This window comes from Eleutherodactylus coqui, chromosome 8 (genome assembly GCF_035609145.1).
Source record: "Eleutherodactylus coqui strain aEleCoq1 chromosome 8, aEleCoq1.hap1, whole genome shotgun sequence".
NCBI classification, from domain to species: Eukaryota; Metazoa; Chordata; class Amphibia; order Anura; family Eleutherodactylidae; genus Eleutherodactylus; species Eleutherodactylus coqui.
Genome location: NC_089844.1, coordinates 205075687 through 205146602, shown reverse-complemented (window position 1 = coordinate 205146602; position 70916 = coordinate 205075687). Strand labels below are relative to the sequence as shown.

At 49.0% G+C, this 70916-nt stretch overlaps 6 protein-coding genes and 1 pseudogene across 6 annotated transcripts in view; 3 read left to right on the top strand and 4 right to left on the bottom strand.

Annotated features, from left to right (window-relative positions):
• Positions 1–4939, top strand: part of LOC136578095 (histone H1B-like) — a 6136-nt gene extending 1197 nt beyond the window's left edge. Inside the window, exon 2 of the mRNA XM_066577997.1 lies at positions 4875–4939. Within this exon, the coding sequence (XP_066434094.1) occupies positions 4875–4939 (65 nt within the window). The remainder of the gene's footprint in view (positions 1–4874) is intronic.
• A 35111-nt stretch (positions 4940–40050) lies between these two features.
• LOC136577767 (histone H4-like) lies at positions 40051–40372 on the top strand (annotated as a pseudogene).
• A 1109-nt stretch (positions 40373–41481) lies between these two features.
• On the bottom strand, positions 41482–41953 carry LOC136577766 (histone H2A type 1-like). The gene has a single exon (XM_066577688.1). It carries the CDS (start codon positions 41920–41922, stop codon positions 41530–41532), a length of 393 nt encoding a protein of 130 aa, XP_066433785.1. The 5' UTR covers positions 41923–41953; the 3' UTR covers positions 41482–41529.
• A 301-nt stretch (positions 41954–42254) lies between these two features.
• On the top strand, positions 42255–42668 carry LOC136577765 (histone H2B 1.1-like). Its single transcript, XM_066577687.1, has one exon. The coding sequence runs from the start codon at positions 42261–42263 to the stop codon at positions 42639–42641; it is 381 nt and encodes a 126-aa protein (XP_066433784.1). The 5' UTR covers positions 42255–42260; the 3' UTR covers positions 42642–42668.
• Positions 42669–44660: 1992 nt separating this feature from the next.
• Positions 44661–45019, bottom strand: LOC136577763 (histone H4). Its single transcript, XM_066577686.1, has one exon. It carries the CDS (start codon positions 45017–45019, stop codon positions 44708–44710), a length of 312 nt encoding a protein of 103 aa, XP_066433783.1. The 3' UTR covers positions 44661–44707.
• Positions 45020–45705: 686 nt separating this feature from the next.
• LOC136578093 (histone H3) lies at positions 45706–46116 on the bottom strand. Its single transcript, XM_066577996.1, has one exon. The coding sequence runs from the start codon at positions 46114–46116 to the stop codon at positions 45706–45708; it is 411 nt and encodes a 136-aa protein (XP_066434093.1).
• A 633-nt stretch (positions 46117–46749) lies between these two features.
• LOC136577762 (histone H1-like) lies at positions 46750–47424 on the bottom strand. Its single transcript, XM_066577685.1, has one exon. It carries the CDS (start codon positions 47422–47424, stop codon positions 46768–46770), a length of 657 nt encoding a protein of 218 aa, XP_066433782.1. The 3' UTR covers positions 46750–46767.
• Between the last annotated feature and the right edge of the window lie 23492 nt (positions 47425–70916).

Here is a 70916-nt window from a genome sequence, read left to right as displayed (position 1 = left end):
CTTGGACTACTCTTAGGCCTCCTTCCCACGAACGGATTTCCGCCGCGTAATTCGCGGCGAAAATCCGCTGCGTTGCCCGCAGCTATTAGGTTCTATTGAACCTAATAGCACAATGCTCACGATGCGTAATTCCACCGCGGAATTACGCACCGCGATTTCTCCCGTCCTCACCCGCAGCATGCTCTATTTTCTGCGGGTGAGGACGGGCTGTACGCACTGACGGCTTCCATTGCAGTCAATGGAAGCCGTCCATTCACGCTATCTCCCGCTGTAACCAGCGGGAGATAGCGTGAAAAAACGCTTTCCCGCCCACCGCCGAGCGTCATATGACGCCAAATGACGCGGTCCGGCCGCGTCACGTGACACGGCCGGCCGTGCACGTGACACGGCTGGTGACGCGAGGGCGGTGGGCGGTGACGGGCGGTGACGCGCGGCGGTGGGCGGGGAAGCGATTTCATGCTATCTCCCGCAGGTAAGTATAGGGGCTCTGGGGGGCGCCGTGACGGGCTTCACAGCGGAATATTACGCTGCGGAGCCCGTCACGCTCGTGGGAAGGAGGCCTTATTGTGTGCTTTAGCATTTTGGCTGGCTGGGACCAGTAGTGCACCATTTGTTTTCAAGCATCCCAGCTGTATTCTGCCCACTGTTAGAGGTTTTATGCTGCGTACTACTAGGGGTTTATATTTAGTTAGGGGGGGGGGGGGGTTCAATAGACACGTGGCACAAACTGGTGCTGTACGCCTTGGAGGTGCTGGCCTGCCCTGCCGCTAGCATATTATCAGAGAGGGTGTTTAGTGCTGTTGGATGGATAATCACGGATAAGCGTACCAGCCTGTCGACTGAGAGCGCCAACAGGCTTACACTCATTAAGATGAACAAAGGCTGGATTTCCCCTGACTTATCTTCTCCACCAATGGAGAGCAGCGGAGCATAAAGATTATTTAAGCTGGAACTAAAGAACCATGCATCCTATATCACCCCCCCCCCCCCCCCCAAAAAAAAGAGGGAAGTATCTTGGTCTATCCTTCTCTGATCTTCCTCCTCTTCCACCTTCTCCTATACCAGCATGACATCACGCTGAGCAGCCAATTCTTCTGCGGGTCAAAAGGCTCTGTAAAAACTATCTTTTTTTTTTTTTTTTGAGGGCTGCCTCCAGGCTCTGTTATCAAATTAAGCAACAACAAGCTCTATCTTTAAAAAAAAAAAAAAAAAAGTGTTCCTGGATTTCACTTGCACTCTGGGTAAACACATATTTCAGGGGTACACCTGTACTCTTGGTACACTATTTTTTCAGGCCTTCGCCTTTACTTTCGCAAACTATTTTCTTTTTGCGGGCTTCGCCTATACTCTTGCTAAACACATGTTTCCAGGTGTTCGCCTCTACCCTTGGTCCACCAGTTTTCCAGTGGTTTGTCTAAACTTTTGTTACACAACGGTTTCCCAGCACGGTGTTCAGCTATCTGACACATACACAGATTGAATTGTCCTGCTTTGCTCATTCAAATTTCTTCATGTTTCATGTTGTCTTTGGAGAGATGAAAGGAACCGTAACTGATTTAATGAGACTTTCACAGAAGTACTAGCATTCAAGTCCACTTTATGCCCACGTTTGTTGAGGGTGGGTGGAGAGGCTAAGGTCCTGGGTGATGGCAACTGTGTCAAGCTTGGCCTGTGGAATTTATTTGTGGTTCATCCAGTCGTTGGAGTGATGAAATGAACCGTAACTAATTTTCTGGCCCTGAACAGAGTCTCTCAAATCTCCAAGCCTCTGTGTACGGTAAATTACTACTAGGTATCAGCGTTTTACACTGGTTCCATTTTTGTCTGGCCCTGCTCAAAGCGTCTCAAATCTACAAGTCTCTGTGTGCGGTGTATTAGGAATAGTTTTCAGTGCTTTACACTTCTTAATTTTTTTTCTAGCACTGCATTGAGCCTCTCATATTTGCCAGTCTCTGTGGGTGGTGAATTAGGCCTAGATGTCAGCACTTTACACAGGTTCAATTTTTTTTCTGGCACTACACAAAGCCTCTCATATCCATCAGTCTCTGTGTGCCGTTAATGAGGCCTAGGTCTCAGCACTTTACACTGGTTACATTTTTTTCTGGCCTTGCTCATAGTCTCTAAAATCTACCAGTCTCTGTGGGTGGTGAATTAGCCTTAGGTATCAGAGGTATACATTGAATATTTTTTTTTCTGGCCCTGCTCTGTCCTTTACCCTACACGACGAGGACTAGGGGTAAGGGTCGAGGACGAGGACGTGGACGCGGGCGTTAGAATGAGGGTGTGGGCACAGGCCGAGGTCCTGGGCAGGGTGAAACAGTGCCTGCTGCTGAGGGATTGGTAGAGCGCCGCTTATCTCCACTCCCCAGCTCCATGTCATATTTTGCAGGTCCGCATGGTAGACCATTATTAAAAGCACAGCACTGCGATCACGTGCTGACATGGATAGCGGATAACACCTCCAGTACTTTACCCAACACCCAGTCTTCCACACAGTCCACTCACGCCACCCATAGGAGACTGCACCTCTGTATCCTCAGGCAGCTCTTCCTTCCTCCCAGCCTGGTCACTCCAGGGAAATGGGAGTTTGCGTTGAACAGGCATACACCCAAGAACTCTTCCTGCATCCCTGCCCTGAGTCTAAAAAAAAAAAAAAAAACTGGTTCCACAGCAACGTGAGGAGTTTGTCGTGACCGATGCCGTAAATGTGGAACTTTCACAGACTCAGGGTGATGAGGGTGGGGACTTTGAATTACTGTCTCAAGAGCTATTTGTGGATGATGACGATGAGACAGTTGTCTGTCAGCGAGGTGGTTGTTAGGGCAATAAGTCTGAGGGAGGAGCAGACTGAGGAGTAAGAGGAAGAGCTGATGGACGATGAGGTGACTGACCCCACCTGGCTTGCAAACCCTACTGAAGACAGGGCTTGGGGGGGGGGGGGAGAGAACAAGCAGCAGAAAAGGTTGGGAGAGGCAGTGTGGTGGTCAGGGGGAGAACCAGAGCCATAGCAAATAATCCACCAACTGTTCCCCACAGCACACCCTCGTGGCAAGCCTCCATGCAGAGGTATAGGTGTTCGAAAGTCTGGAGGTTTTTTATTGAGAGCGCAGACAACCGGGGCGTGGCCTAACTCCGGAGCAAGATGGCCGCTTGAGACCGGAGCTCCCTCGGCGAGGCGCCCGCGGAGGACCCACAGCACTGATAGCAGCATCAAAATGCCCAAACCTGTAAGGGACAAAGGTGGAGAACAAGCCTGCACACCCAGGACCTCCAAAAGCCAGACGGGGATGCAGCGCTCTCTGAAGGAGCGCAGCTCCCGCTCCCCCCACCCTTCCATCAAGATGGCGCTGGCCTCGGAGGCTGCATCTGCCTACAGTAAGGAGGGGGAGGGAGAGCTCTCCTCTGATGAAGAGGATTCCAGCCCTGTGTCTCGGGGATTTATGAAGGAGCTTATCTCAAAGGCTCTGCCCCCCCCTCATAAACGAGCTAACAGAGATAAAAGCTGTTATAAGGCAGATGGGCGGCAGAGTTGAGGAGCTGGAGTCTGCCTCTGCCTCTGCTACATCTCATGCCCTGGCCATGGCTAAACTCTTAAAGGAACAGCACGACAATTTAAATAAAGCCCTCATTCTCCAGGAGGACCTGGAGAATCGTAACCAGAGGTGCAATATCTGTTTCAAGGAAATTTCTCTGAATCCTGGGCAGCGGAGGCCCTGTCTAAAGTTGCCATTGAAATATTTGGCCAGCTACTTGGGCAAGACAGAGCGTCGACAATTTCTGTGGAACGCATCCACCGCGCTCTTAGACCCCTCCCCCCGCCTGCAGAGCCCCCCAGGGATGTTATCTGCAGGCTCCTCACCTTCCAGGACACGTCTGCCATCCTGAAAGCTGCCAGACAACACAAAAATTTAACATACGGGGACTCTTCAATCCACATTTTCCAGGATCTATCCCCTGCTACTCTTACAAAGAGGCGAATTATGCTACCTCTTCTGGAAGCCCTCAGAGCAAGAGACATGGCTCTTCCCTTTCGGCATTAATATATCATACAATGGCCGCAGATTATTGATTCGTACTCCAGACGACCTCAGCAATTGCTGGGAGCACCTTGAGATGGACCCAATAGAGCTACCAAACTGGCTACCCCTCCCGGAGTTCCCTAAGCTTCCAAAGCTTTCCCTCCCAGAATCGTGGCAGGTGGCGAGTAACCTTAAGTCACCCAGAAACAAAAGGAAGAAGGCCAAAGACCCTCATGTTGCCCCTGACGACTGAAGAAGTAATGTCATCTAGATCTCTCACTACGCCTCCCACCGGACGCCGACCTGGCTTCACACTTATCCAGTTCGGACCCTCCGGGTGATTGCGACTTTTTGTGATGTGTCTCCAAGTTGACATTCACTTCTCGTTATTGAAGATCTTGGGCTATCGCCTATTTTGATCACATTGTTCGTTGTTGCTGTTTTTAGCAGATTATTTGTACTAACGCTGTTTTTCCTCCTTTAGTAGAAATTATATGCTCCCTATTTCTACCCGCTGGTGTCGGGGCCTCTGCGGGCGCCTATCTGGTTGGGCCGATATCAAAGTAGTTGTTGGACCTCCTTTGTAGGGCCCAAACAACTCGCCCCACACCTCAGCGGACTCCTTACTTTTAGGAACCGCCGTCCTTAACCCTCTATTTTAGGTTGTGGTTTGCAACCTACCCCCCTACACGCTCTCTCCTCTTGTGTCTACCTCCTATTTTGCTCCATCCCCTTTCCCCCTCCTCTCCCCACTCCTTACCTCTAACCCGGTGCTCGCCCAGGGGACCCCCCCCCCCCTGGATTTGATATTTAGGCCTACACCTGTGTAATTTGCTTGCTCTTTTCCTCTCCTAGTTAGGAAATCGTCTGCCCGCCCACGAGATCGAGATGACAAGACCTCTCCAGTTCTCGACCTTTAACGTCAACGGCTTGAATTCCCAAAACAAGAGACACCACGTGGCCCTTCTTCTGAAAAGGTATGGCTCAGGGGTAGTGTTCCTACAGGAGACCCATTTTAAAGGGGACATATGTTTATCCCTCCCTGGAGGTCAGTTCCCGATGGCTTTTCATAGCTCCCACCCCTCCTCCGCTTCCAAAGGTGTGTCAACGTTAATACACAAATCTCTTAATTTTTTTTTGTGAGGCTCGCTATGCAGATGGGGAGGGCAGGGTTCCTTTTCTGAGAGGACGCCTTAACGAAAATAAAGTGACCCTTGCGAATCTCTATGCCCCCAATAAAGACCAGATAGTATGGCTTACAACTCAATTAGAAATACTCAAACACTTCGCTAGTGGCCAGGTCATTTTAGGAGGGAACTTTAACCTCACTCTATCCCCTAATATGGACTCCTCGTCAGGGAAATCCCAAATCTCGCAGAAAAAAGTTGAGCAAACTCATTAGGTGCATCTCACAGCTAAACATAGTTGATGCCTGGAGATGTCTTAACCCATCCACCAAGGATTATACTTTTTTTCTCGCAGGTCCACTCCTCCTTCCAGCGTTTAGACTACATTTCCGTCTCCTCCTCCTTGTTGCAACACTCAAAAAAAAGCTATGATAGACGCCATGGCCATATCGGACCACGCCCCAGTCCACCTGACTCTCCACCTTCCAAATTCCCTCCCGCGTGAGCGGAGGCTTAACCCATCTCTCCTTGATTCAGCGGAAGACGGATCCCAGTTAAGCAAAGCTCTAGAGGAATTCTTCCAACTTAACACCTCAGAGGACATGTCAGTCCCGACAGTGTGGGAGGCCCATAAGGCCTTTATGAGAGGACTTCTGATTGCCGCGGGCTTCAGGGCAAAGAAGAAGCAGCAAAAGGACATTGACGACCTACTTACTCAAATTGCCAAGTTAGAGCGCCTGACTAAACTCTCCCAGTGTAAAGCATCTGCTGAAAAACTTGGTTTCCTTCGCACAGAACTTAAACTTCTCCTAGAAGCTAAATTTAATAAAAAATATCTCTACCTCAAACACATTTCATACGCACAAGGAAACAAAGGTAGTAAGTTTACGTTGTCCCTCATTAAAAAAGCCCAAACAAGAAATCTCATAAAGGCCATTAAATCCCCCTCAGGTCAGCGTGTCACCTCCACCCCAGAAATTGCCAAAGAATTTCAAGCTTTCTATTCTTGCCTCTATAACCTACGGGACCCCCTCTCCGCTGAAAACATTCCCATCGTTAAAAAACAAATTGACCATTTTCTCATAGACTTAAATCTCCCCAAGCTGCATCCTTTCTGTCTCCGATCACTCCACAAGAGGTGGGTGACCTTCTAAATTCGTCTCCACCCGGCAAGAGCCCGGGCCTGGACGGCCTCCCCCTTATATACTACAAATCCCCTGGCGCTTCCCTTATCCCCAAACTAACTGAGCTTTATAATTCTCTCCTGAGTGGGACCCCCCTGCCTAGACAAGCGCAGGAAGCGCACATTACCCTGGTGCATAAAGATAACAAGGACCCTGAGTCCTGTGGGAGCTACCGTCCCATCTCCCTGATTAATTTCGACATGAAATTAGGGGCCAAAATCTTAACAAACGGGGACTCTTCAATCCACATTTTCCAGGATCTATCCCCTGCTACTCTTACAAAGAGGCGAATTATGCTACCTCTTCTGGAAGCCCTCAGAGCAAGAGACATGGCTCTTCCCTTTCGGCATTAATATATCATACAATGGCCGCAGATTATTGATTCGTACTCCAGACGACCTCAGCAATTGCTGGGAGCACCTTGAGATGGACCCAATAGAGCTACCAAACTGGCTACCCCTCCCGGAGTTCCCTAAGCTTCCAAAGCTTTCCCTCCCAGAATCGTGGCAGGTGGCGAGTAACCTTAAGTCACCCAGAAACAAAAGGAAGAAGGCCAAAGACCCTCATGTTGCCCCTGACGACTGAAGAAGTAATGTCATCTAGATCTCTCACTACGCCTCCCACCGGACGCCGACCTGGCTTCACACTTATCCAGTTCGGACCCTCCGGGTGATTGCGACTTTTTGTGATGTGTCTCCAAGTTGACATTCACTTCTCGTTATTGAAGATCTTGGGCTATCGCCTATTTTGATCACATTGTTCGTTGTTGCTGTTTTTAGCAGATTATTTGTACTAACGCTGTTTTTCCTCCTTTAGTAGAAATTATATGCTCCCTATTTCTACCCGCTGGTGTCGGGGCCTCTGCGGGCGCCTATCTGGTTGGGCCGATATCAAAGTAGTTGTTGGACCTCCTTTGTAGGGCCCAAACAACTCGCCCCACACCTCAGCGGACTCCTTACTTTTAGGAACCGCCGTCCTTAACCCTCTATTTTAGGTTGTGGTTTGCAACCTACCCCCCTACACGCTCTCTCCTCTTGTGTCTACCTCCTATTTTGCTCCATCCCCTTTCCCCCTCCTCTCCCCACTCCTTACCTCTAACCCGGTGCTCGCCCAGGGGACCCCCCCCCCCCTGGATTTGATATTTAGGCCTACACCTGTGTAATTTGCTTGCTCTTTTCCTCTCCTAGTTAGGAAATCGTCTGCCCGCCCACGAGATCGAGATGACAAGACCTCTCCAGTTCTCGACCTTTAACGTCAACGGCTTGAATTCCCAAAACAAGAGACACCACGTGGCCCTTCTTCTGAAAAGGTATGGCTCAGGGGTAGTGTTCCTACAGGAGACCCATTTTAAAGGGGACATATGTTTATCCCTCCCTGGAGGTCAGTTCCCGATGGCTTTTCATAGCTCCCACCCCTCCTCCGCTTCCAAAGGTGTGTCAACGTTAATACACAAATCTCTTAATTTTTTTTTGTGAGGCTCGCTATGCAGATGGGGAGGGCAGGGTTCCTTTTCTGAGAGGACGCCTTAACGAAAATAAAGTGACCCTTGCGAATCTCTATGCCCCCAATAAAGACCAGATAGTATGGCTTACAACTCAATTAGAAATACTCAAACACTTCGCTAGTGGCCAGGTCATTTTAGGAGGGAACTTTAACCTCACTCTATCCCCTAATATGGACTCCTCGTCAGGGAAATCCCAAATCTCGCAGAAAAAAGTTGAGCAAACTCATTAGGTGCATCTCACAGCTAAACATAGTTGATGCCTGGAGATGTCTTAACCCATCCACCAAGGATTATACTTTTTTTCTCGCAGGTCCACTCCTCCTTCCAGCGTTTAGACTACATTTCCGTCTCCTCCTCCTTGTTGCAACACTCAAAAAAAAGCTATGATAGACGCCATGGCCATATCGGACCACGCCCCAGTCCACCTGACTCTCCACCTTCCAAATTCCCTCCCGCGTGAGCGGAGGCTTAACCCATCTCTCCTTGATTCAGCGGAAGACGGATCCCAGTTAAGCAAAGCTCTAGAGGAATTCTTCCAACTTAACACCTCAGAGGACATGTCAGTCCCGACAGTGTGGGAGGCCCATAAGGCCTTTATGAGAGGACTTCTGATTGCCGCGGGCTTCAGGGCAAAGAAGAAGCAGCAAAAGGACATTGACGACCTACTTACTCAAATTGCCAAGTTAGAGCGCCTGACTAAACTCTCCCAGTGTAAAGCATCTGCTGAAAAACTTGGTTTCCTTCGCACAGAACTTAAACTTCTCCTAGAAGCTAAATTTAATAAAAAATATCTCTACCTCAAACACATTTCATACGCACAAGGAAACAAAGGTAGTAAGTTTACGTTGTCCCTCATTAAAAAAGCCCAAACAAGAAATCTCATAAAGGCCATTAAATCCCCCTCAGGTCAGCGTGTCACCTCCACCCCAGAAATTGCCAAAGAATTTCAAGCTTTCTATTCTTGCCTCTATAACCTACGGGACCCCCTCTCCGCTGAAAACATTCCCATCGTTAAAAAACAAATTGACCATTTTCTCATAGACTTAAATCTCCCCAAGCTGCATCCTTTCTGTCTCCGATCACTCCACAAGAGGTGGGTGACCTTCTAAATTCGTCTCCACCCGGCAAGAGCCCGGGCCTGGACGGCCTCCCCCTTATATACTACAAATCCCCTGGCGCTTCCCTTATCCCCAAACTAACTGAGCTTTATAATTCTCTCCTGAGTGGGACCCCCCTGCCTAGACAAGCGCAGGAAGCGCACATTACCCTGGTGCATAAAGATAACAAGGACCCTGAGTCCTGTGGGAGCTACCGTCCCATCTCCCTGATTAATTTCGACATGAAATTAGGGGCCAAAATCTTAACAAACGGGGACTCTTCAATCCACATTTTCCAGGATCTATCCCCTGCTACTCTTACAAAGAGGCGAATTATGCTACCTCTTCTGGAAGCCCTCAGAGCAAGAGACATGGCTCTTCCCTTTCGGCATTAATATATCATACAATGGCCGCAGATTATTGATTCGTACTCCAGACGACCTCAGCAATTGCTGGGAGCACCTTGAGATGGACCCAATAGAGCTACCAAACTGGCTACCCCTCCCGGAGTTCCCTAAGCTTCCAAAGCTTTCCCTCCCAGAATCGTGGCAGGTGGCGAGTAACCTTAAGTCACCCAGAAACAAAAGGAAGAAGGCCAAAGACCCTCATGTTGCCCCTGACGACTGAAGAAGTAATGTCATCTAGATCTCTCACTACGCCTCCCACCGGACGCCGACCTGGCTTCACACTTATCCAGTTTGGACCCTCCGGGTGATTGCGACTTTTTGTGATGTGTCTCCAAGTTGACATTCACTTCTCGTTATTGAAGATCTTGGGCTATCGCCTATTTTGATCACATTGTTCGTTGTTGCTGTTTTTAGCAGATTATTTGTACTAACGCTGTTTTTCCTCCTTTAGTAGAAATTATATGCTCCCTATTTCTACCCGCTGGTGTCGGGGCCTCTGCGGGCGCCTATCTGGTTGGGCCGATATCAAAGTAGTTGTTGGACCTCCTTTGTAGGGCCCAAACAACTCGCCCCACACCTCAGCGGACTCCTTACTTTTAGGAACCGCCGTCCTTAACCCTCTATTTTAGGTTGTGGTTTGCAACCTACCCCCCTACACGCTCTCTCCTCTTGTGTCTACCTCCTATTTTGCTCCATCCCCTTTCCCCCTCCTCTCCCCACTCCTTACCTCTAACCCGGTGCTCGCCCAGGGGACCCCCCCCCTGGATTTGATATTTAGGCCTACACCTGTGTAATTTGCTTGCTCTTTTCCTCTCCTAGTTAGGAAATCGTCTGCCCGCCCACGAGATCGAGATGACAAGACCTCTCCAGTTCTCGACCTTTAACGTCAACGGCTTGAATTCCCCAAACAAGAGACACCACGTGGCCCTTCTTCTGAAAAGGTATGGCTCAGGGGTAGTGTTCCTACAGGAGACCCATTTTAAAGGGGACATATGTTTATCCCTCCCTGGAGGTCAGTTCCCGATGGCTTTTCATAGCTCCCACCCCTCCTCCGCTTCCAAAGGTGTGTCAACGTTAATACACAAATCTCTTAATTTTTTTTTGTGAGGCTCGCTACGCAGATGGGGAGGGCAGGGTTCCTTTTCTGAGAGGAAAACGCCTAGAGAAACACATTACTTCCCTAGTCAGCCCAGAACAAACGGGCTTTGTAGGGGGTAGAGAGGGACGAGATAATTGCTTAAGGCTCCTATATGCAGCCAGATTCTCTCAAACCCATAACATACCACTCGCCTTAGTAGGCACGGACGCCGAAAAGGCGTTTGACCGCGTGAATTGGCTGTACATGAAACAAGTCTTGCTCCATTTTAACATTCCCCCCAAATTTGTATCGGCAATTTTTTCTCTTTACGCAATGCCCCACGCAAGGCTTAAGATTAATAATTCTCTCTCCCCACCATTTGATATAAAAAACGGTACTAGGCAGGGGTGTCCCCTCTCCCCCACCCTCTTTATACTCGCCCTGGAGCCACTCCTCCAAAAGATCAGACTAGACCCGCTTGTACAGGGTTTGAGAATCGAGAACGAGGTCCTGTCGACGGCAGCATATGCCGACGATATCGTCTTTCTTATTACTAACCCGGAGGAGGGGCTTCCTCGCCTTACCTCCCTACTGGAGACCTTCGGAGACCTTTCTAATTTTAAAATCAATTTTACTAAATCCGTGGCCCTAAAAGTTTCAATTTCCACTTCCCGATTCAAGGCTATCAAGAAAATATCCCCCTTTTCGTGGTCCGACTCGGCCATTGACTTCTTGGGTATAAAATTAACGAAGAAGGCGGAGGACCTGTTTGCGATAAATTTCCTCCCCACCTTAACGAAGATCAAGAAGCTATTACGTTCTTACGATCTCCCCTTTATTTCATGGTTAGGCCGTAAGAACATCTTGAAGACCTATATTATCCCTATTATCCTCTATAAGATGAGGCTCCTCCCTATATATCTCCCACCCAGCTTCTTTAAATCGCTCCGCTCACTTTTTTCCAGGTATCTCTGGATGGGAAAAAAACCCAGACTGGCCTACAGCCTTCTGACTAGGAGGCGCACGGAGGGAGGAGTGGACCTACCCTGTCCGCGTGAATTCTATCTAGCTAACCTATTGAATCACTGGATAGAACTCACACACCCAAATAGAGACCCATTGATTCAGCGCTTAGCAAAAGGGTCCTATGGCCCTACCTTGGTGGAGGACCTCTGGTTCCCAGAGAACAGGAGGTGTAAGGTTTGCAGAAAAAAAAACCCTTTTGGAGGGAGCGATGGAATCATGGGACGCCCTAGGGAAAAATCTGGCGCCTCCCCCTTCCCCACGCACGCCACTATCTGCCCTTTACAAATATATGAATCTTCCTTTGGACTCATGCTCGACACGGGCTTGGAGGATGCTTTCTGAAAAACACTTTCAAGATGTATTCGCCCTCACCCAGGAAGCACCCCTCACTACCCTAAATGAGCTCCTACCTAATCGCCCCCTCCCCTTCCTGACTCTGACCCATATGGTGAGAACCCTAAATAATTTCAGGAAAACCTGCATCTCCTCCAGGCCACTTACCCCTTTTGAAACCGTGATTAGTAACCTCTCCACTCCCTCCCTGAGAAAAATAGCTCACATTCGCAAGAACTACGTATCTCGCCCTTCCCAGACGAAACCTGCCTTCCTCATCTCCTGGGAGATAGAACTTCGCATCACCCTATCCGATAGAGAGACCAGATCGATTTTAAAAACAGCATTTGGGCTCTCCGCTTGTGTTACCCCCCAGGAGTCCCATTATAAACTTCTGGCGCGGTGGTACAGGACCCCACAATGGCTACACGATCACAAGCTGGTAGCAGGGAATGAGTGTTGGAGGTGTGGGAGCTCTACGGGTTCTTATCTCCACATATGGTGGGACTGTCCGATTATAGCTCCCTTCTGGAGCAGCTTGGCGGGTGAGATGAAAAAGATCTCCCCCGATCTAGTGCTCTCCCCTGATGTGGTCTTCCTGTGGAGACCTACCCCTACCTTTCGCCCGACCAAGCATAGACTGATCGCTCTCCTGGTGGATACAGCTAGATCCCTTATTCCAGCGATGTGGAAGCAGAAGGACCCTCCCACATTAACTCTTTGGAGGGCCAGAGTCGATATGCTAGCAAACCTAGAAGAACTTTCAAGCTGGTCCAATGGAACGCATGACAGGTTCCTAGAGATCTGGGGGCCCTGGCGGGCCATCAGGAGAGTGATTCAGGGTTGAGCCATAGAGGAAGCGTAAGGGTTACGGCGGACAGGCACCCCATCCATACCACGGATGCCTCTCTTGAACCCCCCCCCCCCCCCTGTCGCCCATGTTGCTCCCGAGCTGATCTTTGGGCAGCATTTCAAACTGACACTCCGGGACCGGCCTATCCTGGAGAGCACCATCTTCCTCCTCCCTCTCCCCCACCTCCCCTTCCCCTCCCCCTCCCTCCACCCCCAACTTATCCTATTTGTACCGTTGTTCGTCCTGTGCGTCAGAAAACAGCAGGTGGCTGTTTTATATATTCAGGGCTATCAGCGCGGTTGCCACAGCCTCCCTTTTCGTTCTCTTCTTTTTCCTAGAAGAGGTTCATAGTGTTCGATTCTAGTAAAGTTCCTTTCCCTCTGAATCGTTTTTAGCCACTTTAGTTGTCTCCAACTGGGATAACCGAGGTGACACGAAAAGTATATTGGAATGCTGTTTGTACCTCTTATTATTATTTCTGACTGTTTTTGTTTCTGTAATTCTCACAAAACCAATAAACATTGATTTATAAAGAGAGCGCAGACAACCAGCGAACAGTGGTGCGAACCTGCGCTGCACCAAGATCAGCCAGGGAGCCCCCGCTACCATCCTGACCACCACCAGCATGCACAGGCATATGATGGCTAAGCACCCCCACAAGGTGGAACGCAAGCCATTCACCGCCTGCGGGTCACACCACTGCCTCTTCCCCAGTGTCACATCCTGGCACTGAGATGCAACCCCCCTCCCAGGACACAGACACAAGCATTTCCCGGCCTGCACCCACACCCTCACCTTCACGGTCCTCCACCAATGTGTCCCAGCGCACCAGCGCAGCGTTCAGCTGTCGCTAACCCAATCGTTGGAATGAAAGCGGAAATACGTGGCCACCCACCCACATGCAAGATCTTTAAACGTGCATATCGCACAGCTACTTAGCCTGGAGATGCTGCCATGCGGGCTAGTAGAAACTGAGGTTTTCTGCAACATGATGGCGGTGGCGTTACCTCGGTAGCCAGTGGCCACTATTTTTCCCGGTGTGCGTGCCCGCCCTGCACCAGCACGCCTCACTCAACATAAACCGTGCCCTCACAAACGTGGTTACTGGAAAGGTCAACTTAACCACCTACACGTGGACAAGTGCTGGCGGGCAGGGACACTACATCCCCCTGACTGCACATTGGGTGAACTTCGTGGAGGCAGAGACCGAGTCTGACATTGGGTCTGCTCACATGCTACCCAAACTGAGGATTCCGGGTCCTATGTCCGTGAAGGTTTCTCCGGCTTGGAATAGAAGAGGCACACCACCCAAGAGCTGTTGCAGGGTTTGACAGAGCGGACAGATCCGTGGCTTTCGCAGGGAACCTCCAACCAGGCATGGTCGTGTGTGATAATGGGCGTAACCTGGTGGCGGCTCTGTAGCTTGGCAGACTAACACACGAGCCATGCCTGGCCCACATGCTCAATCTGGTGGTTCAGCACTTTCTGAGAAACTACCCCCATTTGTCTGACCTGCTCAGCAAGGTGTGTCGCGTGTGCGCCCATTTAAGGAAGTCCACCACAGATGCTGCCACCGTCAATACACTGCAACATCAGTTCCAGCTGCCAGAGCACCGACTGCTGTGCGACATACCCACACGCTGGAATTCTATGTTGCACATGTTGGCCAGGCTATACGAGCAGCATATAACCATTGTAGAATACCAGCTGCAACATGGCCAGCGGAGTGGTAGTCAGCCTCCGCAGTTCTTCGAAAAGGAGTGGGCATGGATGGCAGACATCTGTCAGGTCCTAGAAAACTTTGAGGAGTCTACACAAATGGTGAGCGGCGGTGCGGCCATTATCAGTGTAACCATCCCGCTGCTCTGCCTGCTGAGAAGTTTGCTGCTAAGCATAAAGGCCGATGCTTTGCGGTTATGACAGGAGATGGGGGATGGCAGTATGTCGCTTGATAGCCAGACCACCCTCATGCCTGTTTCTCAATGCGTATTGGAGGAGGAGGGAGTGGAGGAGGAGGAGGAGGGGGTGGTGGAGGAGGAGGAGGGGGAAGAGACTGCCGCACACACTGCATAGGGTATCCATGCTACTTCCCTCACATCTGCTCAGCGGGTATGGGCTGAAGCGAAGGAGGAGGAGGAGGATCATGAAAGTCATACTCCTAGTGAAGACAGTGATGTGTTGCGTACTGGGACTCTGGCATACATGGCTGACTCCATGTTAAGCTGTCTTTCCCGTGACCCTCACGTTAGATGCATTATGGCCAACCAGGATCACTGTCCGCTCACCCTTCTTGACCCAAGCTTTCCACTCTCATTCCCGAAGAGGGAAGGAGTACGAGAGTGATGCAATACATTTTTTTTCAGCTGTTCGCCTGTACTCTTGGTACATAAACGCTTCAGGGGATTGTCTATACTCTTGGTACACAAAGGTTTCCCAGCGCGGTGTTCAGCTATCTGACACATACACAGAATGAATTGTCCTGCTTTGCCCATTAAAATTTCTTCATGTTTCATGCTGTCTTTGGAGCGATGAAAGGAACTGTAACTGATTTCATGAGACTTTCACAGAAGTACTAGCATCCGCGTTTGCTTTAAATACCCTGAGTGGTAAACAGCCGGTTTGGTTTGGGTCTGATAGACACCCGCGCATCCGATCTTTTGCCCAAATATTCAACCTACACCTCAGACATATTGCCAAATTTTGTCCGTTCCTCACCATGGACATGCTAAAAACACTGGTGGTTGCACTCAACCACTCCTGACTCGACTGCTGCAACTTGCTTCTCATCAGCTTCCCCCGCACCAGACTCGCTCCAATCCATACTAACCATGGCAGCTAGGCTCATTTTATTTCTATCCAGCCATAATTCAGGCACCTCTGCACTATGTCAGTCGCTGCATTGGCTGCCCATCCGCTGCAGAACTAAATTTAAACTCCTCAACCGCACCCACAAAGCTGTGCATGGTGCTGCACCTCCATGTATCACCTCCCTCCTTTCCGTACACCACACAGCCCTCTCACTCCCATCCGTTAACACACTCAGAATAAACATCCCTCTAATACGAACCTCACATGCTCGCCTTCAGGACTTCACCAGAGCAGCACCCATCCTCTGTGTTATCAGACCACACCGCTACCGATCTGATGACCTCGTTGCCAGGTGCCAAATTGGTAGATACGGAAGCCCGTGATGAGAAGACTGAAACCTATGCTTTGTAGTGCCGGGAACTAGGATTTTAAGATAATAAGTCAACAGACAAATTAAATAAGGCTAAGCTATGTTAACAGAGAAGACACACAACTATTGCAGAAATGTTGTCTAATGCAACAGCAATATCCTGACTTAGGTAATTTCTATTTCTGTGACGGGTCTTAAGAGCTTTGAGAATATTTGGTAGATGTCAATAAGTCTTAAGATCAATAAGTAGTTTCACCTTTGTAACAGTATGCTACGTAACACTAATCTTTGTACCAAGCAACATTTGGATACACCCTCTTCTTCCTGTATAAGAGTTGGCAATAGAGATGAGCGAGCACCAAAATGCTCGGGTGCTCATTACTCGAGTCGAACTTTCAGTGATGCTCGAGAGTTCGTTTCGAGTAACGAACCCCATTGAATTCAATTGGCGACTCGAGCATTTTTGTATATCGCCGATGCAGGATAGGGCAGGCGAGGGGCTAACTGTTGGGCTGCATCTCAAGTTCCCAGGTCCCACTATTAAGCACAATAGTGGTAAGAGTGAGACCCCCCCCCCCCCCCCACTGTCAGCATAAAGTGGCAGAGAAGAACGATGTTAGCACCGGCAATACAGCCGGCTCCATTGAAAGCAATGGGCTGCCGGCGATCGCGGGATGAATTGTCGGGAAGGGGTTAAATATATAAGCCCTTCCCTGCAATTCATCCAGAAATGTGCAAAAATAAAAAAAATATATATATACTAGCGTACCCGTTGCGCGTTGCCGCGAAGACAGACATACATACATACATTCGTTTTTATATATCTAGATAACAACCAATCACAGCGTAGCTTTCAAGTTACCTCAGCGGTATAATATATAACAACCAATCACACCACAGCAGCTTTCATGTTACCTCAGCAGTATAATATATAGCAACCAATCACAGCACAGCTTTCATGTTACCCCAGCGGGATAATATATAGCAACCAATCACAGCACAGCTTTCATTTTACCTCAGCAGTATAAGAAATAGCAACCAATCAGAGCACAGCTTTCATTTTACCTCAGCAGTATAAGAAATTGCAACCAATCACAGCACAGCTTTCATTTTACCTCAGCATTCTCAATATCCAGCAATTGTCTTGTGATACGTTCGGCGGATGCATCATTTTGTAGTTGAACACGCCTCCCGTTGCTCGTAATGCCTTTTGCTTTTGTGCTCGAGATGGAAATCAAAGATCTTTGTCTGGGGGGCATAACTGTCGACGATGCTCGAAGGGTAGTTGTACTATGCCAGTAATCTTCCCAGGAGTGTACTCAACAACTTCCCGAAGTTTCATGGCGATTAGATGAATGGTGTAGTAGCGCAAAAAGGACAGACAGACATTCCTTTTTATATAAATAGATGACATCAGGAAGTGATGGAATTAGATTCCGTACGTAACATTTTGGACGCCAATTCTTTGGCGCATAGAATTGAATAATGGAGTTGGGACCCATTAGCTTTTACTATTTATAGACATCCAGCGATGGAAATCAAAGTTTCATGGCGATCGGATGAATGGTGTAGTAGGACAAACAGACAGACAGACACGCACGCACGCATACAGACATACATTCAATTATATATATATAGATATATATACTCACCTTGTCCCGGCAGAACGATGTTAGCCCATTGAATTCAATGGAGCCGACAATACAGCAATGGGCTGCCGGCGATCGCGGGATGAATTGTCGGGAAGGGGTTAAATATATAAGCCCTTCCCTGCAATGCATCCAGAAATGTATATATATATATATATATATATATATATATATATATATATATATATATATATATATAAAATAAATATATTTATTTATAAAATACATCTATATATATTTATTTATATATTTAAAATCCCCGCCTGCTGAATGAGCTGCCTCTAATTGGTCACAGCCTGACCAATCAGAGGCAGATCTCACTGACACACTGATTTATGAATTTATGAATGGGTGAGTGACTGCTGCCTCTCATTGGCTCAGCGGGACCAATCAGATGAGAGGCAGCAGTCACTCACCCATTCATGAATTCATTGCAGTGCCCTGGATAGCTGAACTAACGCCAGATAAAATACAGGTGGGCTTCGGCCCACACTGCATGCCCGAGTCAGACTGTTTTTTTTTTAATTAATAGTCACAGGCAGGTACAACTCCCCTATGGGAAGTCTGTGTGGACCCACAGCATGGGTGGCTCCCTGGAACCCACCAACGGTACATAAATAAATCCCATTGCAGTGCCCCGGATAGCAGAGCTAACGTCAGATAAAATACAGGTTGGCTTTGGCCCACACTGCATGCCCTAGTCAGTCTGTTTTTTTTTTTATAGACACAGGCAGGTACAGCTCCGCAATGGGAATTCCGTGTGCACCCGCAGCATGGGTGGTTCCCTGGAACCTACCGGCGATACATAAATTAATTCCATTGCAGTGCCTCCCTTAAAGCTGAGGTAACACAAGAAGAAATGCAGGTTGGCTTCGGCCCACACTGCATGCTCCAGTCAGTATGTGTAATTTACATTGTCACAGGTACGTAGAACTCCGCTATGGGAAGTCTGTGTGCACCCACAGTATGGGTGGCTCCAGGGAACCCACCGACGGGGTGGGTTGAGTGAGTGACAGCATATTCGCCTGCCATGGACAGGTTTGTCCTCCACAGCATTGTCTGGCTGCCGGCATATTTGTAGTGCTTATGGCGGTTGCGCCTGTCCTACTGCGATTTTTGCCGATGGTGATTGTGCCTGCCTTGTGGCGATACTGCCTATGGCGACCGTGTCCGCTTGGAAGAGTAAGGGGTATTGGATTTTTGGCTTTTTCTGTGAATTATTCATAACATAGCAGTGCCCCGAATAGCTAAGGTAACGTGAGATAAAATGCAGGTAGGCTTCGGCCCACACTGCATGCCCTAGTCAGTCTGGATAATTTTTTGGGGGGCCATGTACGTTGAACACCACAATGGGAACACTTAGTGCACCGATAGTATGCACAGACCCCTGTAATACTCCTGAAGCAAAGGTATAAGCTGACCCCACTAACAGTTATGCTGCAGAAGTCCAGGGAGACCCTATTAACACTTCTGTAGTAATAGTATAGACGGACCCCAGTAACATTTCAGTAGCTGCAGTATAGGCAGAGCCCAGTATCAGTTACATTTCAGTAGTAACAGTATCGACAGACCCCTGTAACATTTCCGTAACAGCAGTATAGGCAGAGCCCAGTATTAGTGACATTTCAGTAGCAGCATTATAGACAAACCCTAGTAACATTTCCGTAGCGGCAGTATAGGCAGAGCCCAATATTAGTAACATTTCAGTAGTAACAGTATAGACAGACCCCATTGACATTTCCTAGCAGCAGTATAGGCAGAGCCTAATATTAGTAACATTTCAGTAGTAACAGTATAGACAGACCCCTGTAACATTTCCGTAGCAGCAGTATAGGTTGAGCCGAGTATTAGGTACATTTCAGTAGTAACAGTATTGACAGACCACAGTAACATTTTAGTTGCAGAAGTATACACAGACCCCAGAAACATTTATGTAGCAGCAGTATTGGCAGACCCCTGTAACATTTCTGCAGCTGAAGTATAGGCAGGCCCCTGTAACGTTAATGCAGTAACGCTCCTCTCCTTTGGCCCAAACAAGTTTCTCCGATAACTGTGGTAACACTAGAGAAAGCACATGATGCGCATTGCTGATCCCCTGACCCCAAGCGGGAGGAGGTGGCATTACAAGGCCAAGACACCATGACCAGGACCCGCTATAGTCTGTGTGGGAAGCACGTTAGGGGGCCCAGGGTCAGGCTCGGTTCCAAGCCTCCACCTTTGTGACCCAAGGTGCCCTGAGTTACATAGCAATAAGAAATCCATGTGTCGCAACATAGATAGCTCAACACTGGAAGAGGCAGTCTTTGCGTTCCTTGGCCTAGACTATGCTGTAAGTGCACAAAGATGGTATTACACAGGAAGAAATCGGAGTGCCCAACCATGGGAGAGTTTTGCCCCGCCAAGCAACTTGGCCTCGGACAGCAATTCAGGCCTAGTCAGCCACTGTACTATTTGTGCCACATAGGTAAAACACCGCGATGGGAAGACTTAGTGCACCCATAGTATAGACAGACCGCTGTAACATTCCTGTAGCAAAGGTATATACACACCCTAGGAACATTTCTGTAGCAGCAGTATAGGCAAACCCATGTAACATTTGTGTAGCAGAAGTATAGACCGACCCCAGTACCATTTTTGTAGCAGCAGTATAGGCAGACCCCAGTACCATTTCTGTAGTGGAAGTATAGGCAGACCCCAGTAACATTTCTCTAGCAGCAATATACGCAGACCCCTGTAACATTTCTGTAGCAGCAGACCCCTGTAACATTTATGTAGCAGAAGCGTATGCAGACCCCAGTACCATTTTTGTAGCAGCAGTATAGGTTGTGAGGAAGAAGGAGCAGCAGCCAGAGGATTCAGAGTTTCAGCAGTGGATGGCGTAGAAGACTGGGTGCCTGATACATTGCTGGATGCATTTTCTGCCATCCACGACAGGACCTGCTCACACTGCTCTGTTTGCAATAAAGGTCTACCACGTTGACCCACAAATTGTGATATGAAGCTGGGGACCCCAGAAACTTGCCTCTCTCCTAATCCTGCAGCAGCCGGCTGGGATACACCTGGACCAGGAACTTGGCCTGTGCCCACACCCTCACTTGGAACTCCGCATCCTCGTCCACGTCCACATCCTCGACCCCTACCCCTCAGCATGGTGGATTACGAATAGAGCAGACACCGACCGCTGTAAATAATTATGGAATTATATGCGTACACTTTCAGGCAGGGAGCGGAATCGTAACGCTAACTCCAGGCAGAAAAAAATGGAAGCAATGCAATAGTGATGCACCAGAACTCCCGCCAGGCACCCAGTAAAATGCAGACGCTCAGCGGTAGCCCTAAGTAGGAGCTTTTTTGTTTTTTTGGTCAAAGAATACAGGCTATATAGTGTGTATATCACTTTCCCTCTATCAGTCGCTGTGGCCGTATGTTGTGCGTCTCTAATTCACTGCAGACACAGCCCGGTGTAAATAATCTTGGAATTATGCGCGTAGACTTTGTCACTGAGAGCGGTATAGTAAGGCAAACTCCAGGCAGAAAAAAATAGTCAGGAAGGCCGCAAACAGGCCTAAGTGCAATAGTGTGGGACTACAACTCCCATTAGACAACCTGTAAAACGCACACGGTCACAGCTAGCCGGAGGAAGGAGCTTTTATTTATTTATTAAAAAAAAAAATTACCAGTTAGATAGCGTGTATATGACTTCCCCTGTATCAGGGCGGGCTGTCGCCGTACGCTGTGCGTGAAGTTGACCGCAGACACAGAGTGGTGTAAAAAAATTGGAATTATTGGCGTACAGTTGGAGGTTGAGAGCGGTATTCTAACGCCAACTGCAGCCAGAAAAAAAATAAAAAAAATAAAATAAAATAAAATAATATATATATATATATATATATATATATATATATATATATATATATATATATATATATATATATATATATACACACGGAAGGCTGCAAACAGGCCTAGCTGTGCAATAGTGATGGACTACAACTCCCATCCGACAACCTGTAAAATGCACACGGTCACAGGTAGCCCTAAGAAGGACCATTGGGGTTCTTGCACACAGGATCCTACACTACCACTCTCCCTATCTCAGCAACGCTGTCCCTATACTAAGTAGTACAGACTGCAGCCTGAGAACGCTATAGCTGTAATGGGGCTGCACACCCCGATATACAAAAATAAAATAAATGCAAAACTGCTACCAGCAGCCACAACAGTAATGCAGGTGGTCCTATGCGGCCCTAAGAAGGACCGTTGGGGTTCTTGTACACAGGTTCCTACACTATCACTTTCCCTATAGCAGCAGCAGCACTGCCCCTGATCTCTCCCAGTGTGTGACTGTGGCGAGCCACAAGCGGACCCACTTTAAATACTCAGGGGTCACTTGATCTCGACAGCCACTCACTGCAGGGGTGTGGGATAGGGCTGGAACGTCACAGGAGGAAGTTGTAATGCCTTCCCTGCGTGTCTATTGGCCAGAAAATTGTGCTAACATTTCAGGGAAGGAAATTGAATTGCCTCGAGTACCGCATGGTGCTCGTCTCGAGTAACGAGCATTCCAAGTACCCTAATGCTCGAACGAGTATCAAGCTCAGACGAGTACGCTCGCTCATCTCTATTAGTTAGAATATTTAAAGCGGGCCCGCTCGCGGCTCGCCTCAGACACACACTGGGAGTGTATAGGGAAAGTGCTGCTACTATAGGGGGAGTGTTAGTGTAGGATCCTGTCTTCAATAACCCCAATGGTCCTTCCTAGGGCTACATCTGACTGTGTGGATTTTACCGGGTGGCTACTGGGAGTTGTAGTGCTTCCATTTTAGTATTATGCAGCTAGGCCTGTTTGCAGCCTTCCGTAATGTTTATTTATTTTTTTTCTGGCTGAAGTGTGCGTAAAAATACTGCTCTCAGCGTGAAAGTGTACGCAAATAATTCCTTGCTTATTTATAGCAGTCTGTGTCTGCAGTAAATTAGACGCACAGCGTAGGGCCACAGCCACTTCTAGAGGGAAAGTGATATACACGATACGGCCTGTATCCTCTGCGCAAAAAAAAACCCCAAAGCTCCTTGTTGGGCTACATCTGACCGTGTGCATTTTGCTGGGTGGCTGATGGGAGTTGTAGTGCTTCCATTTTAGTAATACGCAGCTAGGCCTGTTTGCAGCCTTCCGTGTTATTTTTTTCTGGCTGGAGTGTGCAGTAAAATACCATTCTCACGATAAACAGTACTGTAATATCACCGGGCTATTGCGAAGTACTTCAGCTCAGCCGCTGTGCAGAGCGTCTCACAATACCCTTTCCTTGGTGGGGTTGAGATCGCCGCAGTTACCAGCACTATCCACTGGCTTTAGAGTCTTCTCCCACTCCACACAGCCTCTATTATCTACAAGTCTCTGCGAGCAGTAAAATACCCCTAGGTATCAGCCAAGACAGCAGGTTACTTTTGTCAAGCCACAGCATAGAGTCTCCACTACCTACAAGTCTCTGTGTGCGGTAAATTAAGGCCAAGTCGTCAGTGCTGTACAGTGGGGTAATTTATTTAGACCCTGCTTTATTTGCAATCCGCCATGATAAGGAGTAGGTGTAAGGGTCGAGGAGGTGGACGCGGGCGTCCAAGTGAGGGTGTGGTCACAGGCCGAGTTCCTGGTCCAGGTGAATCACAGCCGGCTGCTGCGGGATTAGGCGAAAGGCAAGTTTCTGGGGTCCCCAGCTTCATATCACAATTTATGGGTCCACGTGGTAGACCTTTATTACAAACAGAGCAGTGTGAGCAGGTCCTGTCGTGGATGGCAGAAAGTGCATCCAGCAATGTATCAACCACCCAGTCTTCTACACAGTCCACTACTCCCAGATAGGGACTGCAACTCTGATTCCTCTGGCTGCAAATCCTCCTTCCTCCCAGCCTCCTCACTCCATGAAAATGACATATTCTGAGCAGACAGACTCCCAGGAACTGTTCTCGGGCCCCTGCCATGAGTGGGGAAAAATGGTTCCTCTCTCACCTGAGGAGTTTGTCGTGACCGATGCCCAACCTTTGGAAAGTCCCCGGGGTCTGGATGATGAGGCTGGAGACCTCTGGCAACTGTCTCAAGAGTTTTCAGTGAGTGAGGAGGATGATGATGATGATGAGACACAGTTGTCTATCAGTGAGGTAGTAGTAAGGGCAGTAAGTCCGAGGGAGGAGCGCACAGAGGATTTGGAGGAAGAGCAGCTGGACGATGAGGTGACTGACCCTACCTGGTTTGCTAAGCCTACTGAGGACAGGTCTTCAGAGGGGGAGGCAAGTGCAGCAGCAGGACAGGTTGGAAGAAGCAGTGGAGTGGCCAGGGGTAGAGGCAGGGCCAGGGCGAAGAATCCTCCAAATGTTTCCCAAAGCACCCCCTCGAGCTAAGCCTCCGTGCAGAGGGCTAGGTGTTCAAAGGTGTGGATGTTTTTCAGTGAGAGCGCAGACGACCGGTGAACAGTGGTGTGCAACCTGTGTCGCGCCAAGATCAGCCGGGGAGCCACCAATACCAGGCTATGGCATATGAGGGCCAAGCACCCCACAAGGTGGGACAAAGGTCGTTCACCGCCTCCGGGTTACACCACTGCCTTGTCCCCTGTGCCCCAACCTGCCACTCAGATCCCCCCCCCCCTCCCCCGCTCAGGACACAGGCACGTGCGCCTCCCGGCCTGCACCCACACCCTCACCTCCAGTGTCCTCCACCCCATCCGGCAATGTCTCTCAGCACAGCGTCCAGCTGTCGCTAGCAGAAGAGTTGGAGCAAAAGCGCAAATACGCTACCACGCACCCGTACGCACAAGCTGTAAATGTGCACATTGCAAAATTAATCAGCCTAGAGATGCTGCCGTACAGGCTTGAGGAAACGGAAGCTTTCAAAACATGATGGTGGTGGCAGCCCCGCGCTACTCGGTCCCCAGTCGCCACTATTTTTCCTGGTGTGCCGTCCCAGCCCTACACCAGCACGTCTCCCGCAACATAAATTGTGCCCTCACCAACGCGGTTACTGGGAAGGTCCACTTAACCACGGACACGTGGACAAGTACTGGCGGGCAGGGCCACTATATCTCCCTGACGGCACATTGGGTGAATTTGGTGGAGGCTGGGACCGAGTCAGAGCCTGGGACCGCTCACGCCCTACCCACACCCAGAATAGCGGGTCCTACCTCGGTGCTGGTATCTGCATCGCACTATGCCACCTACTCTAACCCCCCCCCCCCCCTCCTCCTACGCAACCTCTACCTCTCATTTAAGAAGTGTGAGCAGCACGTCACCAGCAGTCGGTTTGGCGCGGCGCGGCAGTACAGTGGTGGGCAAGCGTTAGCAGGCCGTGCTGAAACTACTCAGCCTAGGTGACAAGCGGCCCACGGCCCACGAACTGTTACAGGGTCTGACAGAGCAGACCGACCTCTGGCTTTCGCCGCTGAGCCTCCAACCGGGCATGGTCGTGTATGACAACGGCCGTAACCTGGTGGAGGCTCTGCAGCTCGGCAGCCTCACATATGTGCCATGCCTGGCCCACGTCTTCAATCCGGTGGTTCAGCGGTTTCTTAAAAACTACCCTCACTTGCCTGACCTGCTCGGCAAGGTGTGCCGGCTCAGCGCAAATTTCCGCAAGTCCAAGACGGACGCTGCCACCCTGCGCACCCTGCAACATCGGTTTAATCTGCCAGTGCACCGACTGCTGTGCGACGTGCCCACACTGTGGAACTCTACGCTCCACATGTTGGCCAGGCTCTATGAGCAGCGTAGAGCTATAGTGGAATACCAACTCCAACATGGTGGGAGTCAGCCTCCTCAATTCTTTACAGAAGAGTGGGCCTGGTTGGCAGACATCTGCCAGGTCCTTGGAAACTTTAAGGAGTCTACCCAGATGGTGAGCGGCGATGCTGCAATCATTAGCGTCACCATTCCTCTGCTATGCCTCTTGAGTAGTTCCATGCAAGGCATAAAAGCAGACGCTTTGCGCTCGGAAACGGAGCCGGGGGGAAACAGTATGTTGCTGGATAGTCAGAGCACCCTCATGTCTATATCTCAGCGCGTTGAGGAGGAGGAGGGGGGGGCATGAGGAGGAGGGGGAAGAGACAGCTTGGCCCACTGCTGAGGGTACCCATGCTGCTTGCCTGTCATCCTTTCAGTGTGTATGGCCTGAGGAGGAGGAAGAGGAGGAGGATCCTGAAAGTGATCTTCCGAGTGAGGACAGCCGAGTGTTGCGTACAGGTACCCTGGCACACATGGCTGACTTCATGTTAGGATGCCTTTCTCGTGACCCTCGCGTTACATGCATTCTGGCCACTACGAATTATTGTGTGTACACACTGCTCGACCCACGGTATAAGGAGAACCTTTCCACTCTCATACCCGAAGAGGAAAGGGGTTCGAGAGTGATGCTATACCACAGAATACCACAGAACCCTGGCGGACAAACTGATGGTAAAATTCCATCCGACAGCGCTAGTGGAAGAAGGCGCAGTTCCGAGGGCCAGGTAGCAGGGGAGGCGCGGAGATCAGGCAGCATGTACAGCGCAGGCAGGGGAACACTCTCCAAGGCCTTTGCCAGCTTTATGGCTCCCCAGCAAGACTGTGTCACCGCTCCCCAGTCAAGGCTGAGTCGGCGGGAGCATTGTAAAAGGATGGTGAGGGAGTACGTAGCCGATCACACGACCGTCCTCCGTGACGCCTCTGCCCCCTACAACTACTGGGTGTCAAAGCTGGACATGTGGCCTGAACTCGCACTGTATGCCCTGGAGGTGCTTGCTTGTCCTGCGGCTAGCGTCTTGTCAGAGAGTGTGTTTAGTGTGGATGGGGGAATCATCACAGATAAGCGTACCCACCTGTCAACCGACAGTGCCGACAGGCTTACACTCATCAAGATGAACAAAGCCTGGATTTCCCCAGACTTTTCTTCTCCACCAGCGGAAAACAGCGGTACCTAAACAATACGTAGGCTGCACCCGCGGATGGAAGCATCGTTCTCTATCAGCATCAAAAATGGGGACCTTTTAGCTTCATCAATCTGTGTATAATATTCCTCCTCCTGCTCCTCCTGAAACTTCACGTAATCACGCCGAACGGGCAATTTTTCTTAGGCCCACAAGGCTCAGTCATATAACTTTTGTAAACAATGTTTATACGTTTCAATGCTCATTAAAGCGTTGAAACTTGCACCTGAACCAATTTTTATTTTAACTGGGCTGCCTACAGGCCTAGTTACAAATTAAGCCACATTAACCAAAGCGATTAATGGGTTTCACCTGCCCTCTTGGTTGGGCATGGGCAATTTTTCTGAGGTACATTAGTACTGTTGGTACACCAATTTTTTTGGGCCCTCGCCTACAGTGTAATCCTAGTAATTCTTATGGGCTTCGCCTGCACTCATGCTACAGCAAGGTGTGTGGGGTTGGCCTACACTTTTGCTACATAAATGTAACTGGGGCCTTGTCTATACTGCAACTACTGAAATGTGAAAGATACTGTTATCTCCCTAAACAGCTGCAACGGGAATGTTACTGTGGCCTGTCTTGACTGCTACTACCACTACTGAAATGGAACTAATACTGTGCTCCCCCTATACTGCTGCTTCGGAATTGTTACTGGGGCCTGTCTTGAGTGCTACTACTGTTCTGGATTACGGTTTTCTCCAGCAGGCTTTTGGGGTATTTTGTCGCTTCCGAATTATATCGTGTGCACACATCATCGAACCAGATCAGGCACAAGTGCTGGTCTAAAACTGGGAGAGTCTCTACAATGTGTAGAGGCTCAGGCTTTTTATTATAACACATGACAACCGCCCTTCAATGGGCGTGCAACAGATTACATCAGTAACATATATATATATTCTTATTCGCTAGGTTATATAGAATCCTCCCCTCCTTTCTGCCCACCTTCTCTCAAGTCCCGTGTAGTTTGGACTTTGTCCTCTTTAGCATGCAGACAACCTTAAGCAGTTTCTGTGTATGTGGCAACCTATTGTTTAACTAGCTTGTATGAGGAGTGGAAGGGGGCTAGGTAAACACTCAGTATTAAACACAGGATATACACGACACTATGGCCCTTTAACTCTTAGAGGCTGGTTGTGCAACTTGTGTAACTTCTATGTACTTAGAGCAAATACTATGATTAGATTGTGTGTGTGTCCTTTAAACTCCTCAGAGCTTAGAGTCATTACAACAGCAAAATACATTTGGGTTATATAAATCGATAGACATTTTATACCAAAATAATCAACATGTCTATCACACTACTACTGAAATAGAACTAAAACTGTGCTCCCCCCTATACTGCTGCTAGTGATATGTTACTGGGGCCTGTCTGGACTGCTACTACTACTGAAATGGAACTAATACTGTGCTCCCCCTATAATGCTGCTAGTGATATGTTACTGGGGCCTGTCCCTAATGCTACTGCTGAAATGTTACTAATTCTGGGCTCTGCCTATACCGCTGCTAATGCTAATCAATAGAAGATAAAAAATAAACCAGCGCTCCGGTGTATCGGAAGATGACAATCAGAAGATGCAGAGGTTTGTGTTAGAGATTATGGTTTGTATAGTAATAAGTATTACTTACTTTACAGGGGTGCTTATAGTGAAATGCTATGCCACTGGGGTGTGGAAACAGAGGCTTCCCCCCGCCACGGCCCACTTAATCCTGGCCACATTCAAAAAACCAACTAAACAAAACCGCGCTACTAGGTCCGCAGTCGCCACCACATTCCCACCAACACGGTTACTGTTAAGGTACATATTACCAGTCAGACTGGGGCATGCAGTGTGGGCCGAAGCACACCTGTATTGTATGTGACGTTAGCTCTGCTGAGCAGCGCACTGCAATGGAATACATTTATGTACCGCCGATGGGTTCCAGGGAGCCACCCATGCTGTCGGTCCACAGGGACTTCACATTAGGGATTTGTACCTGCCAGTGTCTACGTATTAAAAACCCCGGTCAGACTGGGGAATGCAGTGTGGGCCGAAGCACACCTGTATTGTATGTGACGTTAGCTCTGCTGAGCAGCGCACTGCAATGGGATACATTTATGTACCGCCGATGGGTTCCAGGGAGCCACCCATGCTGTCGGTCCACAGGGACTTCACATTAGGGATTTGTACCTGCCAGTGTCTATGTATTAAAAACCCCGGTCAGACTGGGGCATGCAGTGTGGGCCGAAGACCACCTGCATTTAATGGGGCGTTACCTCAGCTGTGCTGGGCAATGCAATGGGATATATATATATTTTTTTTTTTTAATTTTTTTTTTTAAATCCGATTTTTATTGGTATTTTACAATTATAAACAACATTGCTATAAACTCTCCCCCTCTGTAATGCCTTCTTTACAAACTTTCATGTGTAGTATGTAGTAGGTATAGGACCGGTGACCTTCTCCAGCCTCAGGTCGGATGTAGCAACCAGATCCACGTCACAAACAATGTCAGGGTCTGTTCTTACTTTCGGGGGGGGGGGGGGGGGGCAAATGGGGTTCAGTTATCATCCCTTCCCATTCCCATCTGCCTGTCACTCAGATAAGTCAATCAGACTGTTCCTGTTTCTCTTACTCAAATCGCATCGGCCTCCAAGGGGCCCAGATCCTGTCAAAGCAGTCATGAGAACCTTTGTTCCAGCTAGATAATTCCCCCATATTGTAGATTGCATCCACTTTCGCTCTCCACTGAGGGAAGGTCGGGGGAGTCTTCTGCATCCATAGGGCTGGTATCAGCGCCTTGGCTGCATCTAATAGGAATGCTATTAACCTATCCTTCAGTGGGTGGAATGCAGATGAGGGCCTCCACAGGAACAGCATCTCTGCTGTCAATGCGAAGTTCGGTTTTATTTGTTGTAATGCTTTCTCTATTTCCTCCCAATATTCGGAAATACTTGGGCACTCCCACCAAATGTGCCTGAAGGATCCTACGTCTTTGTAGCATCGCCAACATCTATCATGTGGGGCTAGTTTATAAGCACACAACCACTGTGGGGTCTTATACCAGCGGACTAGAAGCTTATAGTGGCTTTCTTGTAGTAAAATGCATGGGGATGCGCCGGACGCTGTTTGGAGGATTAATTTTGTATCGGTGGGAGAGAGGGAGATGTTTAGTTCTTTTTCCCAGGATTGGAGAAAATTGGGTTTGTAGTCTACAGGGGGTGTTATGATTTTTTTCCGGAGTAACGTTATATCTTTCTTGTTGAAGGTGTCTCGGCTAAGAAGTTTTTCGAATGAGGTATCAGGTCGGGTGGAGCTATATTTTTTCTTAAATTCCTCGATCGTGTGGGATAAGTGGGCTCTTTGCAGAAAGGAGAGCGAAGTATGGGGTAGTAAGGTCGCTAAGATATCAGGGGTTTCTTTATGTGCTTGAGCTTGTAAGTCTCTTATTTTTAATGGGGCCAAGTCTTTCCAGATGTTTCTGGTCGCCTCGTCCATTGGCCTTCCAAGAAGCTTATTGAGTAGGTTAAGAGGGGTCTCTGGGGATGGTATGGGGGCCAGGTTTGATTTCAGTTTATCCCAGACTTCCAGAGGTCCCTTCAGTAGAGGATTAATCTTTTTGGACCTATAGATACCTCTTCTGGGGAACCATAAATCCTCTAGTAGTGTGTCTCCGTGTGTATCTGTTGCTAGTGAATGTAGTGTAGTGTCTCCCGAGGTAGACACTAGGTCCCACCAGTAGTTAAGTTCTGAGGCCAAATAAAAATTGTGGACACACGGCAAACCTATCCCACCTTCTTCTCTTCTTCTCACCATAAGGCTATATGCTAATCGTGGCCTTCTCTGTCTCCAGACATATCCCGAAAAAGCTGAGCGTAGTGCTTTGAAGAAGGCCCGAGGGAGTGCAACCGGAAGCATTCTGATTTTATACAGGATCCTAGGAAGGACATAAGAGTTTAGCACATTTTTCCTGCCGAACCACGATATGAACGGCATGTCGTATGTGTGGAGAAGGTGTTTAACTTGCGTTAACAAAGGGATATAGTTATGTTTATAAAGATCCTCTGCTTCTTTGGTGATAGTAATCTCTAGATATTCGACAGATGAGTTGGACCATTTGAAGGGTGAGCCTGTGCTTAATATTTTAAATTTGCTTGGTGGGAGAGTGATATTTAAGATGGTGGACTTAGAAAAGTTGATTTTAAAGTTGGAAATACTACTATATTCTTCTAGTAGAGATAGTAGGTTTGGGATGCTCTTTTCTGGGTCGGAAATGACAAACATCACATCATCTGCGAAGGCTGCCGTATGCATTTCTTTGGATCTTGTTTTAAGGCCTTTTATATTGGGGTTTAGTCTCACTCCCTGCAGAAGGGGTTCCATCGATAGGACAAAGAGGGTCGGGGAGAGGGGGCAGCCCTGGCGAGTGCCGTTTCTAATGTTAAATGGCGGTGATAGTAGATTGTTTATTTTTATTCTGGTGTGTGGTTCTTGATATAGCGAAAAAATCGCTGAAATAAATGTCGGAGGGAGATTAAAGTGGGTTGGTACTTTTTTTAATGTAAGTCCAGTCCACCCTATCAAAAGCCTTTTCGACGTCGGTGCTAATCAAAACTAAGGGGATTCTCTTGGATTGTGCATATTTCGTAGCGTGGAGGAGTCTATAGCAATTGTGTCTGCCTTCCCTACCTTTAACAAAGCCTGTTTGTTCAGTGTTTATCAAGGAGGGGATCAAATTCTCTAACCTCTTTGCGAGCAGTTTCGCCCAGAGTTTGACGTCTACGTTAATCAAGGATATCGGTCTGTAACTGCTACAGAGTTCCGGATCCTTATTTTCTTTGTATATAAGCGTTATGTGCGCTTCTTGCGCTTGTTTAGTAAGCGTTTCTCCGGCCAACAGTGCGTCAAAGAGGTTTTTAAGTTTGGGAATTAGTATTTCTCTAAAGGCTTTGTAATAAGTGCTTGGTAGGCCATCCGGTCCGGGGCTTTTCCCGGCGGGGCATTGCATCATGATCTCCTCTATTTCTTGCATGGTTATGGGGGCCAAGAGGGATTTGGTTGCACTTTCTTCTAATTTTGGCAAATGTACGGAGTTTAGGAATTGGTCAATATGTTCTTCTCTCTCCGATTGGGTTTTAAAGGGGTTTTGTTTTTTAAGGTTATATAAATTTGCGTAGTAGCGTTGGAAATTTTTGGCAATTCCCTGAGAGGAAGAGGTCGGTTTACCCTTGTGATCTTTAATTGTAGCGATGGCGTTTCTAGATTTTGTTTTCTTGATTAGGGATGTGAGAAGCTTACTTCCTCTGTTACCGTGTGCATATGTCATGTGTTTAAGATGGAGGTGTTTTTTGCTGTGTCTGGCCTCCAGAAGGTTTTTAAGTTCGCGTCTAAGCTCCATTACGTCCTTTTGTTTGTCTGAAGCTTGCGAGAGCTTTGCGATTTGTTCTAGCTTTGCTATTTTAGATAAAAGGGTATCAATTTCGGCTTGTCGCCGTTTTTTTGATCCTGGAGCCTAGCGCTATAAAGAGGCTTCTTATATAAGCCTTATGCGTTTCCCACACTACTGGGAATTTCAGGTCCTCCGTGTCATTCAGTAGAAAGAATTCCGACAACTGTTTAGACAGTTGCTCTTTTTCTTCCTTTGAGTCTAGAAGAGAAATATTTAGCTTCCAGCTCCACTCCCCCCCCCCCCCCCTTGAATTTAATGTCTGCATGGGTAGGTGCGTGGTCAGACACCGTAATGGCTTCCATATGTGCCTTTTCGATTTTTGTTAACAGCTTCTGGGATACGAGGATATAATCGAGCCTATGGTATGAGGAATGCAGTTGGGAGAAGAAGGAGTAATCTTTTAGGGAGGGGTTGAGGGATCGCCATGTGTCCACGAGGCCCATATCTGCTAAAGTTTTATTTAGCTTTTGGATTTGCTTCTGGGGGACCCAGGATCTACCTGTTGAGGAATCTAATAACGGGTTTAGGACTGTATTTAGGTCTCCTCCCAGGATTATGAATCCTTCTGCGAACTCTCTCAGTGTATTTAGTTGGTCTATTAGCCATTTGATCTGGTTGGTATTTGGTGAGTATAAATTAGCTATCGTTAATTTAACGTTATCAGAGGTGCCTTTAATAAACAATACTCTGCCTAATTCATCCGAGTACTTAGCCTTAAGATTGAATGTCAAGGATCTATGAAGAAGGATGGAAACCCCCTTGGAGGCGGAGGTCGGATGGGAATTATGAAAACATTGATTAAATTGCCGCCCCGGTAAATTGGGACAGTTGTTTGATTTATAGTGTGTTTCTTGTAATAAAAGTACCTTAGATTTGTATTTTTTGACTAATTGTGAAACACTATATCTTTTCTGCGGTGTATTAAGACCCCGAACATTAAATGACGTGAATCTTACCGCTTCCATGATTTCCCGGCCGGTGCTGGTCTTAGGATCTTGCTAGGGTGGTTGTTCGGGCGGATGTAGGAGCAGCTGAGACTGGGTAAACTCTGCAACTGAGGAAACAATAGGAGTCAGGAACCGCTTGTATCGCTCTGCTCGCCTGAGGTTAAGGTCTGAGTATCTGCGTGGATAGAATTGGTGGGAGGTCAAGTTGGGTATGCAGGGGGAAGGGTTGGGGAGGGTAATAACGAGAGGAAAAGGGGGAGAAGGAAAAAGAGGGGGAGAAGGGGGAACACAATTAACACTGAAAGACAAACAAGAAGATGGACCACGTGGGTAATAAAGATGGTTGGTGTACGCTGAGTCCAAAAAACAGTTCTCTTTTCAGAGGGACGACTAGTTACTGTCACACGGAGAGGTCTAGCTGTCTGGTCGAGGCGGTCAGGATGGTGAATTGATGAACTTTAAACTGTAGCTTGAGTAGATTTAGGAAAAAGAAAAATCTAAAAGGAAAAAATAAAAGGAAGTTGCCTGGTCGGAAGGGCACGGTCGGTCTCCTTCTGTAGGTGGGGGTAGGTGATCCGTCGGGTGGACGTCTTGACATCCTAATAAAACGAGGGTGAACTGAGGTGGATTGTCCAAAAAGGACTATATCCTTGTGGAGCTGTTATTCGCGTTATGTCCTATGAATCAGGTGTCTCCAAGGGTATTATCCTCTCTGTTTTTCTTTTTTTGTTTGTTTCTGGGAGATTTGGCGTGGTTGACTGTACGCCATTGCTCTGGAGCGAGGAGAGGTGGGAGGCCCGGAAACTCCGGTAACGGGAGCCAGTTGGGGAGCTCAATGGGGTCCAGGTCTAGATGTTTCCAATTGTTATGGAGGTCTTCCGGGGTGCGTATGTTTAAAGGGGTTGTCCCGCGAAAGCAAGTGGGGGTATACACTTCTGTATGGCCATATTAATGCACTTTGTAATGTACATCGTGCATTAATTATGAGCCATACAGAAGTTATTCACTTACCTGTTCCATTGCTAGCGTCCTCGTCTCCATGGTGCCGTCTAATTTCAGCGTCTAATCGCCCGATTAGACGCGCTTGCGCAGTCCGGTCTTCTCCCTGGTGAATGGGGACGCTCGTGCCAGAGAGCTGCTCCTCGTAGCTCCGCCCCGTCACGTGTGCCGATTCCAGCCAATCAGGAGGCTGGAATCGGCAATGGAACGCACAGAGCCCATGGTGCACCATGGGAGAAGACCTGCGGTCCACCGTGGGTGAAGATCCCGGCGGCCATCTTAGCAAGGTAAGGAAGAAGTCGCCGCAGCGCGGGGATTACGGTAAGTACTATCCGTTTTTTGTTTTTTTTAACACATGCATCGGGTTTGTCGCGCGCCTATTGAAAAAAAAAAAAAAACACGTTTCGGCGCGGGACAACCCCTTTAATCTTTTCCCCTTGTGAGTGACACCTAGCCCGAACGGGAATAGCCATGCGTAGCGGATGTTTTTTGCTTTGAGGGCCTCCAATAAGGGTTTGAGCATTCTGCGCTTAGCCAGTGTTGAGGGCGAGAGGTCTTGGAATAGTTTAATCGACTCGCCTTCATATGTTATATTCCTGGCGTTTCTAGCGGCGTTCAGTATTGCTGCTGTGTCTGGAAAAGCCAGGAGTCTGCATATGATATCTCTGGGGGGGTTCTTAGTTGTGGGTTGTGGCCTTAGAGCTCTATGAATCCTCTCTATGGTTATGGAGGCAGCTCTGCCCCCACCCCCACCCCCCACCCCAGTAGATCTGCAAAGATCTCTCGGGCGATTTTTTTCAAGAGTGTCCTGTGCCCAAGACTCCGGCAAGCCCTTTATACGGATATTTTACGCCGGCTCCTGTTTTCCATATCCTCTTGTGTAAGGAGCAGTCTGTTAATGTGCAGATGTTGTTCTTTAACTACAGTGGCAAGCTCATTTGAATGTGTGGTTATGGTGGTGGCAGAGTTCTCCAATTCCTCCACCCTCCTCCCCATGCTCCTTACCTTTTCCTTGATTTCTGAGAGTTCAGCCATTACTGGTTTAATTGTTTGCAGCAGGAGGTCTTTCATAAAGCCTTTAGAAAGTGGTTCATCCTCTTCTCCCTCTGATGAACTCTCTCTCTCCCTTGCTGAGGACGGTGCTGCAGCTGCAGCCGGCGCCATCTTGCCCTCTCCGTACGGGGAGAGGGAGCTCCGGTCTTTTAAAAACGGCTGCATATCCGTCTGGCTCCGGGCAGGGCGAGGTGTCCCCTGCTGTTCTCCTCCTCTTTCTCTCGTGATTTTCCCCATTTTGCTGCAGATCGCTGCTGTTTGGAGCCGGGTTCCGTGCCTTAGTGATGAAGCACTGTTCTCATGCGGCCATCACTGTCCGTGGCCAGGCTCCGCCCCCATGCAATAGGTTATATTTATGTACCGCTGGTGGCTTCCTGGGACCCACCTATGCTATTGGTCCACACGGAGTTGTAACTGCATGTGTCCAGTAATAAAGAACCCCAGTCTGACTGGGGCATGCAGTGTGGGCCGAAGCCCACCTGCATTAAACCTGACGTTACCTCAGCTGTGCTGGGCACTGCAATGGGATTTATTTATGTACCGCCGGTGGGTTCCAGGGAGCCACCCATGATGTGGGTCCACAGGGACTTCACATTGGGGATTTGTACCTGCCTGTGTCTATGAATTAAAAACCCCGGTCAGGTTGGGGCATGCAGTGTGGGCTGAAGCCCACCTGCATTTAATCTGACGTTACCTCAGCTGTCCAGGGCACTGCAATGGGATACATTTATGTAACGCCGATGGGTTCCAGGGAGCCACCCATGCTGTGGGTCCACAGGGACTTCACATTAGTGATTTGTACCTGTCTGTGTCTACTTATAAAAAAACCCCAGTCTGACTGGGGCATGCAGTGTGGGCCGAAGCCCACCTGCATTTAATCTGATGTTAGCTCTGCTGTCCAGGGCACTGCAATGGGATACATTTATGTACAGCCGGTGGGTTCCAGGGAGCCACCCATGCTGTGGGTGCACACGGAATTCCCATTGCAGAGTTGTACCTGCCTGTGACTATTTATAAAAAACCCCGGTCTGACTGGGGCATGCAGACACCTTGACAGAATGAATAGTGTGTGGCACATAGGTTCCCCATTGCTATGCCCACGTGTGCAGCTCCTGATGGAGGTGGCACAGGATTGGATTTCTCATTGCTTCTGTACAAGCATTGTGGGCTATCGCCCCGCCCCTTGTAAAGAAGGTCGCTGCCTGGCCGTGCCAACCCTCTGCAGCGTGTGCCTGCGGTTCCTACTCATGGCAGATGCACTTATAAATAGACATGAGGGTGGTGTGGCATGAGGGCAGCGTGTGGCATGAGGGGAGCTGAAGGCTGCACATGGACACTTTGGTGTGTGCTGTGGACACTGGGTCGTGCAGGGGGGGAGGTGGGGTAACCCAGGAGAAGTGGCAGCGGAGTGTCATGCAGGCAGTGATTGTGCTTTGTTGGAGGTAGTGTGGTGCTCAGCTAAGGTATGACTTGCTAATGAGGGTTTTTCAGAAGTAAAAATTGTTGGGAGGGGGGGGGGGCACTCTTGCCGCTATTGTGGCTTAATAGTGGGATCTAGGAACTTGAGATGCAGCCCAACATGTAGTCCGTCGCCTGCCCTATCCGTTTCTGTGTCGTTCCCATCACTTTCTTGAATTTCCCAGATTTTCACAAATGAAAACCTTAGCGAGCATCGGCGATATACAAAAATGCTTGGGTCGCCCATTGACTTCAATGGGGTTCGTTACTCGAAACGAGCCCTCGAGCATCGCGGAAATTTCGACTCGAGTAACGAGCACCCGAGCATTTTGGTTCTCGCTCATCTCTATTATCTAACTTATTTTTCTAATTTTTTCCGGACTTCGCCTACACTAATGGTACACCAATGTTTCAGGGGTTCGCCTATACTTCTACTACAGAAACGTTACAGGGGTCTGCCTATACTGCTGCTATAGAAATGTGACTGGGGTCTGCCTGTACTTTTACAACAGAAATGTTACAGGGGTCTGCCTATACTGCTGCTACAGAAATGTTACAGGGGTCTGCCTATACTGCTGCTACAGAAATGTGACAGGGGTCTGCCCTTACTTTTGCTACTGGAATGTTACAGGGGTCTGTCTATACTATTGGTGCACAAAGTCTTCCCATCACAGTGTTTTACCTATCTGGCCCAAAAACACTGACTGTCTAGGGCATGAATTGTGGGCTGAGGCCAACATGTATTTTCTCTTGCGTTTCCACAGTTATAAGCGGGACTGGTTTGGGCCAAACAAGAGGAGCGATACTGCACAAATAAGATGTTCACAGCTGCACTAGCATTGAAGTCCGCTCTATGCCCGCCATTGCTGAGGGTTTGTGCAGAGGCCTAGTTCATGATGGAAATGCAACTGCACCAGGTTGGGCCCGTGGAACTTGGCCCTGGTTAATCCAGTCTTTGGAACGGTGAAAGCAACCGCAACAAATTAAATGAGACGTTCACTGCTGTACTAGCATCGGAGTCAGCTCTATGCCCACGATTGCTGAGGGTTTGTGCAGAGGCCTATGTCCTCGGTGCAGTGAAAGTCTGCCATGTTTGGGCACTCTGATTTCTTCATGGTTCATGTCTTGGGATTCCTTGGACTCACCTATGCTTTTGGGTGCACACAGACTTCCCATAGCGGTGATTTACCTGTCTGGCACAAAGGCACTGACTTGGGTAGGCTGCAGAGTGCAGATGGCTTTCCCCTTGCGTTGTCGATGAGGTACCCGACACCCAAACACAATGAGTAGTGTGTGGACACATGGAGTCCCCACTGCTATGTCATTGGCGGTACCTTGGGTCACACAAAATGGAGTCTGGGACCAAGCCTGACCCAGGGCCCGCTCACATACTTCCCACGCAGAGTATTGCTGCATTGTGGAAATGAGTAGAAGTGCTGGGCTGGCACCTGAGTCCCCTTTATGCCCACGTTTGCTACTCCTGACAATTTTGCGACAGAGGTGGCACGGGATTGGAATTCAAAAAGGGTTTCTGCCTGACCCTTCCAACCCTCTGCAGTGTGTGCCCCCGGTTCCTCCTCATCTCAGACGCACTTGAGGCATGAGGGTGGTGTAGCTATGAATCGAGCGTGTGGCATGAGGGCAGCTAAAGGCTGCGCAGGGAAACTTTTGTGTGTGCTGTGGACGCAGGAGTGCAGTGTGCGTTGGATTGGGCAGCATGTAACCCAGGAGAGGAGGCAGCAGTGTCACCTGCAGGCAGTGATTGTCCTTGGTTGCAGCAGGTAGTGTTGTGCTTAGCTAAGGTGTGCCTTGCTAATGAGGGTTTGACCAAAGTACAAATTGATGTGTGTGTGTGTGTGTGTGTGTGTGGGGGGGGGGGGGGGGGGGGGAGGGGGGGGTCCAGGCTCTTGTCCCCATTGTGGCTTAATTGTGGAACCTGGCCCACTTTCCACCACACAAAGATTTCCCTTCCCTTCCTTTCCTCGAAAAACTTAGGTAGCAGTTAAGCAGGGATCCTGACTACATGAACTCAACAGTCCTTTCTAGGACTACTCTTATTGTGTGCTTTAGCATTTTGGCTGGCTGGGACCAGAAGTGCACCATTTTTTCCCCAGGCATTCCAGCTGTATTCTGCCCACTGTTAGAGGTTTTAGGTCCGGGGAGATGGATTTTGCAGGATTGTTGCATCTAAGAGGGCCTCCTGTTCTGGCAGCTTGTAGGATCACCTCTCTATCCCAGAAGTTGAGCAGCTTTGCCAACAGGGGTCCGGGAGGAGCGCCCGCCTGGTATAGGTGGTTTCATGGGTACTCGGTGTGCGCGCTCCACCACAAAGACCTGTGTGACAGAAATCTGGAAACAAAAGGCGGACGGCTTGGGGAATGGTTCACGGCGGAATAATCTCTGTATTGTGGGCCTGCCAGAACGCACTGAGGGGCAGAGACCGCAGGGGATCATGGAACGGTGACTACGTGGATGCTTCCATGATCCCCTGCGGTCTCTGCCTCTCAGTGCGTTCTGGCAGGCCCACAACACAGAGATTATTCCGCTGTGAGCCATTTCCCAAGCCGCCCGCCTTTTGTTTCCAGATTTCTGCTTTTGGCGTAAGCTCTCGCACAGTAGCTGCCGTCGGGGATACGGTATCATCCAGCACAGAGATCCTATCCTCTGTACTAGTGACCCGGTCGGTCTCTTAGATTCTGGGTGGCTTGTCTCAACAGGCTCACATCCATTCAGATCTCAAGGATTTTACCCGTAAGGGCAGCAGTAGCTGTCTGCATCGCTGATAAGAGCCGATCGGACAGTCATTGCAAAGTCTGAACCAACCCAGCAAGCGAACTCAAACAGGCGGTTGGTGCAGAGGCCACGTCTCCTGATGCAGATGATGTCGTAGGCTCCGTGTCGGGGGGTTCCCCGTCACAAACATCTTTAGTGTATCACTGGGAGAGTTCTGTCTAGTGGGTCCCATAGCAGAACCACTTCTGCATTTCCTGCCTTTGTAGGGGATTTTGCCAGTTGCTTAAAGCTCCTTAAGTAGACCTGTAAAGGCCCCTAAGACATAAGGAGTATACAGCAGTGTCTGGCAGCAGTCACACAGGGAAGTCGTTCGGTTTGCACTTCATTGATGACTGTAAAGGGGGACTCCGGGTCTTGAGAATCTGCAGAGTGTTGCACAGCATGGTGGCCACAGCAGAGGAGGAGTAATGCTGGTGCTTCTTGGGGTAGCAGTAGAAGTGCCACTGTATGCCCTGTGCCGGGGACTGTCACAGGTTATGGGGCCTCCTTGTTATACACGGTGCCCTGATGTTCCTGCCGCCCACAGCTGTCTGCTGTGGCTCCTGAGTGTCTCTCTGCTCCGGCAGGGGAGCGCTGATGCAGCAGAGCTCTAGTACTCCCCTTCACCGAAGCCTCCCTGCGCGCTCTCTCCTCGCCCCCACGTGTTTGTGGCAGCAGCTGCACTGCTCGCTTTACAGGAGGGATTCACGCTCCAGCGGCTCTCTGCTGCATGGCCCTTGTCTCCTTCACCCCTCCTCCGTCTTCTCTCCCACTGCTTCAGGAGCTGACAGGCCAATCGGCTGCACAAGATGGCAAGGGCTCTTGTATTCAGCCAATCAGCAGGGAGAGGGGATGGGCCTTCACGCTAGACAACTAAAAGAAACGCCCCGCAATGACGGCCCTGATCAGTAGTTTCCTCTCTGGTCCGCTCACTGTCTATATAGAGTAGGGCTCTGCGCTGAGCAGCTATCGCTTTCTGCTTGTAACGTAGAAGATGTCTGGTCGCGGTAAAGGAGGGAAAGGTCTTGGGAAGGGCGGCGCCAAGCGGCACAGGAAGGTGCTCCGTGATAACATCCAGGGCATCACCAAGCCTGCCATCCGCCGTCTAGCTCGCAGGGGAGGCGTCAAGCGTATCTCCGGCCTCATCTATGAAGAGACTCGCGGCGTCCTGAAAGTCTTCCTGGAGAACGTGATCCGCGACGCCGTCACCTACACCGAGCACGCCAAGAGGAAGACCTCACCGCTATGGACGTGGTGTACGCGCTCAAGCGCCAGGGCCGCACTCTCTACGGCTTCGGAGGTTAATAATTCTGCTCTTTCACCATACCACAAAGGCTCTTCTCAGAGCCGCACACCTCTTCCAAGGAAAGGCTGTAATCCAACTCCTTGTGGGGTCGTCAGCAGCGGTGATAGTCTATGCGCTCTGACATGATACAGCCGGGGTGTAGCAGCCTCCCCGTCAGGGTGCGCTTCAGGCTGCGGTCACGGCACGCTTTTAAACCCCTTAACCTATTTAGGGCAGGCAGGTTATGTTTATAATACGCGAGGAGCTGGGCCTGAATTAATGAGTGCGGTGAAGGGTTAACAGACCTGCCGTTGGAGGTCGGGTGGTTTTAGTGCCGCCTATGGGCGGGGCTATAGTCAGATTCTTCCCGCTCATTGGCTGATCACCGGAGATTTTGAACTTCCCGCTCAGTTGATCGCGTCTCCCGCTCTTCCTGTCCTCCATCCATCCATGTAACACGTGTAATCAGTGACCAGGCCGTCTGATATAGAGGCGCTCGGGGCTGGAGGTAAAGAACCCTCAGATGCACCCCGTAATCCCGGCCCTACGACGGGCGGTGGAATCCTCTACCTGCTCCACCAGTAACGCAAGAGGACGTCTAATCCCTGTAGGTTTACTATAATCCAAAACCAGCCTGTGCCGTGCAGGGCTCTGGGAAAGCTGTGTGATATAGCTACACCTCCATAAAAAGGGCATGGCCGTGAAGAACTGGGTGACATGATGAGCGCACTTCTAAGGGGGCGACCGTGCAGAGCTCTGAGAGAGCTGGATGATGCGGCTGCAAGGCTTTGTAAGCATACGGCCCACGCAGGACCCTGAGAAAGCTGGGTGTTCTATCCGAAACACAACAGAAGCGTTCTGATTCTTGTATATACGTGACCTAACAGAGGACTCTGTTAACCCGTTATCGCAAGGACTGGTGAGCGAGTCCTACAGCCGCCCGTCCTCTGGACATGAGGTCACCTAGAGCAGGACGATTGTCCGCTTCTGCCGGTGACAGGGATGGCCACATTGGCATCCGCCCCAATCTCCGCCTCCTTGTGGAAAGTCCTGTACAGTTTTAGTTTCCCGGTGCAGCCGGCGTACCGGCCACCGAGTATCACAGCATAGAAGCGGCGCAGCTCTGTTGTAAGGAGCATGTGGGTGGCTCTTAGAAGAGCCTTTGGTTCTATGGAGGGATCGGCGCGATCACTTGCTCTTGCTCGTCTTGCTGCTCTCGGTCTTCTTGGGCAGCAGCACGGCCTGGATGTTGGGCAGGACGCCTCCCTGGGCGATGGTCACCCCACCGAGCAGCTTGTTCAGCTCCTCGTCGTTGCGCACAGCCAGCTGGAGGTGACGGGGGATGATGCGGGTCTTCTTGTTGTCCCGGGCTGCATTGCCAGCCAATTCCAGGATCTCAGCGGTCAGATACTCTAGCACTGCTGCCATGTAGACCGGAGCGCCGGCGCCCACCCTCTCAGCGTAGTTGCCCTTGCGGAGAAGCCTGTGTACACGGCCGACAGGGAACTGCAGCCCTGCCCGGGATGAGCGAGTCTTGGCCTTAGCACGGACTTTGCCTCCTTGTTTGCCGCGTCCAGACATCTTCTAGCACAGGAAAGCAGAACAAGGGAAAAAAAACACTTCGGAAGTAGTGATAAGGAGAAGAGCCTTCTGTTGATTTTTATAACCTGCTGCTCCGCCCTCCTCTCTTCTAATTGGGTAGATTTCAATCCACGCAATAGAGGCCAGACTTGAGGAAGAACCAATGAGCGGCACTGGGCGTGGCTAATGACGCTCACAGGGGGTCACATGCTTTGCTGCTCCAGTAGAACAGCAAGCAGACGGCGGTACTCATTTGCATGGCCCCGCTATAAATACCGCAGCGCTGGGAGGTGCAGGGAAACTGTTCTCTCTAGTTCGGAAAGTATTTTTACCTTATCATGCCTGATCCCGCCAAGTCTGCTCCAGCGCCCAAGAAGGGCTCCAAGAAAGCCGTGACCAAGACTCAGAAGAAGGACGGCAAGAAGCGTAAGAAGACCAGGAAGGAGAGCTATGCCATCTACGTGTACAAGGTGCTGAAGCAGGTCCACCCCGACACCGGCATCTCCTCCAAGGCCATGGGCATCATGAACTCCTTCGTCAACGACATCTTCGAGCGCATCGCAGGGGAAGCCTCCCGCCTGGCTCACTACAACAAGCGCTCCACCATCACCTCCCGGGAGATCCAGACCGCCGTGCGCCTGCTGCTGCCCGGAGAGCTGGCCAAGCACGCCGTGTCCGAGGGCACCAAGGCCGTCACCAAGTACACCAGCGCCAAGTAATCTGTTCCGTGGCCCGCCGTGCACGATCACCCCAAAGGCTCTTCTAAGAGCCACCCACCCCGTCTACAGCAGAGCTGTCACCTCCCGGTTGTGTAGGGAGCATCATCGTTTGCTCCTCTGTAACAAAGGTTGTGTATACATCGGCTCGGTTACTTAGTCCCCTGCGTTGCACAACTCGTCTTTGTCTCTGTGTACCGGAGTTGTTCTCTGTCTATGTACTGGATTTGAGGAGATCTTCCCTGCAGCCCTACACAACTGTATCTCTGTCGGGGGTCGCGATGCTGATTGCGCTGCAGATTAGGGATACGTGCGGTGACCGAAGCCGCGCTATGCGGACGCCTCCATAGAGGTGGGCGCTACGTGGATTCGGTGATGCGGCTGCGGACAATTAGCCATTAGAGAAGCGGCAGCGTTTTTGCCACCGAGGTACACGGAGCACAGTGCGCCCATGACTGGATTATGCTGTGGGGTGAGGTCGGCGTGGTGGCTACATGAGGCGGTCGACGTCGGAGGGAGATGCCGACCACAAGTAGCAGCTGTACTGGAGTGCTCGGAAGGCAGGAGACTACAGGGGATATGCGGGTCTACCCCCTAAAGCAGTGGGGTGCACAAAGGGAAAGGGGTAGTAGGCAGACGACATGCTGGGGGCTGTAGTACATTGTAGTGGGTAGCGGAGGCAATCGGGGATGCCTGAAAATAAGAGGCTTGAAGCACTGGGGGTGCTAGGAAAGGGGAGGGGGGCCAAGAGGAGAATAGCCTCACCTTCACCAGCTGCTTATGTAGAGACGCCCATGCCCCTTTTGAACCCTTTTATCGAAGTTGCCATCAGCCACGTCCTCGGGCTGACAGTTCCACACTCACTGCTCTTACAATGAAGAACCCCCTTCTATGTCGGTGTAGAAACCTGAGGGGACCACAGTGACAGCGGAACCGGAGAGGGGATGGCAGTCCGGCAGTCACCAAAGTGGCAGCCTTCCCGGGTGCAGGGACCGTGGGGAGCGAGAACCAGAGTGGCAGTGCCCGGATAAAGCCGCCGCAGGGGGACTGGGAGCATTGACCAGAGTGACAGAGGCCGCATGTGGAACAGAAGAGTACCGGGAACCAGAGGGGCAGTGCACCGGCTACAACAGCCGCATGGGGAACGGGAGCGGAGAGCAGAGTGGCCGCGGAAGCAGAGACCATCGTGGCAGCGGCCGCAGATGAGCGGAGATGGCAGTCTGGCGTGGAGAACAGCGGGCATCCCCTCACAAAGAGGCGCAGACTGTATTTCTCAGAGACGTGCAGGGCCACCCTCTTCCCTAGATTAATTTAGTGCTCCGGCTATATCACCCAGGTCCCCCAGAGTCCCGCAATGGGAAATCAGTGCAGCACTCTGGGAGAGCTGGCTGCTATGACGGCAATTCTATGTAAACAAAAAAAAATGTCTCCGCTGGTCCCTAGGAGAGCTTGGTGCAATTGCAGCACTTCTATATGAGAGAGGACGGCCGTGCCGGACACCTCCAATATGGTAGCACTACACGGATTAGCGGGCAGGCCGTATGCTTTAGTCCAAGGAGGACATACAATCAGAACGCCGCAGCCTGCTTCCTGGTAGAAGAAGAGACGATTCGCTGACATTAGGGGAGTCATCTTTAATAGAATGCTTACATCTCTGTTATCCGCAATAACTGAAGTATGTATGTGCGCATCTAGGCATGTATTCACTTTGTCCCCGCCCCCTCTCTCTAGTATTAGTAAAGACAACTCATTTTAATGATACAAAGACCTTGCGGGAAGGCGTCACGAGGGGAACACGGCTGACTATAGCATACGCAAAGAACAAAAATGGGCATAAAGGTGGGCACCCAAAAGTGTGATTCAAAGGGTTAAATGCTTTGAGCCACTAACAATGCCAACGCATAAGGGGTGATGGCAGGCATCAGATATAGGGCGGATTACACGTATCAGAACAGATGGGCACTCAGACATCTGCGGCGACCCCACAAGGAGTTGGATTACAGCCTTTCCTTGGAAGAGGTGGGCGGCTCTGAGAAGAGCCTTTGTGTTATGGAGAAAGAGCAGAATTATTAACCTCCGAAGCCGTAGAGAGTGCGGCCCTGGCGCTTGAGCGCGTACACCACGTCCATAGCGGTGACGGTCTTCCTCTTGGCGTGCTCGGTGTAGGTGACGGCGTCGCGGATCACGTTCTCCAGGAAGACTTTCAGGACGCCGCGAGTCTCTTCATAGATGAGGCCGGAGATACGCTTGACGCCTCCCCTGCGAGCTAGACGGCGGATGGCAGGCTTGGTGATGCCCTGGATGTTATCACGGAGCACCTTCCTGTGCCGCTTGGCACCGCCCTTCCCAAGACCTTTCCCTCCCTTACCGCGACCAGACATCTTCTACGTTGTAAGCAGAAAACAATTGCCAACTAGTTCAAGCGTCCTCCCTTATCTACGCGACGAGCGGACCAGATTGAAAACATTAACACATGACGCAAGTTTAGGCGTTCCTATTGGGGCAATTACATGTTGGCCGCTCCCCTCTCCTTGCTGATTGGTTTAACACGGAACCGTTTGGAATTTGGAATTTGCCGCGTATTCTTACAATTCTTAACAGTTTCCCGGCCGGTTCCCAATCCCATTATGCGGTATTAATTAGTATAGTTTTGTGTATTTCTTCTTCGTACAATGAGATAATATCCACATAAATACATCCTCAACACTAATCCCTTCCCGGCCCACAGGCACAGATAGATGCCTCATACGGACACGTTTGATCAACCACGTTCATAACAGTCTGCCGGGGATTCAAATCTCTTTCTACATTTGAAAGATGGGAGAATGGCATTAATTAATTGAGGAACTGACTAGGTCACTGAAGGGGTTAACAGACCACCTCCTGCTGACGACAGAAGATTATTGGGGAGAGGCGGCACCAGGGTACACGGCGGCGCACAGGCTGGCTGTGAACCCGAGTGGGGGAATCGGAAGAATGACAGCGGAGGACAGGATGCAGCTCGTTTGAGGAGGATTTGGTGGCTCTGAAAAGAGCCTTTGTGTCCCACGCGGTGCCCAGAGCAGATCTAAGCCCTCTCTCCGCGAATCCTGCGGGCCAGCTGGATGTCTTTGGGCATGATGGTGACCCGCTTGGCGTGGATGGCGCACAGATTGGTGTCCTCGAACAGTCCTACCAGGTAAGCCTCGCTGGCCTCCTGCAGGGCCATGACCGCTGAGCTCTGGAAGCGCAGGTCAGTCTTGAAGTCCTGGGCGATCTCTCTCACCAGGCGCTGAAAGGGAAGCTTACGGATCAGCAGCTCGGTGGACTTCTGGTAGCGACGGATTTCACGGAGAGCCACTGTACCTGGACGGTAGCGGTGAGGCTTCTTCACTCCGCCGGTGGCAGGAGCGCTCTTCCTGGCGGCCTTCGTAGCCAGCTGCTTGCGGGGAGCTTTCCCTCCGGTGGACTTACGAGCGGTCTGCTTGGTTCTGGCCATAGCTCTACTGTAGAGATGCACACAGATGTGATATGATGGGAGCCGTAGAAAGAGCAGAGCCTTTATACCCTACTTGCTCTTCCCTATTGGCTCTTAGAAACATCGCCCCCTACATCTCATTGGCTTTTTCAAACAAACCACTAGCCCGCCAAAACGCTTGATGCCCGCGACCAATCAGCGTTCGGCAGAGGCTGGCCCCACCTCACCCTATCAGGCCACTGCATGATACGTACGGGTGTCTGTGAAATCATGTTCTCAGCTGCTTCCCTGCATTGATATGTCCGCAGAAACACACACTCCACGCTGCACGGCAGTCTCCCCCATTAGAAGCTGTGCTGCTTTTATGGGAAATGCATTAGGTCGGCGAGTCCCCTCCCCCTTCACACTCAGCCCGGCATCCATACACGCATTGTATAGGTCACAGTGCCCCACAGGAACGGGGATGATGCAGCGACAATGTCTCGTATTACTCCCCCTCTACAGCCTCCCCCTCGCTCCCTAGACTCCCAACTGATATGAAGTACCCTGTAGCCGCTATGGGGGCGCTGCTATCTAGAACAGAATTCGAGGCAGTGATAATACAGCTCTGCGGTGAGAAGGTGGCGGCTCTGAAAAGAGCCTTTGTGGGGTAAATGCACGGGCGGCTTCAGCTTATTTCTTAGCCGCACTCTTCTTGGCTTTAACAGCCTTCTTAGCCGGACTCTTGGCAGCTTTGGGTTTGGCCGCCTTCTTAGCCGGACTCTTCGTCACCTTCTTGGGCTTTGGGGCGGCCTTCGGCTTTGAGGCTTTCTTCGGGCTCTTGGCCACTTTCTTGGCGGCGGCCGCTGCAGGTTTCTTTGCTTTTTTCGGGCTTTTGGCCGGAGCCTTCTTGGGCTTCTTAAGAGATTTCGCCGCTTTCTTGGCTCCAGCGGGCTTCTTGGGCTTGGCCGCAGACGCTGGCTTCTTTTTGGCCGGCTTGTCCTTAGTCTCCTGCTTCTTGTTCAGCTTGAAGGAGCCGGAGGCGCCGCTGCCTTTCACCTGGAGCAGGCTGCCCTTGGTGACCAGAGACTTGACGGCCAGCTTCAGGCGGCTGTTATTCTTCTCTACATCGTACCCTCCGGCAGCCAGAGCCTTCTTCAGGGCGGCTAGAGACACCCCGCTGCGCTCTTTAGAGGCGGACACGGCTCTGACGATCAGCTCCGACACGCCGGGACCGGAGGACTTCTTGCTTTTCTTGGCGCCCCCTGCGGCGGATTTCTTCGGCTGCTTCTTGGATTTGGCAGCCGGCTCGGCGGCAGGAGGAGCGGCGGCTGGCGCGGTTTCTGCCATTGTGTGCTGCGGTAATCAAATAGTAAAACTCTCCTGGAAGAGAAACTCTGAGAGCGGCGCTGGTGGCGCCTCTTATATGTACAGCGGCCGCGCTCTGATTGGCTCGTGAGCAGGCCCGTCCTGAGCTGCTATTGGCTGACACTGAGCACAGCTACTGCCTTATCCCATCCGGGCCTCCTCTCCGCTCCGTTCTCCTCTTGTGCTTCCCTGCCCGGGATAAGAGTCCGTTACCGGTCAGAACCGGACAGGAGAGCTCGCTTTCAACGTGACTCCTCACTCTCTGACATCTCATGCAACTGTTTATAGCCGCCGCTGGCGGAGGTTCCGGGGAGGAGCGGAGAGGAGGCCACGAGATCTTCGCCATAGTTCTCCCGATCTGCACATCACCGCGTATCTGCGGAGATAAAACCGCTGCGGGAGCGCCTTCCCTCTATTCCCGGCCCTTGTCACCATCCCCGGGATCTACTCCACAATCTCCATCGTGCAGAAGCTGATTGCACAATGTGAGGACGACCTGGAGCTGCCGAGAGCCCAGAGGTGTAGCACAGGCGGCGCCTCCGCTCACTGCCAGCTCCCGGGTGCTGAATGTATACTGTATATACTGCAGACTTCTCTATACTGCGGCGCAATGTAAGATGAGGAAACCCAGTACCCCCCTGTACACTCAGACGATCGGGAATGCCACACGTTATCGTCCCTTTAATACCCCGGACATGATGGGTGTGGTTGTCCACAAGAAGAAGCGATTCTTCTTCTCTGCAGGTGCATCTCCTCCCGCGGGCTGCTGCCCGTTCTATATCATCCCAGGGATATCATGTGCTGGACGTGACGGCCATTGCATCGGCTCTGTAGTTCCCATCAATCGTTGACGGTGAAGATGGAACTTGGGATTTGGCTGAAGAGCGGTGGCATCTAACAACGCTCTAATCGGGATGTAGATCGCCAAGAAATGACGCCTGAACAAAGCCTTCTACCCGCGGGTCTCCTGCAGCCGGCGATGGCCTGTCAGTCACTGATGTCCGAGCGGAGCAGTGATACAGCGGGACTCTCAGCGCCAGATCCAGTGCCGCAGTCGGTGACATCGTACAGAACCCGCAGGGAGGGTTCTACTGTAGATCCCCGGGGCAGCAGATGTTGTACAGTGTCCGCTGGGATTCCTATGGCAGAGCGTGTTGGTCCAGAAAGCTTTCACAGACCCTGAAGGACCACCGCTACTGTGAGACCCCCCGCTTCCCCCACAACCCGGTCCCATATACCCCTCCAGATCGCTAATCAGCTCTTCTATTTAGCGCCCAAGGAGGCTACCCAGAAAGAGAGCAGTGCAGGGGCAGCTAGTGGAGCTCTTGTAGGCAAGCCGCTGCTCCGGCCGAACCGCAGCTCACAGTCATCGGCAGAGCTGCCCACCAGCGGCGCCATGGGCAGCGAGATCGGGGTTCGCCGTGGCAGCGGCGCTAGTGCCATCGGTGTACGGGAGCGGAGGCCAGCGCGTAGGGTGACAGCGGCGCCGGCTGCTGCGGCCGACGGGGACAGGAGCTGGGAGCAGACAAAGCTGTCCAGCGGGCGCCCGGGGGGGAGCGTAGATGTCAATCCGGCGGGGAGATGTGTGAGACAGGACCAGAGATGGGAATCCGCCTGGGAGATATGTGAGCTTGCCAGGGGAATGGGCGGTACATGTGGGGAGGTGTGTGTGCGGCAGCCGGTCCACCGTCGTGCCCCTCGCCTAGACGTACCATCTAACTCGGGGCTCCCAACCCATGTTTCCACCCTTACATCCGCTGGAGACATAATGCACCAGGGCCGCTCAGCTGTAAGTGAATAGGAGCAGCGCAGATGGTACGGCATCAGTACAACTGTAGCTGAGCTCCGTCTCCCGGCCGGCCTCCAGCTTCCTTCTCAGTACAGTAGGGTCACTCCGGCTTTGCTGCACCTCATGCCCTCCCATGAACCCTCCTCCGGACAGGTGTGAGGGGAGGGGGCAGCGCTCTCTAGGACGGGCTCTCCTAGCTGCCTCGGACGCTGCTCTTGTTCTATGTCTATGTGATGCCTCCGTGGGGAGGAGAGGATAATAAATACCATCGGGTGGCATCAAGAAGCTTCACGGAAGACAGCTCCCTGTCCGGGCTGCCCCATGCGTGACTTCCCACGGGACACCGGCCTAGCTATGTACATTTAACCCTTAACCCACTAGTCTCCGGTCACTGTACCTACCTGCAGTCATACATGTAAAGGCAGTAGCCGCGGTACACAGTGCGGCCGGCGGGTCAATAATCTGCTCACAATGAACAACATGGACATACAATGGAGAACAATACAATAAATGAGTTCTGAATGTAATGTTTATGTAAAGGTCACCGTGTCCGTACAAAGGGTCTAGTGTTCTTGTGTCACATTGTGAGCAAGTAGTAGCGGCAAAGGGCAACCTTTAGGCTGATATCTTGTCACGGAGTGTTGTTCAATCTTTGGCAATCCGGACTGATGCCCCAATAATAGTCGGCCCTGATATATGCACCCCGTCTACCCTGATACCCTGCCTCCATGACCTTCACATCTTGGTGGGATCGTCCACCTTGCTCATGGCTGAGGGCACCAAGGTTTTCCGTGAAGTTACCACGATGGCTGAGCAGAAAATGCCCCTCGCTGCTGATGTTGCAGCATTGTGTAGATCCGGACAAACTGCGGACAAACCCTCATTAGCAAGGCACACTTTAGCTAAGCACCACACTACCTCCAACCAAGCACAAGCACTGCCTGCGGGAAGCACCGCTGCCTCTTCTCCTGGGTCACATGGAGCCCAGTAACATTTCCGTAACAGCAGTATAGGCAGAGCCCAGTATTAGTAACATTTCAGTAGCAGCATTATAGACAGACCCTAGTAACATTTCCGTAGCGGCAGTATAGGCAGAGCCTAATATTAGTAACATTTCAGTAGTAACAGTATAGACAGACCCCTGTAACATTTCCGTAGCAGCAGTATAGGTAGAGCCGAGTATTATGTACATTTCAGTAGTAACAGTATAGACAGACCACAGTAACATTTTAGTTGCAGAAGTATACACAGACCCCAGAAACATTTATGTAGCAGCAGTATTGGCAGATCCCTGTAACATTTCTGCAGCTGAAGTATAGGCAGGCCCCTGTAACGTTAATGCAGTTATGCTCCTCTCCTTTGGCCCAAACAAGTTTCTCTGATAACTGTGGTAACACTAGAGAAAGCACATGATGCGCATTGCTGATCGCCTGACCCCAAGCGGGAGGAGGTGGCATTACAAGGCCAAGACACCAGGAACCGCTATAGTCTGTGTGGGAAGCACGTTAGCGGGGCCAGGGTCAGGCTCGGTTCCAAGCCTCCACCTTTGTGACCCAAGGTGCCCTGAGTTACATAGCAACAAGAAATCCATGTGTCGCAACATATATAGCTCAACACTGGAAGAGGCAGTCTTTGCGTTCCTTGGCCTAGCCTATGCTGTAAGTGGACAAAGATGGTATTACACAGGAAGAAATTGGAGTGCCCAACCATGGGATAGTTTTGCCCCGCCAAGCAACTTGGCCTCGGGCAGCAATTCAGGCCTAGTCAGCCACTGTACTATTTGTGCCACACAGGTAAAACACCGCGGTGGGAAGACTTAGTGCACCCATAGTATAGACAGACCGCTGTAACATTCCTGTAGCAGAGGTATATACACACCCTAGGAACATTTCTGTAGCAGCAGTATAGGCAAACCCCTGTAACATTTGTGTAGCAGAAGTATAGACCGACCCCAGTACCATTTTTGTAGCAGCAGTATAGGCAGACCCCAGTACCATTTATGTAGTGGAAGTATAGGCAGACCCCAGTAACATTTCTCTAGCAGCAATATACGCAGACCCCAGTACGATTTATGTAGTGGAAGTATAGGCAGACCCCTGTAACATTTCTCTAGCAGCAATATACGCAGACCCCAGTACCATTTTTGTAGCAGCAGTATAGGCTGTGAGGAAGGAGGAGCAGCAGCCAGAGGATTCAGAGTTTCTGCAGTGGATGGCGTAGAAGACTGGGTGCCTGATACATTGCTGGATGCATTTTCTGCCATCCACGACAGGACCTGCTCACACTGCTCTGTTTGCAATAAAGGTCTACCACGTGGACCCACAAATTGTGATATGAAGCTGGGGACCCCAGAAACTTGCCTCTCTCCTAATACCGCAGCAGCCGGCTGGGATACACCTGGACCAGGAACTTGGCCTGTGCCCACACCCTCACTTGGAACTCTGCATCCTCGCCCACGTCCACATCCTCGACCCCCTACCTCTCAGCATGGTGGATTATGAATAGAGCAGACACCGACCGCTGTAAATAATTATGGAATCATATGCGTACACTTTCAGGCAGAGAGCGGAATCGTAACGCTAACTCCAGGCAGAAAAAAATGGAAGCAATGCAATAGTGATGCACCAGAACTCCCGCCAGGCAGCCAGTAAAATGCAGACGCTCAGCGGTAGCCCTAAGTAGGAGCTTGGTGTTTGTTTTTTTTTTGGTCAAAGAATACAGGCTATATAGTGTGTATATCACTTTCCCTCTATCAGTCGCTGTGGCCGTATGTTGTGCGTCTCTAATTCACTGCAGACACAGCCAGGTGTAAATGATCTTGGGATTATGTGTGTAGACTTTGTCGCTGAGAGCGGTATAGTAAGGCAAACTCCAGGCAGAAAAAAATAGTCAGGAAGGCCGCAAACAGGCCTAAGTGCAATAGTGATGGACTACAACTCCCATCAGACAACCTGTAAAATGCACACGGTCACAGGTAGCCGTAAGAAGGAGCTTTTATTTATTTATTAAAAAAAAAAAAAAAAAACAGTTATATAGCGTGTATATGACTTCCCCTGTATCAGGGGGGGCTGTCACCGTACGTTGTGCGTGAAGTTGACCGCAGACACAGAGTGGTGTAAAAAAATTGGAATTATTGGCGTACAGTTGGAGGCTGACAGCGGTATTATAACGCCAACTGCAGCCAGGAAAAAAAAAAAAATATATATATATATATATATATATATATATATATATATATATATATATATATATATATGGAAGGCTGCAAACAGGCCTAGCTGTGCAATAGTGATGGACTACAACTCCCATCCGACAACCTGTAAAATGCACACGGTCACAGGTAGCCCTAAGAAGGACTGTTGGGGTTCTTGTACACAGGATGCTACACTACCACTCTCCCTATCTCAGCAACGCTGTCCCTATACTATGCAGTACAGACTGCAGCCTGAGAACCCTATAGCTGTAATGGGGCTGCACGCCCGATATCCAAAAAAAAAACTAAATGCAAAACTGCTACCAGCAGCCACAACAGTAATGCAGACGGTCCTATGCGGCCTAAGAAGGACCGTTGGGGTTCTTGTACACAGGTTCCTACACTAACACTTTCCCTATAGCAGCAGCACTGCCTCTGATCTCTCTCAGTGTGTGACTGTGGCGAGCCGCAAGCGGACCCACTTTAAATACTCGGGGGTCACTTGATCTTGCCAGCCACTCACTGCAGGGGGGTGGGATAGGGCTGGAACGTCACAGGAGGAAGTTGTAATGCCTTCCCTGCATGTCTATTGGCCAGAAAATTGTGCTAACTTTTCAGGGAAGGAAATTGAATTGGCTCGAGTACCGCATGGTGTTCGTCTCGAGTAACGAGCATCCCAAGTACCCTAATGCTCGAACGAGTATCAAGCTCAGACGAGTACGCTCGCTCGTCTCTATTAGTTAGAATATTTAAAGCGGGCCCGCTCGCGGCTCGCCTCAGACACACACTGGGAGTGTATAGGGAAAGTGCTGCTGCTGCTACTATAGGGAGAGTGTTAGTGTAGGATCCTGTCCTCAATAACCCCAACGGTCCTTCTTAGGGCTACATCTGACCGTGTGGATTTTACCGGGTGGCTACTGGGAGTTGTAGTGCTTCCATTTTAGTATTATGCAGCTAGGCCTGTTTGCAGCCCTCCGTAATGTTTTTGTTGTTTTTTTTTTTCTGGCTGGAGTGTGCGTAAAAACACCGCTCTCAGCGTGAAAGTGTACGCAAATAATTCCTTGCTTATTTATACCGGTCTGTGTCTGCAGTAAATTAGACGCACAGCGTAGGGCCACAGCCACTTCTAGAGGGAAAGTGATATACAATATACGGCCTGTAGCTTCTGCGCAAAAAAAACCCAAAAGCTCCTTGTTGGGCTACATCTGACCGTGTGCATTTTACTGGGTGGCTGATGGGAGTTGTAGTGCTTCAATTTTAGTATTACGCAGCTAGGCCTGTTTGCAGCCTGCCGTGTTATTTTTTTCTGGCTGGAGTGTGCAGTAAAATACCACTCTCACGATAAACAGTACTGTAATATCACCGGGCTATTGCGAAGTACTTCAGCTCAGCCGCTGTGCAGAGCGTCTCACAATACCCTTTCCTTGGTGGGGTTGAGATCGCCACAGTTACCGGCACCTATCCACTGGCTTTACAGTCTTCTCCCACTCCACACAGCCTCTCTTATCTACAAGTCTCTGCCAAGACAGCAGGTTACTTTTTTCAAGCCACAGCATAGAGTCTCCGCTACCTACAAGTCTCTGTGTGCCGTGAATTAAGGCCAAGTCGTCAGTGCTGTACAGTGGGGTAATTTATTTAGACCCTGCTTTATTTGTAATCTGCCATGATGAGGAGTAGGTGTAAGGGTCGAGGAGGTGGACGCGGACGTCCAAGTGAGGGTGTGGGCACAGGCCGAGTTCCTGGTCCAGGTGAATCACAGCCGGCTGCTGCGGGATTAGGAGAGAGGCAAGTTTCTGGGGTCCCCAGCTTCATATCACAATTTATGGGCCCACGTGGTAGACCTTTATTACAAACAGAGCAGTGTGAGCAGGTCCTGTTGTAAATGGCAGAAAGTGCATCCAGCAATCTATCGACCACCCAGAGTTCTGCGCCGTCCACTGCTGCAACTCTGAATCCTCTGGCTGCAACTCCTCCTTCCTCCCAGCCTCCTCACTCCATGAAAATGACATATTCTGAGCAGACAGACTCCCAGGAACTGTTCTCAGGCCTCTGCCATGAGTGGGAAAAAAATGGTTCCTCCCTCACCTGAGGAGTTTGTCGTGACCGATGCCCAACCTTTGGAAAGTCCCCGGGGTCTGGATGATGAAGCTGGGGACTTCCGGCAACTGTCTCAAGAGTTTTCAGTGAGTGAGGAGGATGATGATGATGAGACAGAGTTGTCTATCAGTGAGGTAGTAGTAAGGGCAGTAAGTCTGAGGGAGGAGCGCACAGAGGATTCAGAGGAAGAGCAGCTGGACGATGAGGTGACTGACACTACCTGGTTTGCTAAGCCTACTGAGGACAGGGATTCAGAGGGGGAGGCAGTGTACCAGCAGGACAGCTTGGAAGAGGCAGTGGAGTGGCCAGGGGTAGAGGCAGGGCCAGAGCCAAGAATCCCCCAACCGTTTACCAAAGCACCCCTCGTGCCAAGCCTCCAAGCAGAGGGCTAGGTGTTCAAAGGTGTGGATGTTTTTCAGTGAGAGCGTGGACGACCGGTGAACAGTGGTGTGCTACAGCGGGTCCTACCTCGGTGCTGGTATCTGCATCGCACTATGCCACCTATTCTAAACCCTCCCCCTCCTCCTCCTACGCAACATCTACCTCTCATTTAAGAGGTGTGAGCAGCACGTCACCAGCAGTCGGTGTGGCGCAGCGCGGCAGTACAGTGGTGGGCAAGCGTCAGCAGGTCGTGCTGAAACTACTCAGCCTAGGTGACAAGAGGCACACGGCCCACGAACTGCTGCAGGGTCTGAAAGAACAGACCGACCTCTGGCTTTTGCCGCTGAGCCTCCAACCGGGCATGGTCGTGTATGACAACGGCCGTAACCTGGTGGAGGCTCTGCAGCTCGGCAGCCTCACACACGTGCCATGCCTGGCCCACGTCTTCAATCTGGTGGTTCAGCGGTTTCTTAAAAACTACCCTCACTTGCCTGACCTGCTCGGCAAGGTGTGCCGGCTCAGCGCACATTTCCGCAAGTCCAAGACGGACGCTGCCACCCTGCGCACCCTGCAACATTGGTTTAATCTGCCAGTGCACCGACTGCTGTGTGACGTGCCCACACGGTGGAACTCTACGCTCCACATGTTGGCCAGGCTCTATGGGCAGCGTAGAGCTATAGTGGAATACCAACTCCAACATGGTGGGAGTCAGCCTCCTCAATTCTTTAGAGAAGAGTGGGCCTGGTTGGCAGACATCTGCCTGGTCCTTGGAAACTTTGAGGAGTCTACCCAGATGGTGAGCGGCGATGTTGTAATCATTAGTGTCACCATTCCTCTGCTATGCCTCTTGAGAAGTTCCCTGCAAGGCATAAAGGCAGACGCTTTGCGCTCGGAAACGGGGCCGGGGGAAGACAGTATGTCGCTGGATAGTCAGAGTACCCTCATGTCTATATCTCAGCGCGTTGAGGAGGAGGAGGGGGGCATGAGGAGGAGGGGGAAGAGACAGCTTGGCCCACTGCTGAGGGTACCCATGCTGCTTGCCTGTCATCCTTTCAGCGTGTATGGCCTGAGGAGGAGGAGGATCCTGAAAGTGATCTTCCTAGTGAGGACAGCCGAGTGTTGCGTACAGGTACCCTGGCACACATGGCTGACTTCATGCTAGGATGCCTTTCTCATGACCCTCGCGTTACACGCATTCTGGCCACTACGGATTACTGGGTGTACACACTGCTCGACCCACGGTATAAGGAGAACCTTTCCACTCTCATACCTGAAAAGGAAAGGGGTTCGAGAGTGATGCTATACCACAGGACCCTGGCGGACAAACTGATGGTAAAATTCCCATCCGACAGCGCTAGTGGAAGAAGGTGCAGTTCCGAGGGCCAGGTAGCAGGGGAGGCGCGGAGATCAGGCAGCATGTACAGCGCAGGCAGGGGAACACTCTCCAAGGCCATTGCCAGCTTTATGGCTCCCCAGCAAGACTGTGTCACCGCTCCACAGTCAAGGCTGAGTTGGCGGGAGCACTGTAAAAGGATGGTGAGGGAGTACTTAGCCGTTCGCACGACCGTCCTTCGTGAAGCCTCTGCCCCTTACAACTACTGGGTGTTGAAGCTGGACACGTGGCCTGAACTCGTGCTGTATGCCCTGGAGGTGCTTGCTTGTCCTGCGGCTAGCGTCTTGTCAGAGAGGGTGTTTAGTGAGGCTGGGGGAATCATAACGGATAAGCGTACCCACCTGTCAACCGACAGTGCCGACAGGCTTACACTCATCAAGATGAACAAAGCCTGGATTTCCCCAGACTTCTCTTCTCCACCAGCGGAAAACAGCGGTACCTAAACAATACGTATGCTGCACCCGCGGATGGAAGCATCGTTCTCTATCACCATCAAAAACGGGGACCTTTTAGCTTCATCAATCTGTCTATTATATTCATCCTCCTCCTCCTGCTCCTCTTCCTGAAACCTCACGTAATCACGCCGAACGGGCAATTTTTCTTAGGCCCACAAGGCTCAGTCATATAACTTTTGTAAATGTTTATACGTTTAAATGCTCATTAAAGCGTTGAAACTTTCACCCGAACCAATTTTTATTTTAACTGGGCTGCCTCCAGGCCTAGTTACAAATTTAGCCACAGTAACCAAAGCGATTAATGGGTTTCACCTGCCCTTTTGGTTGGGCATGGGCAATTTTTCTGAGTTACATTAGTACTGATGGTACACCAATTTTTGGGGGCCCTCGCCTACAGTGAAATCCTAGTAATTTTTATGGGCTTTGCCTGCACTCATGCTACAGCAAGGTGTGTGGGGTCGGCCTACACTTTTGCTACATAAATGTAACTGGAGCCTTGTCTATACTGCAACTACTGAAATGTGAAAGATACTGTTATCTCCCTAAACAGCTGCAACGGGAATGTTACTGTGGCCTGACTTGACTGCTACTACTACTACTACTACTACTGAAATGGAACTAATACTGTGCTCCCCCTATACTGCTGCTAGTAATATGTTACTGGGGCCTGTCTAGACTGCTACTACTACTGAAATGGAACTAAGACTGTGCTCCCCCTATACTGCTGCTAGTAATATGTTACTGGGGCCTGTCTAGACTGCTACTACTACTGAAATGGAACTAAGACTGTGCCCCTCCTATAATGCTGCTAGTGATATGTTACTGGGGCCTGTCTAGACTGCTACTACTACTGAAATGGAACTAAGACTGTGCTCCCCTATAATGCTGCTAGTGATATGTTACTGGGGCCTGTCCCTAATGCTACTGCTGAAATGTTACTAATTCTGGGCTCTGCCTATACCGCTGCTAATGCTAATCAATAGAAGATAAAAAAATAAACCAGCGCTCCGGTGTATCGGAAGATGACAATCAGAAGATGCAGAGGTTTGTGTTAGAGATTATGGTTTGTATAGTAATACGTATTACTTACTTTACAGGGGTGCTTATAGTGAAATGCTATGCCACTGGGGTGTGGAAACAGAGGCTTCCCCCCGCCACGGCCCACATAATCCTAGCCACATTCCAAAAACCAACTAAATAAAACTGCGCTACTAGGTCCGCAGTCGCCACCACATTCCCACCAACGCGGTTACTGTTAAGGTACATATTACCACTCTGACTGGGGCATGCACTGTGGACCGAAGCACACCTGTATTGTATGTGACGTTGTGAGGGTATATATATATATATATATATATATATATATATATATATATGTGAACAGTCAACAGCACTTGCCTACCACGGTCCCTGTGCCCCATGATGGCCCAGCTGACGCACGGAAAGACGCACCTCTCAAAGCAGTAATGATGTCAATGCTTGAACGAGGACGGGTGGCTCCTTGGTTTTCTGTAGCTGCTGCATCATTTGTCCAATTTTGCATGATCTTTGCCGTAAAGCAACAGGGCAGAAGTAAATTTGCCACATCACACTTGCCTAGACCACTCTACCCATTTCAGGGATTGAAAATTGGCTACACTCAGCTCCCACTTGTTGGGAAGCATGAATATGTGCTTGTTGTTGATTTCTTTTCAGGTTGGAGACCTACCCTGTTACCAAAGTAAATAAGCAGGTAACCGCATAGAAGCTCATGAATGAGGTAATCTGCAGATATGAGGTACCAGAAGTGATTGAGTCAAACAAAGGTACACACTTCACAGGTGAAATAATGCAACACATCATGTCTGTTTTTGGGTATATTCCAAGCTTTTCACACACCCTACCATCCACGGAGTAGGGGGAAAGTAGATACAAAAGGCAATGAAGAAAATGGGTAAATTTTGAATTGAGTGTCTTCCATTAGTTTTTCTTTTTCTTAGGAGGATACATGCCACAGTAGCAGCGTTTGGGGAATGATTTTCTTGTTAATTTTGTCATAGGCCTCTCTAAGGAATTGTCAATAATGTATTCTGCAGTCTCTGCTTTTCTCCCAGGTCCTACAGATGAGTGTCACAATCTGAAACCAGGTGACAGGGTCTATGTAAAAAAGTTTGAGAGAAACCCGGTTTGAATGTCCCTACCAGATGTTGTTCACCACCCCAACTGCAGTCAAGCTCGAATGAAAGCCCACTTGGATCCACACTTCGCACTGAAAGAATTCATGATCCTGCATATCCTTTACATGCTATAATGTGGTACAATTCCTCTAACACACACCTTTGACTACTGTACACTAGCCCCCTGTTTCAGAACAAATTAATACAATCAAATGTGCAATCAATAAGAGTACACTGAGGGTGAGAATCCAACACCGCATCATGCTAAGAGAGACGTTGACGCTCCAGGTGGTAACTTTGATCCACACGTATATATAGATGCAATAGGAGTGCCAAGGGGGGTGCGAGATTAATTTAATTCTAGAGATCAGGTTAAAGCAGGTTTTGTGTCCTTATTTGCTATTGTCACTGTTAATAATAATGTAGATTGGATGAATTATATCTATTACAATCAGCAGAGGTTTGTAAACTACACCAGAGATGCTTTACAAGGGTTAGCGGACCAGTTAGGGCCCACTGCATCCATGATGTTCCAAAATAGAGTGGCCGTGGATATGATTTTAGCAGAAAGAGGTGGGGTATGTAACTTCCTGTACGTGTATTATGTGTATTATCCCTTTGATCAAAAAGAGTATGAGTAAGGGACTGGATAATGTGACCAACATTTCCCTTGTTTGAAAAAAAAGATGAAGAGCCAGTTCCGATAATGCCAACCAGATACGTTACCAGAAGAATGGAGAAATGTACTAGTACTGCGCCTTTCCCGGTCTCCTAAGATGGACTGTCAGTGGACTTCCCATTTGCCTAGGGACAGTGCAAAAGACCTTAGGTTCCGGCGAGGGCACACCCTGCGGGGTGTTAACTCATACAGATAGAGGGTATGGATGCCCGGAAATAAGCCCAGGGAATCCATGGCCTCCTTCTGAGGTGAGGTAGGGATCCCTCCCTTTTAGGAGTAGGGACTTACGGGCAGTGGAGAAACCCTGACGCAAGGGAGAGACGACCGAGGAAGAGTGCGAGGCCTGGTACTTGATCTCCATATAAGTTTTTTAGGGGGGTTTGTGAGGGTATATATATATATATATATATATATATATATATATATATATATATATATATATATATATATATATATATATATATATATATATATATATTGCCATATGTTTTTTATGCTTTTATACCTGTATGCAAGTTCTGTTCAATTCCAAATGAGAGAAAAAACTTATATGTCGCCTTACTTCAGATATTCCAAGGCTTTGCAAGAGATGTTTCTAGAAATTCAGAGATGATACCGAACCAGACACAAGAAGAATCGGACAAGGACATGTACTTGGCTGTTTTCCCAGAAGCCCATATCAAGATTTTCTGAACTTTCACGGTCTTAGGCCGGAAATCCGGACTTCCCATATATGGAGAATGCATGCTTGGCCGTTTTCTTAGAATTGAGTGGGTGATTCTTTGCACTGGAGTTAATTAAATACGTGATTTTCTGTACATAAGCCAGAGGCGCCTCACTGTCTCAGGCCGGAAATCCGGACTGCCCATATATGGTTATGAGCCCATCACCCCCTGATGGTGATGGGACAAAGGGTATAAGATCTCATGTAATCTGTAATAAAGCACAGCCGAAAGCCATGTCCCGTGTGAGAAACTATACCAGACCTCCGTGTGGTGTCTATTCTTACGGCCGGCAGCGGGGCAAGTGGGGTGGGCCTGATTGGTGCTGTACTTAGAATTTTACCCTGACAAATGGCGCAACCAACTGGGGCGGTAAAATCAGAGCTTACAGCGCAATCCACCCGGCTCCACGCCACTGAGAAGCCGTCCTGCTGCAAACCGAGCCTGATCAACTCACAGAACTCCAGGTAAGGCCAGCATATATTTATGTTGTGTTTTACTGCGAGTCTTGCAGCAGGACTGACTATCTGTGGTTTGTGACCGGACGGGTTGGGTTAAGAGTTCTACACGGTAACTCGTGTGGGCTTCGGGTTTGCCGTCATGGACCACTGACCGTGGTATGCGCACCAATCAGTCACCCGGAAACTAGTCTGTAGTTTATTTGTACTTTGAAGTTTTAACGTTTTAATAATAGTGGAGATTGTTGTATCTGCAGAATTTTTTTCTCTTTCTTTTCATTTAGTCTCACAAGAGAAGGGACCCTCGGTTTAGTTTAGTTAGTTGTTAATGGTTTAGCAGAGAGGGATGCATTTTGTGAGACAGGCTTCATAAGAGAAGGGACTCTCGGTCGTTTTGCCGTATATATGGGGCTAACGATTTGATTTCAGAGAGATGCATTTTATGGGGCTGGTTCCATAAGGAGAAGGGACCCTCGGTTGTTCTGCCGGTATATAAGGGGCTGACAATTTGAAAATTAAGAGGGATGCATTCTATGGAGCGTGTTATTATTATTGTTGTTGTTGTAATATGCGTAAGATCTTATTAAAGAAGACATAGCCCCTTATGGGCTGCCGCCGTGCGGATCAATTGGTGGAGGAGAGACGAGTTACAATCTGTAAACTGTAAGACAACTCTAATGAAAATGTGTGACACCGACCCGCACGGCTGATTACAAAATGGTGTCTGGGAGGAGGTCTTTAGGACCGAGAGGTGCCTTGGAAGATCAAGGTTTTCTAGAAAGTGCTAGAGGAGGAGGAGAGAGAGAAACAGTCAGAGTAAGTTACGTATGTACACATTATTTGTTTAAGAAAGTATCCGTAAGTGAAATGTTGAAAAGTACAGTAAGTGATCAAGAGGGCGTCAGGAGAGTGTCTATTGAAGGTTATATTGGCAGCTAGGTAAGGGAGAGAAGTATGAGAAACAAGCAAAAGTCGATAAGAAAGTTACAATGCATGTGATTTGTTGGCAAAGAGAGATGAAAATGTGTATAATACAAGATAGATAATAGATAATATGTATAATCCATACCAGGTGGATATATATGTGTCTATATGTATATACTGTATGTGCAAATAGTTAACTGAGCTTGCTTTTAGATGAGAAGGCTTGTTGACATGTAGCTGTGAGTCTGTGTAAGCTTTCCAAGGTCGGAAGATAACGAAGCGAGAGAAAATGCAATAATAACCCTGGATAATATCTTTGCTTGCTGTAAAGGAATGAAGGCTTGAAATGAATTTAATTAATTATACTGTCTTAGTAGGCAGGAAATATAGCAATTTATATTCTTACTTATACAGGGGTTGAAAATGCAGAACATGTTACATGTTGCAAGGTCCCAGCATATGTGTTAATTATGAGTTCAAATGCAAGCTAAAACAATTCAGTCTGTGTTTCATATTCGTAGAGAGATAAGAGATGTTTTAAAAAGGTGGGGGCTTTCAGATTCACTCTGAGCTCAAGGTCACAAGGGGGGCTGAAAAAAACCCCACAGATTCTAAAACACTTCAGCGTTTAATACAGCATATAATAGCTTCAGTAAATAAGAGAGATAGAATATCTCAGTCACTCAGCAAACTTTTTTTTCACATAATTTGTCATAAATAGCGCTCATTCACAATCTCATCTCAATAGAATCATGTACTTTATAATAGCACTCACCTCGGTGTTTTTCAGATGATGTATGTATGTTTGTCAAACTTTTTTTGTCTGTGCATCTGTATGTACTGGGACACCTTCAATAGGGGGTGACGGAGCAGACTTGAGAGCATGGATGGATGAGAGTTAGTGACCCGTGTTCAAGCTGCGGTGAGTGTGGAATGTGTGATGCAGGTAATGACTGGGGATAAAAGTCCTCCCCATGCATGGGACTTTGCTTGGTTGTGATGTGGATGCTTGGACTGTTAGGCTGAAATTAAGCTGAGAAGACGGACGCACGGAGCCAATATCGAAGGGGTGGAGCTAGATGATGTAATAGTACGTAATGTGTTTCATCCCTCTTCTCGACAAGGGAGGGGGTGAGGAGCTTGAGCAGCTAGTAAAAGTTTTTTTTTTTTTTTCTCTCAGATTTTATAAGATATTGCAGGCAGGATCAGACTAATAATGAATTCACTTAAAGGGATCTCACATTTCCAATATTAGTAGATGTTTTGTAGATTATTCTGCCCCGATGTAACTCATGTTTCTGTTATTGGTGCTAACATCTTACAGGCCTTATCTGCATCCATCAAATCTTTTTACAATGTTGTACTACCTTAAACCGGGTACTATTGTTCCAATTGAGTACCCTGGTTTAAAGGGGGGAAGGAGAAGGCATAGGTGATCTAGGTATTGCAAATCAGCCATTTTTAACCATTTTTTAAATTTTTTGCAAGTAAGCCATTTTTAAATTTTTAAATTTTTTGCAACAAGGTTCTGATCTTTTTGAAATAGAATACCAGCCTGATTGTCTAGCAGTGATGCAACAAGAAAATTTAAGTTTTAAAAAAGTTACTGAAAGCCCTTGTTAATAATTAGAGATGAGCGAGCACCAAAATGCTCGGGTGCTCGTTACTCGAGTCGAACTTTCAGTGATGCTCGAGAGTTCGTTTCGAGTAACGAACCCCATTGAAGTCAATGGGTGACTCGAGCATTTTTGTATATCGCCGATGCTCGCTAAGGTTTTCATTTGTGAAAATCTGCAAAACACAAGAAAGTGATGGAAACGACACAGAAACGAATAGGGCAGGCGAGGAGCTACATTTTGGGCTGCATCTCAAGTTCCCAGGTCCCATTATTAAGCCACAATAGCGGCAAGAGTGCGACCCCCCCCCCCCCCCCACTGTCAGCGTAAAGATCGTTCTCCTCTGCCACAGCTGTAACAGCTGTGGCAGAGAAGAACGATGTTAGCCCATTGAATTCAATGGAGCCAGCAATACAGCCGACTCCATCGAAAGCAATGGGCTGCCGGCGATCTCGGGGTGAATTGTCGGGAAGGGGTTAAATATATAAGCCCTTCCCTACAATTCATCCAGAAATGTGTAAAAATAAAAAAATATATATATACTTACCTGGTCCCGGCAGAACGATGTTAGCCCATTGAATTCAGTGGAGCCGGCAATACAGCCGACTCCATCGAAAGCAATGGGCTGCCGGCGATCGCGGGATGAATTGTCGGGAAGGGGTTAAATATATAAGCCCTTCCCTGCAATACATCCAGAAATGTGTAAAAATAAAAAATATATATATACTCACCTGGTCCCGGCAGACGGAGTTCAGTGCGGCAGGCTGCAGTTCTCCTGAACTGCTCTGAACAGCTGTGAGTAGTATTCAGCAGCCGGGGATTTAAAATCCCTGCCTGCTGAATAAGATGCCTCTGATTGGTCACAGCCTGACCAATCAGAGGCATCCCTCACTCACACCCATTCATGAATTTATGAATGGGTGAGTGAGGGCTGCCTCTGATTGGCTCAGCACAGGGACAGCTGAGAGCTGCCCCTGAGCCAATCAGAGGCAGCCCTCACTCACCCATTCATGAATTCATGAATGGGTGTGAGTGAGGGATGCCTCTGATTGGTCAGGCTGTGACCAATCAGAGGCATCTTATTCAGCAGGCGGGGATTTTAAATCACCGGCTGCTGAATACTACTCACAGCTGTTTAGAGTAGTTCAGGAGAACTGCAGCCTGCCGCGCTGAACTCCGTCTGCCGGGACCAGGTAAGTATATATATATATATATTTTTTTATTTTTACACATTTCTGGATGAATTGCAGGGAAGGGCTTATATATTTAACCCCTTCCCGACAATTCACCCCGCGATCGCCGGCAGCCCATTGCTTTCAATGGAGTCGGCTGTATTGCCGGCTCCATTGAATTCAATGGTCAGTGCTCGTTTAATCGAGACGAGTACCGCGTGGTGCTCGTCTCGAGTAACGAGCATCTCGAGCACCCTAATACTCGAGCGAGCATCAAGCTCGGACGAATATGCTCGCTCATCTCTATTAATAATGCATATTTTGAGTTGTTTTTTATAGATGGTACCAGGGTGATTGACGACTCCACACTGGATATGCAGTGGTTACACAACAAGATGTCCTAAAAGCAGAATGCCTCCGCATGTCGCAGTACAAGAAGCGGAATTAAAAGCCCTCGCTGTGTCGTAGAATTCCTTTGCGGAATCAAGGCTTACTCAATTTGGAATGTTTACACCCTTCCATATTAATTCTGAATTGATAATGCGCATAAGAAGTTTTTCACACTGACAGGAGGTTCAGCATGCATAGCTTCCTCAATTCTAACTTTAATGATCGGCGTGTAGCCTATTTTAAGAGTTTAACATTTCCGCCCATCTGGGCAGGTCAAAGATTACATAGATACAACGTGTTGTTTAATTATTGGATAAGCATCTTGCAATTCTTCCATCCTCCGGTCATCTGTGATTGGCCATCAGGTGGTGGATGAAATGAGTGGGTTGTCTTGGAGCCACGTGTGGTTCCTTCGATATGATTGGATGTTACATCATGAACTATAAATTGCACAAACCTCCCATGTTATTTGCATACGTTTCCAGTAAAGTCGCTGGGGAAATTTTCGCGGTAACTTGAAAGCGGAAGCTTGTCTCAGATTCGGTTCATTGTCTACTCCCTAGTTCCTTTAATCACCCATGCAACCGGACAAACAGATATATTTATATCTTGGTTGCGTGCTAAATTTCATCCAGCAGAGTTTATAAAACAGATATTTCATATAAGCATTGTATTTCATATAAGCATTGCCTAATACATATTTTGCATAAGTAAGTAAGTACCTTTCTATAGCTGAATCAATACAGGATTAAAGCATTTGAACTAACAAGTTTCCCCAAGGCCCACCAAATCCCAATACACAAAGATTTATATATTGGGATTGCCACCACAGACCCCCCTTGAAACTATCTATTTCACCAAACTCGCCCTGCTCCATCCCACCCCCACCGCTGACCCTAGACTCGCATTGTGTTGTATACTGGAGCTATTGCTGTCATGGGGGTATAGGATGGTTCGTCATCATCGTATTCTGGATCCATGATGACGACGTTTGCGCTGACAGTGGGCTTTTTGTTGGACATCGTAGTGAGACGGGTGGACCAGGTAGTCATCAGGGTCGGAATACACTGTATGCAACAACAAACAGAAATTAGGATGACTATAAAGGTGACAAATATAATCAGGTTAGGAGAGGTGCGATTTTCACTATTTCAGGTAAACACTGCATAACTTGTATAAAACCCCGCCTTCTTGACGTTACCTCGATTCATCAACAAGAGTGCAGAATCAGGACTATCTAATAACTGATCAACATGACTGAACCCCTGTCTTATTAGTAAGTGCATTATCATATATATTAGTCTGGAAGGAAAGAGCTACAAGGTGATTATTCCCACTTCCCTTTTCCAGAGGCGGCAAGGTAACAGGACCAGGGGCGTTGTAACACCGGCATGTTGCGTGGACATAAGCAGAGTGCACTGCAGATAAAATAAAGCAAAATCTTAGCGAAAACCTATCACAGTGTTCTAAACACACAATGTTTTAAAACTTATTTTCCTATATTTTTCCCTTCTCCTGTTAGGTACCTAACTGAGGAAAACAGACTAAGGTTAGCTCTTTTTAGTTAGTGCGGTCAGCTTCTTAATGGCAACTGCGTTTTTACCTGTGGGTCACGTTTTGTCTGGAATGTAGGTACAAGTCTCCCCTATCATCTTACAGACACTCCCTTTTTTGGCTAAAATCGTACCTAGTGCCATTCTATTTTGAAAAGTCGTAGTCGAGGTAGGTTCTACTGGTCGACTAGTCCCTATAAGGCGTCTCTAGTATAATTTATAAACCGCTGTTAATTATAATAAACATAATTAATCCAGTCAACATTTATTTACCCTAATGATCGGGAAAATGGACTTGAATCTAGTTTTAACTTGGTCTCTAATTTTTAAAACTTGTCAGCTACCCCCCTTGGCTATCCTATGATGTCAATGTATACGTGTAGATCAAAACTATCACCAGGAGCCTCTCTTCTCACTCTAATGTGCTGTACTAGAAGTACATACTAGTAGTGTGCACAGGTACGCACGGCGTGGGACTCCCTAATCTTCACCCACACCATTGTCCTTCCTGGAGATAGTCCTAATGGTGAACACGTCCAGGTCGCCTCACCCTTGCGTCAGGGTTTTCCCACTGCCCGTAAGTCCCTACTCCTAAAAGGGGAGGGATCCCTACCTCACCTCAGAAGGAGGCCATGGATTCCCTGGGCTCATTTCCGGGCATCCATACCCTCTATCTGTACAAGTTAACACCCCACAGGGTGTGCCCTCGCCGGAACCTAAGGTCTTCTGCACTATCCCTTGGCAAATGGGAATTCCACTGACAATCCATCTTAGGAGATCGGGGCAGGCACAGTACTAGTACGGCCTAATTGCCTGGCAGGTGTAGTTTCCAGGGTAGTCAGTAATACTCTCTCCGGTGCAAAACTCTTAAGTAGTTATAGAGTATTCCTTCTTCCATTTCTCACGAACAGTGTAATTAGCGGAAATGTTCGTGAAGAGACTAATAAACCACTCTTCAGCATCTACAGGGAGATTTAGGGGGACCATCCCCGAGTGTAGTCGGGCACTACCGCACACGCAACAGTTAGACTTGTTGCTCCCTCCTCTCTCACTAGCCCTATCCAGAGTAATGTCCTTGGCACAACTAAGACTGGTCTCCCGGATCTGAGGCTTTCTTACAGTATGAAGCATGGATGGATCCATGTAAGTCTTTCGGCTAGTTTCACAGCTGTGGCAGTACTCAGAAGCACCTGGTGGGGGCCATCAAATCGGGGCTCAGGAGGGTGCTTCCTGGGGAACTTCTTGATGCGCACCCAATCCCCAGGCTGCAAGATATGTGTCCCAGTGTCTGCCTCTGAGTCTGGAAGAGAACACCTGTATACCTTCGTTTACCTCATTCCCTTCCGGTACCCTGTATCTGCAGATTACCTCATTCATGAGCTTCTGTGTGGTTATCTGCTCATTTACCTTAGTATCCGGGTTGGCCTCCAACCTGAAAAAGACTCGAGCAACAACAAGCACATATTCATACTCCCCAACAGGTGTGAGCTGAATGTGGTCAAATTGGCAATCTCTGAAATGCGTAGAGTGGTCAAGGCAAGTGTTATATGGCCACCTTACTTCTGTCCGGACTCGCACATGGCAAAGATCATGCTAACTGGACAAATGATGCAGCAGCTACAGAGAACCCAGGTGTCACCCATTCTTGTTCAGTGTCGCCGTCATCGCTGCTTTCGATTCTGTATACCAGCTGGGCCATCATGGGGAACAGGGACCTCTGTAGGCAAGTTCTGTTGATTGTTCGCCATACGCCGTCCTGTGCTGTCGCTCCCGTATTTTAGCCCATCTGCTTTCCTTCCTCGTTGAAATGTAACTGTAAAGTCCTTGACATATCAAAGTCCAAAGTCTTATCAAAGTCCAAAGGTTTTATCAAAGTCCAAAGGTTTTATCAAAGTCCAAAGTCTTATCACTGACTCATGCTGTCAGTATCTATTCTTCTTTCTTCCACGGCTTGAGGGCCGCTGCCTTTGCTGTGTTGTCGGCGAGGGTGTCATCTCTCGCTTCTCCGTTGTAGAAATCGGTGTGGATTCTCCATTGCCAGGTAGTAGTAGTAGGGTTTCCATGAGACTCTGCACCGCTGCACCATTCTTAATTGGCTGTCCTTCTGAGATAACAAGCTGTCTGGCCTTCCATATTGGGCCATAATCATGAGCTATGCCAAATGCATTCCAGGAGTCAGTGTAAAAAGTTGCCGACTTACCTTCTACCACTCCACACGCCTCAGTGAGGGCCTCCGGTTCCGCTTCTTGCCCTGAGACATGCGGAGGCAGAGCTTCTGCGTTTAGGACATCTTGTTGTGTAACCTCTGCATATCTGGTTCGGAATCATCAATCCTCACCCTGATACCATCTACAAAAGAAAACTCAAAATATGCATCATTACCAGTGTGTACATCACTACAATAGTGTCAGAATCTTGCTGCACAGAATTTTTAAATAATTTTAAAAAAATAGCTGATCTGCCATACTCAGATCACCTATGCCTCCCCTCCCCCCAGGAATACCTGATTAAAAGAAGGGTAGCCGGATTCAAGGTATTACAACATTGGGAAGAAATATTGGGGGAGGCATGGAAAGAGCACATTGTAGTCGGATCTAATAGGCCAGAGATAAGTGCTTGGGTTGCACTTGCATGAGTATGTTCTGGGTGTCATTTGGGGTGTGGACCACTAGGGGGTAGTCCAATACCAACTTAGAAGATTTGTCAACCATTGCCTGTACTGCTGCCACCGCACAAGCAGATGAGGGAGCTCCTCAAGTCACTGGATCCACCCTCATGGCTGTGGTTGTCCTTCGTGCTTTTGTGTCAATACTGTCATATGGCCGGCAGTATGAAACAAGGCCCAGAAAGGTGCGGAATTTGGCAACGGGTGTATGTACAGGTATGGCCTGCAGAACTTGGTTAGTCTTTGGAGGCCTCCAGGCCTTACAGCCTTCTGCAAGAGAAATTAACAGTGAAATTGTGGCCGGTTGACAGTTTTTTCCAAAGCATCAGCACACAGCGCCTAACATGTGTGGCTGACCCTTCACCCCCTTTTTTTTTTTTTATAAACTAGGGGGATACTGTTTGACCCAGGGGTGTGTATCTGGGTCTCGTATATATTATCATGGTTGATACATCCAATTTCCCTATGCCTGTCTTGTGGGTGTCCCATAATTTGTCAGGAACCGTGGAAAGCTGAGTTTGGGACAGGAGAAAAAAACAAAACTTTTTCTTCTGGCTATCTATGATTCTTACCCCCTCCTTGGATAAGAGACGTGTTCTTGCATCATCAAGCTCCACCCCTCTGAGTGTGGCTAATCACTTACTTCCTTATTCTCTCATTCAATGTTTGGCAGTCCTTGGGTACACATCACAACTCAATAAAGATAAATTCTTATGCACCACACAATTTACATTTTACAAATTACGGGTCAATCTGCTCCGTTCCTCCTGTGGATACCTGGCCTTATCGTTACCTGCTTGTTTCCTCTTCCTTGGCTTCTCTACCGTCTCTTACTCCCTGTAGTTTATTTATTTATTTTATATTGTCTGTGAATATACGTTACTTGTGCTGGGACTACAGGGCAAGTAACTTCCTCTTTTTAAGTTTCCCGCTCATGTGACAGCCCAGCGACAGGGAGAACGGCTAATTTTTTCTTACACAACAGTTGTTGTCCCAGACTTCCGGCGACTGGGCAGATGCAGTCTTAGATGCCGGGCATCTCCATCTGATTGGTAATGTACTGCAATTCTCTCTATTCACTAAACTGGTGTCTTTGTGTATTAATACAGACGCCATTGCAGCCCACCTTCACTTCCTCTTTTTAAGTCTCTTAGGGAAATTCTAATGTCTAATGCATAAATCACATATATTATGTTGTAACTACTGTCATAGCGGTGACCACCTAACATTGTATGTGGTTACAATTGAATTGGGGGCTGCTAACATGTACGCTGTTGGGGACTTAGCAAACATAGATGTATTTTCTTGTGGGCACGGTGTATTGGGATTTGGTGGGCTACGCAGTCTGTATTCTTAAGAGCCCCCTCAGGATGTGAGTGGCATATAACTTTTTACATTTATGACGGGCGTATGACAAAGATTAGATTACATAACAAGACATACTAGTAGTTTTAACATCCAATATTAGTTAAATAACTAACAAATGTTACAGCACAAGAATTGCTCCGCTTCTATTAAGAGTTCCACTTCCTCTTTTTAAATGAAGTTAGCAGCTTTTTTTTTTTTTTTTTTCTCTCTAAACAATTACGGGCACAGTTGAGCAGGACTGATACTACTTCTATATGACAGACAAACAAACTATTCCTATATAACAACATGATTATAAAAGTCTCCTCAGACGCCGGACATAATATGCCCCGCCCTAGAGTCTCTAGCATTTCTGTCGCTACACAGTTTATCAATCTACCCTCAGACGGAGGGATCTACTCGTGGACATTTAAACAATAAACAAATATTTGTGGACGCACACAAATAGACAGACAATTAGACG

Bases quoted from the DNA above. Each gene is read 5' to 3' on its own strand.
- LOC136577766 (XM_066577688.1), bottom strand. From the start codon at position 41,922: ATGTCTGGACGCGGCAAACAAGGAGGCAAAGTCCGTGCTAAGGCCAAG.
- LOC136577765 (XM_066577687.1), top strand. From the start codon at position 42,261: ATGCCTGATCCCGCCAAGTCTGCTCCAGCGCCCAAGAAGGGCTCCAAG.
- LOC136577763 (XM_066577686.1), bottom strand. From the start codon at position 45,019: ATGTCTGGTCGCGGTAAGGGAGGGAAAGGTCTTGGGAAGGGCGGTGCC.
- LOC136578093 (XM_066577996.1), bottom strand. From the start codon at position 46,116: ATGGCCAGAACCAAGCAGACCGCTCGTAAGTCCACCGGAGGGAAAGCT.
- LOC136577762 (XM_066577685.1), bottom strand. From the start codon at position 47,424: ATGGCAGAAACCGCGCCAGCCGCCGCTCCTCCTGCCGCCGAGCCGGCT.